Raw genomic sequence first — 72089 nt, 5'->3', positions numbered from 1 at the left:
GAACGCTGCAGGAGTCACGTGAGAAGAGAATCACTGTCACCAGTGGGATTTCAGAATAAGAGTCTGCAACCAAAAGAGCCCTTTTCAGGATTTTCTAGCAAATGAATTATGTCTGGAGCCACAAAACATGCAAGAACAAAAAAAAGGCTTACTTTCGTAAAGTGTCACAGGAAAAATGTAGATATATTTTATTACCATTAAAGCTTTTGTGGCCATTAATCTCTTTTTTTATTTAACTTTCGTTTCCTTTTCTCTTTAATGGCTTTTTTTTCTTATTTTTTTTGAATTTTTTCCCCTTTTTCTATAATAGTTCAATTTCAAGAATCATATTTCTAGTTTCATTTAACCCCTTTCATTTTATTGTCTTCTATTTTTTCATTTTCCTGAAAAAAATAAAGCCGTACTAGCAGTTTGAATCATTTCAGTTTGACCTTTCTTTCTTAAATGCAAATGCAAATAAAACTAAAATGAAAACAATAAACGTATTTTCTACCGGAGTCACGCCTCACACGTTCCGTCTGTTTTGCCGACAAAATGCTGACACAGCGGTTTCCCTTTTTGACACTGTAACGGTATACCATACAACACATAGCTTTTATTTGAACTTTGATTATCATTTTATTATGTCAAACCATTAAATACAGTCTTACTGAAAAACATCCTTTAAACCCTTTTAAAGTATTTTCACTCAACAATATATAAGAGTAAGGAGCTTGACTGTGGTTTATATGAAGTCCCTCATAGTCCACCATACATTAAAAGCTAATTTCCGAATGTAGTTTTGCCTGAATGTTAGATTTCTCTCCGCTGCATCACGACCAAGGGGCCGAGTGTCACGGCCACGTGGTTGGTAAATATTTTCAATGCAAACAGTGACAGTTGGTGTCCGGCCTGCTCAGTCGGGTGCTGAAAGAATATCAACAAACATGACCCGTGATTCCAAAAAAAAAAAAAAAACCAGTGAGCAGGAGGACTCATCCTATCACATCCAAAAAAGAAAAACAAAAAAAGCGATGGGCACATTACCTGTTTGTGAATTGTTCATTACATCTGAGTCGCGCCTCGCGCTCAGACGAGGGAAGCAGCGGCCGCAGACGTGGACTGAACACATTTCCTGGTCGGCAGAAGCAGATTTGAATATAATTTCAAATGAGCTTTAGTCCACTTCATGTTCTGCCGACTGAAAATAGCTTTGGAAATGAACGAGCGGCGCGCTAAATAAACGGAGCAATTTGTTTCAGCTGGTTTCCAGCGATGCTGCGTGACAGATTTCAAAGAAGGTGTGTTTATGTGACTGTGTTGATCGGGAGACAAAGTCGTGCAAGAGAAGAAGTTTTAACTTGCTAGTAGCAGGTTGAAGCACGTTCTTATCAACAAACACAGTTTTTATTCGTGTCAACGATCCAACGAGGTGCTGGAAAATTCACCTGAATCTCCTCTGACATCTCGTGACTATGGAGGACTTTTGAGATAAATGTGCCAAGACTCCACGAAACCGTCACGATCAAGCTTTTCTCGGTAGGATCCAGAGATTATTCGAGGTCCTGTTGTCGTTCTATCGTCTCTAACCAGTCCGTCCCTCCTCCTTTGACCTCTGACATCAACAAAGTCCCAGAGAACTGCTGCTCACTGGGTTTCTTTCTCTGTTTCACATCCTGGAAATGTTTGTGTGTGAAAGTCTCAGCATTTTGTCAAATACTGCAACAACCATGAATATTCACAGTCACTCAAATTACCACTGTTGAGAGTATCGACAGGCCTAAATACTGGTGTTGTAGTCAGGGCGGCTGTGGCTCGGTCGCCTCCCAATCGAAATGTTGCACGTTCGATTCCAAATCTCCAGCTGTCCACGTGTCGAAGTGTCAAGACGAAGACGGTGAACCCCAAACTGCTCCCAGTGGAAGAACTAAGCCCCTTGCATTGGCGTGTGAATGAGTGAATGTGTTTGGAAAGCGCTTAGGGACTGGTCAAGCAGTTGGGAAAAAAACCCACTGTATAAGTGTAATCCATTTACCAAGACTAGAGTGTCCCATGACCAGGACAAAGAGCATGACTTTAAGAGGCCGAGACCGAGTCAAGATCAAGACCAGAGCACCTCAAGACTCCCATGTGCATCCATATGAACCATACCGTGGGCGGTGTGCGCATCTGTCAATAGAATTCTATCATTAATATCACTAATTGCGGTGGTGAAGCGGGACGAAGACGTGCAGGGTGCGAAGACATTCTCCTGAATATTGGTGTAGACGTCCCAGACCTGTCGGAACCTCGTGGGCCTGTTGAAAGGACCCCGGTTCAAATCCCGGTTAGGGCAGTCGTCGGCAGAGCAGCCACGTACACACTTTCATTGTGTATTTCTGGGTACAGGTACACTAGCTATACTTTCATCGTCTTTCAGAGGAGTCTCGGTTGTCAAACGACATCGCCTTAACACCTCCGACACGACGCGCCGAGCTTCCACACGACTCACAGTGACTGACAGTTCCACCCGTATTTACAACACTTTACACATGTTTGTCCTCGATAAAGGAATCCAGGAGCTCGGCGGCTCCTCCCCCGCCCTGCCTCCCCTCCGTCCGTCCGTCCGTCTGTCTGAGCGGTTCTCTGTCGAGCCCGCCGCCATAAACGCTCACCGATTTTCCCATTTGCAAGCCGTCTCCAGCGGACTGGGAGGTGTTCTCAGCTTTATGGATATTGACTCCCCCCTCCGCTCTTTGATCCGGGCTGTCCACCTTCAGACTCCCGCCCGCGGGCCGCCCGTAACGCCGCTGACAGCTTCCGTCGAGGAACACCCACATAAAAGTCGCCGTACCAACCGAGTCCAGACAGACAATCTAAAACTCTTTTTTACCAACTCTTTTCATCGCTTCTCCAAACTCATAAATCAACAAACCAATTAAGTACTTGCACAGTTTCACACTAATTATCGTCTAAGATTGTTTTAATTGTGAGTAAATAGATATTTAAATATACATATCGTGGGTTGAAATCCATGCCGTATAAAAACAATCATTCTTTTTCACGCTTTTGTCACATTCTATAACCTTACTTATCAGGGCAGGATAAAAATATAGAATGATAACTTGTTTTGTACTTGTACTGTTTCATCCTAATTATTCACGTACTTAAATTTAAGTAAGTTTGATTTTTTTTCCCCCAGAATAAACAAAACAATTAACACATCATGGGCATGGGCGTGTGTATTATTGATACTTATTGTTTATTTCACACAAATTGTAATAACAAATAAAGAAGTAAACATATTGCATTCAATTAGGCAAATTACATTTGCTTAATTTTCTTTTGGGACCAAATTAATTTAATGCTATAAACTGTGGTCATACATTTGAAATAATCAAATTTGTTTTCAACTTGCTTTTCAAGCTTTTTGTTTATTATTTCCTCTCTGCTGTTGCAATGTATAAAGAATAAAAATGTAAAAAAATTAAGCTACTTCTTAGGTGTTTAACAATTTTTTCTTTCCAATCCTTTTATGACTGAAGAAAAAAGCATATTACATGACGAGTAACTCCAGGATGTATTGTGGGATATTTGTATTTTTTTAAATGAATCATCAGAAAAATAAAATAAAATTAAATTAAATAAAAAAGCCACAGGCACTGTATATTTCTGTGTGATGTGCATACTAATTATTCTTCTTTAAGTGTTTTGCACTGCCTCACCATAAATGTCATCTATAATGAAAATGTATATTAGACATATTAAACCCACAATGTGCTTATTTTTGTTTACCGAATTACTTTTTTTTTCTTTCCTAACATAGGATACATATTGTTTATAAAATGCTTCTAAAGGACAGATAAAACATTGAGCCCTTCACACACACACACACACACACACTGCAGTCCCTCACACACACCCTGTTGATGTGTGTAGGTGTGTGTAGATGTGCGGGGTGACACAGTGAGAGTGTGACAGCTGCACTCTCAGAGTGCAGCGCTTTGTCTTCGTTGTATTTACACCCGTCGCCCGGCCTCCACTCAGCAGCTCGCTCAGGGGGAATGTCCTCATCGTCTCCCAACCTGCTGAGTGTCCATGTGTCAACATGTGTGTGAAAAACGTCCCGGGACCATCGTCAGTCTCACACACACACACACACGCACGCACGCACGCACGCACGCACACACGCACGCACGCATACACACACACACACACACACACACACACACGCACACACGTACGCACGCACGCACACACGCACGCACGCACACACACACACACACACAGCCTGCTGGCTCTGTTTCTGCTACTAGTGTGTGTGTGTGTGTGTGTGTGTGTGTGTGTGTGTGTGTGTGTGTGTGTGTGTGTGTGTGTGTGTGTGTGTGTGTGTGTGTGTGTGTGTGTCTCTTAAGGTCAGCACCTCGCCCACAGCCCGCTGATGATGTCCATGCCTGATGATGTCATGGCATCGATCATCAGGGCGTCTGTTGTGGGATTTGGTGTCAGTGTCTGGAGAGGAGGAGGAGGAGGAGGAGGAGAGGAGGAAGAGGAAGAGGAAGAGGAGGCGATATAGCCGGTGGGCTTTACATGGCAGCAAAGAGGAGAAGAGATTGAAGGCGGATTTAAGTAAAACTGCGAGCAGGAAATAAAGCGAGAGCTCCGGTACAATCAAGAAAAATGAAGCCACACATCATCAGGCGGAAACGCCTTTTAAGAGGAGATTAAATGTTTCTGGCTCAGCCAGCCTGATGTCCTCAGGCACTTCACTCCGAGGCCTTAGGGGGCCCTAACTACTAAACCCGGCCTCTTTTTGTTCTAAAGTAACGCTGCATGGACTCAAGAGTGAAAGAGAGGACTGACGCCTGCGGATGCCATTGTCTCTTTATCGTCTCTCACTTCTGTGAATATTTAGATTGTACATAAAACGTGAGGATCTTGTTAAATGTGTTTGATGGTGAAAAGGGTGACGAACACCGTCTCTTCATCAGGGAGCAGTATATAGTGGGAATATCAATGTGTTAAACACTTTAAATTCTTTTTTTATACAGTTTTGTACAAAATGAGTTTGACGAAACAAAACGTAAACTGTATAAATATTTTGTGTCTGTTTCTATATATATGGACCCACAATCCAGTGCAAAAGAAGTGTATTTGTGTATTTACAATATAATTGTGCTTCATGATTAACATTTACTTTCACAAGCGTCTCATGTGATCCAGTCCTGCAGTAAAAACGGACTTTTATAAAGGCGATGATGTCCAGATTGGCTTGAGATTCTTCATCATGTTTGCAGTGGCGTTGCGCTGAACGGTATTATTTAAAGAGTTGTGTTTAATGTTGAAAGCCGTAATGCATCAATCATAATCTTGGCCATCACAATCTCAACACAGATCCCAGAATCGACTAAAATAACCAATAAGTTGAGCTGATGAAGCAAAACTATCCACATATTTGTGCTTTTTTTAAAGAAATCTTTATTTGCGCGTCTCAAGTTTGAATCGTTGTTGCCTTCATCCGCCCCGGCGAGCTCTATTGACGGTAACGCTAGCCAGCTAACGCGATATGAAATCTATATCTACGGCTCAGCTGGTCGTTTATCAATGAGAAGGTTGAAGTCGGATGAAGTAAAGGCAAAATTAGACGAAGCTGGTAATCTGCCTTTAGTCAGCTTTTTAAAAAATAACCACCGTGGAATAAACCAAAGTTGTTGGCCTGCTTTCGCCTATATTGATTGATCAAAGCTAAAGCTAGCCACCTAGCATGCAACTTCGTTTTTGGTATTACCCAAATATGATCCAACCAAATTTTAATGAATTAAACACCATTTTTTATATACAATCTAAAACGTATACAAATTTGGGGTGGATTTGAAAAATGGATGGATGGATGGATGGATGGATGGATGGATGGATGGATGGATGGATGGATGGATGGATGGAGGGATGGATGGATGGATGGATGAATGGCTGGAGGGATGGATGGATGGATGGATGGATGGATGCGGCCCTCAGTGACTCCCAGCAGAGTGAATCCAGTCCTGCTACGCCCAGCAGACACCAGGGACTGGTGTGGAGGAGGATCACGCTCTGGCCATCATTTAAACCCACTTCACCTTCCTATGAGCGGCTTTGATCGATACGCTGCGCCGCACTCGGCTCACATCAACGCCGTGAAAACACAGACCTGGCGAGACGCTGCCGGCGACGACGTTAATGAACGTGGCGTGAGAGCAGGGCGGAATTTTCATGAAGTGAACCATGAAATATGGTTTTTTTCGTGGGTCCGTGTCCTCCGGGCTTCCCTCTGTTGGACGGCGGAGTGCGGCGCCTCCGTCTGAGATAGCGCTGCAGTATCGAGGGTTCGCTCACTCTGCTGTACACAAGAAGAAGGGGGTGGGAAGACTTTTCTCTTCATCCTCCTCCTCTTCCTCTTCCATCTCTCACTATCCTCTTCCTGGAACCTGCCCATGCAATTGGATTTAGTGTCTGTCTGTGTGCCTGGCTTGTCTCAACCCATCTCTCTCTCTCTCTCTCTCTCTCTCTCTCTCTCTCCCCTCTTTACTGCCCTCCTCGGCTCGTCTCTGCATCCTAATAGGACGATAACGCAGCCGGTGTGGTCCACAACTACAACACTACATGACAGTGCAACAACAATAGAGCTCCTCCAACAGGCTGCACACCGACTCGGTATCGAGCCGCCGCCGCCGCCGTGTGGATTATTCTGTGTGTGTTTACATATATTTGATACCCGGGTCTGGTGTTACAGTTGTTGTTTGTATTTAGATGAAGGGGGGTGGAGGGGGGTGGTGTAGCAGGCAGTCCATTGTTTGCCCTAATCGATTGAGCTCCCCACTCTTCTCGATAGGATTCCTTTCTTTTCCAGCGATCCCTCCATCCCCTCCTTTACACCTGACCCTCTTGCACACTTATCGCTGCACCCGTTGCCTCCCTTCCTGCCCTACAACCCCTTGCTTCTGAAGCCGGGGGGGGGGGGGAGTAATGGCTGTACAAAACGTCCTAATAACATTACAGCTGCCATGAGGGTGGGGAGGAGGTCAGGGAGGGTGAAGTAGAAGAGAGGGGTAGATTTGGAGAGGGGGGTATATGTATGAATTGCAAAGGGTTGGTGGGGGTCTAGAGGGGGGTGGGGGGTAAGGGGGAGGGGCAGGTGCATCACTAATGGCTTTTTAAAAAGGTTACAGCATGTCGCTCCCTCTTCATAATGGGGCCCTGGCTGTGCTGGAAATGCAATTTCCGGGAAAGATAATGCAAGGAGTGAAGGGTGTGTGTGTGTGTGTGTGTGTGTGTGTGTGTGTGTGTGTAGAAAGCACTGTGTACCTCACGTTCAAGTAAAAAGAGAGAAGGAAGACAGAGCTGAGGGCAGAGTGAAGTGGAGGAGGAGGAGGAGGAGGAGGAGGAGGAGGAGGCGTGAAGGACCAACGGGGGCTGCGATGATGGAGGTTCAGACTTGCAGGTTTTCCTCGGATGCTCAGATAAGAGCAGAGGGAGACGGAGGAGAGGGGGTGCAGAAGGTGGAGGAGGGTGACGTGGCGGCGTACAGCCGGGGCTATCTGCCCGCCGCGCCGGCGCATCAATACTTAATGAAGACATTATCTGCGGACGGCGCGCCCCGTGTACCTAAACAAACATTATCCCTCAACCCTTCAGCATCCTGCATGCTTGGTTAACGCCGAGGAGAGCAATTAACCCCCGCTGCACCGGAGCACGTGCGCCTCAAGTTTTTGCCTGATTGAATCTTCCTGCTTTTCAATGGAGGCGTCTGTAATTGTGAGTCATGTTAAGAGTTGGGGTGGTGGGGTGGTGGTGGCGGTGGTGGTAGGGGTTTAGCCTATACATTATGTTCCTGTCTCCGCCTCCACGCCGTGGTTACACTTTCAATTTATTTCACACCCTCTGCACATAACACAAAAATCAATAGCTCACAGTTATGTGTAATTTCATTGTGTCAGCCCGGAGTTCTGCCTGAACAATTATAATTTAACGAGATTAACATTGAGCCGACATCTGGTATCTGTGTATGTGTGGAGCATGAGGGGATCCATGTGTGAGGGGGAGGAAGAGGAGGAAGAGGAGGAGGAAGAAGAAGAAGGAACTTAAGTCTCTCTATACTTGCCTCATACTTTACATTCCATACAAATTCAAGACACACTCCCTCCCTCCCTCCCTCCCTCCCTCCCTCCCTCCCTCCCTCGTCCTTTCACGTTTGTGTTTCTTCCATCATGACTCATTCGGCTCGTCTCTCCTCCTCCCAAACGACCATGATGACATGTGCAGCTTCCTCAGCTGACTGAGAGAGTAAAAATCCATGTCAACAACTGATCCCTGGATCAGAATGGAGAGTGGCCGCGGCACAGAGTTCTGTTTTTAGGTCAATGTGTGAAACTGAGTGCCTGAAATGACAAACACTACTTTTCTGTAAATAGTAAATAGTTGCTCTGCACATGCTCAGTAGATGGACAATAATAGAAATGTGTCATGACTCCCACTCCATATTCTCCTGGGACTTGGTAGTTTTATTTTGACAGTCACAGTAATAACAATCCAACTTCATCGTCTGTCCTCCAGAATGTCCCTGTTGTCTCATTGTTGACGTTTATAGCGTATTGTTCTCTGTGGGTATATGTGGTTTCATTACAAAAAAGAAACAAGCAACAGCACCAACTAGTGGCCCAACATGATAACTTTCATCCTGTCATATCCTCTATGACCATTACGGGGCTGGAAAACTAACTTTCTGTGTTCAGTAGGTACAGGTTTCTTTTAGAATTTTCAGGCACAAATTGTAATGTTTTATTGTCACCTGAATTCATTATATGAATTATGGCAAATTTTTGGGGGGTTAATTGATTAAAATTAGGGGCGCATTATACCCTGGGTACCAGTGCGAGTACTAACTAGCTACTTGTCGATACAGAGTACTGATACGAGTGCTTATTAAATGCCATAGAACCTCATTTACATGCAAACGCAACCAAACTCTTTAACATGTAACGTGTAGTACGACTTGGAGTAAAATCCTGCTGATTCACTACACTACTTTGGGCAGCCAGCCGTCATTCTTTGGAAAAAAAACGGCAAAAAAAATAGTGTGCGTGTTGCTCAGACGTCTAAAATATGTGTATAATGACCATCACTACTAGTCACCGTCTAATTTTGCCCAAATTCATATTTTTTTGCAAAAATATAACGAATTATTGGCTAAAGTTCACAACTCGCTACTAACTTCCGGTTTGTATTAAGCCCAGTAACGAGCATCGTGATTGGTCAATCTGACACCATGTGGTGTTTATTGACAATCATGGCCATCACCAATGAAAAGAAGCCATTGCCTTAAAAGAATAAAATACTTTTTAACAAAGCAAGAAGGTTATCGAATGCATAAGCAAATATTTCAAGAAAAGGAAATTAACATTAATGTTAAGATGCAAAATCTTATTGTCATTAAATCATATTTAATAGTTCAGATCGCATTAGAATGCACCATTTAAGATCTATCTCTGACTATTATTACTATTTTTTCCTCACGCTCTCGCACCAGACCCGCCCCCCTTCTCTACTCTCAGCCAATCACAGGCCAACCTGCTCGGTAGGTTCAGGCTACATGAACGAATTGGAACCAACAGAACATCATCATTGAATCATTAAAACATAATAATAATAATAATAATAATAATAATAATAATAATAATATTTTTTATTTGTGATGCAAATTTTTTAATGCCTCTACAAATCCCAAAGTGCGACAATAAAAACATATTCAAAAATGGAAAAAAGATAAAAAGGGGTTGCATAAGTGAAAGAATGAGATCAAAGAAAAGTTGAAGATCAATTTAAAGCCCCAGATTGAACAGATGTTACACTATTATTGTAATTTTCCTGGGTAAATAGGTGTATCGACAGGAACTCCCCCAAATAAATATAAGCTAGACTTTAGTGCAAAAACCAGTAAGTGGGGGAGAGTTAACGATTCATGGCAAAAGTAATCAGTAAAGTAGCTAAGTTACTTTTTAAAGGAGGAACTAGTAATTAGAAAATTCCAGAGGAAATTGTTTGGGCCTTCCTTTCGCTGCCGACTATAGCGGGCATCGCTAGTTCTCGTCTCCCTGTTCGCTGCACAGTCAAACCATTTGGTCACACTGATCACGTAATCACAAAATAAAATTACCTAAAATTACCAGGGGAAAAAAAGCAAAAACTAAAGAAAAAAAACATCCCTGTGACTGGAATTCAAAGAGGAGCACGGTGGGATTAAAATTCCCAGCAAACTAACGGAGGGGCGTTGCGTTGCCCACACTAATGAGGCCGGCTCGCTGCAAAAAGAGCCGCTGCAGGTGGATTTCACCGAGGAAGCGGCGTCGTCCTTTGAACCTCTCCGACTGGGATATTTGGTGGTCGTTTAGATTCGGTGGAGACGAGCTTTTTCAGGAGTTGCAGGTGCGTCTCTCCACAGTCTGGAGAATTGAGTCGGGTGCAATTAGTGTCAGCCGTACTGTACGCTTTCTTTGATCAGCTTTTCAGTGTAATTCGCGGGTTCGCTGCGTTTCAGTGTGTCGGTCTGTGGTTCGGGGGTGGGGGTGGGGGAGGGCGGGGCGGCGGGAGGGGGGGGAGAATTCCTGAAAAATAAGTCAGAAAGCGGCGCTCACTGTGCGAATCAGGCGCGCTGTGCAGACGCTGACGTGTAAGTAATTCTCACCATTATCTGTGACATTAAGAAAATGGATCTCATTATGTCTCATTAGAGTACACAGGTGCAGATCTTCTCATTAGACCCGGTTTGATTGTCCCTTTCATTTCACCACACAGCTTGAGAAATCTCCTGGAAATATGAATGCTGGGTTTGAATGTTGTGCTGCTTCACACACACACACACACACACACACACACACACACACACACACACACACACACACACACACACACACACACACACACACACACACACACACACACACACACACACAGGCCTGTGATGGGCATTGCCATCTTGTGGATTCACGCTGCAAATGCTTAATGGCAAAACTCAAAGGTTTCCATTGGAGGTTCTAACATTTTGGGGGAAAATCGCTTGTCTGTCACGCTATTATCTTAAGTTTCTTGTTCGTATTCAGGGACACGCCACTGTAATAGGAAGTGATCAAGACTGAGACTCTGCGGAGCGACAAACCAAGATGGACAAACCACCAGAACACAGAGAAGAAGCTCAATATGAACCACAACCACCAGGTGCAGACGATCACACACTCAGGAACAGGTGAATCACATCAGGGCAGCAATCAGACACAAAGAAGGGAAGTCATAGAGCCTGAAACTTGAAACAGAATTCAAAATAAGACAATATTGCCCCACACAATATAACCAGTATGGTCAGTGTTATGGATCGTTATGGAATATTTTGAGTCGCAAACTGAATCCTAAAAATAATGCAATAACCTGGCTGGATTTTAAACAATTAATTCCTTTCAAAACCTTTTTGAAAATGAAACAGGAAGTCTTCCATTATTTATTATCGTGTATTTTAACTTCACTGTTAATATAGTAACTCCCATCAGATGAATTCACGATTACTCTGTTATTAGTTTTCATCTCGAGTGGGCCAGACTGGTGAAATAGTGTCTTCAAACCCTTTAATAAAATTTTTTCAAGTATTTCTTTGTTGTTGCCCAGAACATACAAGATGGAAATGTCTATATTTTCACAAATCTTAACAATTACTTTCAAGGATTACTACAGTCCCAACATAAAGTCAATTTCACCTTCTGGTGCAAAACACAGTGAAATGTCCAGAAGGCTTCTCCTAGTGCTTTTGCACTATGGGGGTTTTTACAAACTCACCATGACAGCATGGCTTTTATGATAGTTTGATAGCAACAAGGTGTTGTGTCACTATTCTTACGAAGTTTGTTCAGAAAAATCAATGTTTTCTTTGAATTTTTTGTGTTTTTGCCAGATTAGTTCCTCTTGAGGCCGGTTTTGGCATTATGGTTGAAACTCCTGGTCTTCAGGTTAAAACAAGTAACTTTGAAGGAAGAGAGATAAAGATATTGGTCTCAAAATATTTGGAGGGAAAAAAACAAAAAAAACACAAGTAAATTACTGACAGACAGTTTTTCTAATTGAAATATTCTTTTATTGTTCTCATCACACTGATGTTTACAAAAGGAGGAGGTGGAGGATCGAAGGACGAGTCGGAGATCTTTTTCATTCACTCGTCAGTCGAGCTGCCGCGTGTATGTCGTTTCATTTGGAAACACGACGTGAAGACTTTCCTGCAGAGTGAAGCTGCGGCGCTGACGGGATGGAGGACAGGAGGTCTGTTTCTTTTTTCCTCAGTCAAACTTCTGGTATAAAATACATGATTAATAAAAAAACCATGTTAGCACATGAGGATGATTCCACGTGGTGAAAACACATACGATAAAAACAAGAAAATGTCCTCTTTCACATTTTTATTGAGTATTAAAAGATTGTGATTTTTTAATGCGAGCACAAAAAAAAAAAATTATATCATTTGTAAAGTTTCGTTGCCAAATCTACCGACCTCTCATGTCTTAACAGAGCCGATTCAAGCTGAAAGTTTGGGTAAAAAAAACAAAAAACAAACGTTAATGCAGTATTTAAGCAGCACCAGCATTAGCGTGTTGCTAATGCTAATAGTTTGAAGATTAGATCAGGGGATCGTCGTATCCGCAGCAACATATGATGGTAAATCTTTTTAGCGCAAAGCACAACACACATTTTCAGAACATTTCACGCCCCGTGTGCAAGTTTAACGTATAAACACAAGTTGCATTCCCTCGGAGTCGAAGCGTTTAAAAAAAATAAAAAAGTTTTGTTTTCGTGTCAACGTAGACCCAAAACCCAACAAAAGTTTTCCATTTTCACTTGAAAACTTTCTATTATAAATTTCCAGCAACACCGTTTCAAAATCCAAACTACGATATTTACATATCTTCTAATATAGAATCAAACCAATCCTTGTCGATACAAACGAGTGAAACCAAAGCGCAGACTGCAGTTGTCAGTGTGTTTGTTTAAGGGGACAAACGTTTGTTTTTTTGTTTTTTTAAGGAATTGGACTGGCTTTGTTGAGGTCGTGCTGTAGATTTGGCAAAACAACAAACATTGTACGCACCTCTATTATTTATGCTAAATCGATCAAATCAGAACTGAAATGGTCTGACTGAAGTTATGACAACAGGTTTGAATGTTTTCAGCCCAACTGAAAGTCGGTTCTCAAATTTCCAGGATCACGTGACCCTGCAGTTTTAGCTGTCAGGATGTATACTGACCTCTAGTGGTTGTAACAATCATGACACAAGCAAGCCCGAAGACAAGGAATTAAATAAGGGGAAGTTTGTGTTTGATCCATGACTAACTAAGTGTAAAAATAAACCAGGTTTATATCAATGTGTCCACGATGGTGACGAATCATGTTTGTATTTTGACACCATGAATTATATCAATCTAGGTTTCTCATCATAACGTCTCAAAAACTGTAAAATTATCACCGTGGGGTTCCAAAAAGTTCCGTCTCACCTCTGCCAACCCAGACTTTCCAAATCCATATTATATAATCGGCAACAAAGTCCATCAAACATTCCAGTAAACAGAGGACATCTACGTTTTCTGAACTCCCTTCAGCCTTTATCATTTGTATTTCATTTTTCTCTCCTTGTTCAGTCAAGAATCATCAAAGGGTCATGACATGCTCTCTGCAACTACAAATAAGAAAATGAAAAAAAAAAACAAAAGAGAATGATGTCTGTTTCCACGGAAACGGCAGAAACACTGAAAACGATGTAGTTTTTATGTTGGGCCACTAGTGGGTGCTGTTGTTTCCAAGTTCCAGGAAAATAACAACCGGGAGTCATGACACGACGGAAGCAAATGTTGTATTTTTGTTATTGTCCATATACTGAGCATTTACTTTAGCCGTGGTGCGCATGCACAGTGTCAACGTTTCCAAAAGTTTTCCTAAGTTTCCACGGAGGCTGATCGTTTTCAAAAAAGTTCCAACTTGGGAGCCGTTTTTAAAAAGTTGTGTATTCACTGACTCAAAGCGAAATTGTTTTTGTGTAAATAGAGCCCCCAAGACGCAACAAATTTAAAATTTTCACCTGAAAACGTGTAAACGAGGCTTAAATGTATTGTGTTTATGATAACGGCGACGAACTGACGGTCGCATCACGACTCGTCTCCATTCTTACGTCAACCACGATGACCACCAGAGGCTACGTAGACCTAGAAGCGTCAGAACCATCTGGGATCTTTCAGTTGGGCTGCGAACATGAGGAGCATGATGAACACATGAACGGACGGGGCAGATAGCACGCAGTTCGATACAAAGACGGAGTCACCTCTTCTGCTGGCTCCTCGCTGCGTTCCCTGTACACTCAGTGTTGGTGATCGCTTGTGTAAAAACCACACTCTCCATAGAAAAAAGACGTATGTACAGTATGATACAACCTAGAAAGTGGACGACCCGGGGCGGGGGGGGGGGGGGGTACAGAAGCACTCAGGCCGGGGGAGGAAACACGTGATTGTGCATATGTGTGCTTTTAAATGTAATTATATGTACATGTGCTCTGTAAACACAGGTCTTTATACTTGTCTACGTGTGTTTGTGTGTGTGGTGTCCAGCAGAGGGAAACATTTCACAGCACAATGGTGGAACATGAGACACAGAGAGGAGAGTTAAAAAAAAAAAAAAAAAAAAAAAAGGAATTATAAAAGTGTGCAAATCAAAATTTCAGCAAAACTGGCACGCCACATGGAGCGCTCATGGCAACCACATGGTATATACACACACACGCACACGCACACGCACACACACATACACACGCGCACACACACACGCACACACACACGCACACACACACGCCCATGAATAAATCTATTCAGAAAATCATCACAGTAATTACAGGACGTGGCCGGTTTGGAGCAGAAGCGGCTCTGTTTTCGAGGTGAAATGAAGAAGAAAAGAGACGACGGTGGTTTGGCATCACGGAGGAAGTGTTTTGTACGAAAGCGCCCCGTTTTCAAAAGAACACAAAACGCTGAATATTTGCTCCTGGATGCGATGCTCTTTATTTGGCTCGCTGCAGCCGGGAGCTTGGCTTTGTCTTATCCGATGTGTTTTGTGTTTCACATCAGGTTTTTTGGCAACCGTCTGAGAGGGAGCAAACGAAAACGAATATAAAAAAAAAAAAAAAAACAACATGAAGAAGATAGCCAAGTGAAGATGTCTGTACTTTCATCCTGTTTGCTGTTGTCGGCTGCTTCTGCTGAGAGATATGAAATGGATCCTTTGATCTGGGTAAACCTCATGTGGAGCTGACTGGGGCAACGCAGACGGCTGTGTGTGTGTGTGTGTGTGTGTGTGTGTGTGTGTGTGTGTGTGTGTGTGTGTGTGTGTGTGTGTGTGTGTGTGTGTGTGTGTGTGTGTGTGTGTGTGTGTGTGTTTATCACGACTGCAGGGAAATGTTAACACGCTTAAATGATCGGAGCAAAAATAAAGTGAAGGTTAGGAGTTATGGTTGAGTTTGGAATAAATCTGCAAGAGATGAATGTAAGTCGACGCAACGGCATGAAAACACAAACCCCTGTGGACCGATCGGATTGTGGGAACATTATCATATCGAATTACAGAGTCAATGACTACAGTTTGAGTAGTCTTATTCCCACATTATGCAAAACTCCCCTCACAATGGGTTTTCTAACAATAATATGTGTCGCCGCAGCCAGTATGAGGCCTCAGAAGTAATGAAAGTCTGTCATCTCTCTCGCTCGCTCCACCTTTCGTGTGCTCAAGACAGGCGATTCAGAGATTTTCCCTTCATGATGTCATTGCGGGGGAGATAACCACTCCCTCTGGTAGCGGAGACTCACTTTGACCCTCGCACAGGTAGAGAAAAATGTTAGTGCGAGGTACCGCCAGCGAAAGTTCCGCCTTCCTGAGAGGGGCCTGGAAAAGGCCGAGGGACTTTTAGACTGAAATCCAGAACCGAGGCCGGATTAGGGGCAATACACTTTGAATACAAAGTGGTTGGACCTCTGATGCCTTTTGTGAAATTGTTGAAGAACTGTATAACATGGGACCTTTAAGTCAGAAAGTATTCCTACACTGAGGCTGACGTCAGCCTGAATTTGCCCACAGGTCAGCAACATTGTGGAGGAACGGACTGACGTCTCCATGAGGGAAAAACATAAACTTTCATGTTTGTATTTGTGTTTCTCTACTGGCGGGGATATCAACCCGATTTCACATTAACCTGGACACAAAAAATAAACAAATAAATAAATAAATAAATAAATCAAGGTTACCATGAGAGGAATCATAAAGTTCAGGGTGAAGCATATAGCAGAAAATGATGCAAAGTTGCAAAATCTCATAGAAACACAATACGTGTGTGTGTGTGTGTGTGTGTGTGTGTGTGTGTGTGTGTGTGTGTGTGTGTGTGTGTGTGTGTGTGTGTGTGTGTGTGTGTGTATGGCTTTTATTGAAAAGGGAAGTTTGGTTCGATGGGTAAATCTCAGCAGCAGACGCTTCCTCTTGCAGGGTTCTTTGGTCCAACATGGCCGCCGCCTGGCGCCACACGTGTCCGAGCAGCGAATCCGCCGTCAGCTTCAGCTTTTGTGTCTCCTTGAGAACAGGCGTAAACTCATTTTAAAAGAAAAAAGTGAACATTCTCAGTGGTCGCAGTTTTGTTTGTTTCTTCAAACCACTGAAGATGAAACTGAGTTTGTACCAAAGAAAGAACGAAAGAAAGAAAGAAAAAAGTTTCTTCGCATGTTCAGGATTGACTCGGTGCCGAGTGTTCAGAGTTTCACTTCGCTGGACGTCCAGCAAAAAGAGAGAGAAAGTCTTAGAAGGGCTTTGCCTATCGGTTCCCCGGGGTTCAAGAGGGCAACAGGGTGATGTGCTTCGTTTGGCCTGCGGGAGGAAGAGGATGCGGGCGTCTAGACCTGGGTGGAGTAGGAGCGGTGCAGCGTGGCGTAGCGCCCGGCCGGGTGCGCGGCGCAGCGCGGCGAGTGCTGCTCCGGCTGGTCTAGACTTCGCTGGAAATGGAGCGAGACGGTATGAGGACATCGGGGGTGGCGGGGAACCGATAGGGCTGATGGTCATGTGATATCGGTGAACGGAGATCCACGCGGAGTCTGCAGGGGAAAGAGAGGAGTGAGAAAAGAGAGAGAGAGAGAGAGAGAGAGAGAGAGGACGGGCGAGAGAGAGAGAGAGAGAGAGACGAGAGAAGTGAAGAAAAAGAATAATCAAGAGCAATGCCCGGGAAGGAGGACATGGCGGGGACAGAGCAAAAAACAGAAATAAGGGGACATGGCGAGGGCGAGTGGGGGGAGGAGGTCAGAGTGGGTTAAAATGGTTGGATGTAGGTGTTGTAAGGCGGGGAGGAGGGGGAGGAGGAGAGTGCAGGATGCTGGAGGAGAGTGAGCGACAAAGAGCGAGAGGAGAAGGTGGGAGACAGAGGAAAAGAGGCAGTCAGGTGAGGGTTAGTGGCGCCGACAGACCACAGGCGACGCAAGACATCTTCCACAGGTACAACCGGCAGGAAAGCTGGGACACCGTGTGGACCACGGAAATAAAGCAAGACGCTTTATCCCTTCATTCAGGTGGAAACGTACTGCAGTGGTTCCCCAACGCACCTTTGGGGGGCGCCAGAGATCACAGGGTGGGCCGAAGTGGACATGTAGAAGAAAACTATGATAAGACATCTGAAAAACTTCCTGGGATTAGGAGTGTTTAGCTGTAATGTTGTGGCATGTATCGGAGACGTAACACGAGGGCTTGAGGGAAAGGGTTCAGTTTGTTTTGAGCGCTTGTTCGTTATTAAAACAAATTTTCAGCTTAAAAACTGTCTGTTTCCGAGACAAGCGAGAGGAATCAGTGGCCGTGACGAGTACTGACAGTACTTTCTGTGTGACATCTTCCATTCAGGAGTATTTTTTTAAATAAAATCTCCTCCGTTGTGCACATTGTATTACGTCCTCGCTCTATTTCCATTCTAGCACAGTGTCCCAACTTTTCTGGCGCCGTGGTTGCACTTGGACTTCATCCCTGAGAGAATCTCTTCAGAAAATGCGGCACTTTTGAAAAGAGGATGAAACTTTGAGGGCAACTCGTGAGCGACGGCGTTTCGTCTCCCAGCCGGGCCGCTTTGCATCGCATCCCGATGCTGAATTACACCTCGAGTGTGTCGGCCAAAACCGGCTGACTTCCCTAGGGAAGATAAGTGACTCTCTAAATCCCCCCATAACGAGAAAATGTGTAAAATACGGCGGGGTTTAGCGGGGAAGGTTTAGCGGGGAAGCTTGAGCTCGTCTCTCCACTGCAAGTTGTTCCGTCCGCCGGCTGAATTCAAACCGTTTTTAGAGCAAATCTCACCTGCGTCCTTATCAGCCTGCAACGAGGCTCAGATTTAGAGGATTCACTTCGGTGTTTTGTTTTGTTCCTGTCAGGACTGAGGGTGCAGGCGGGCGGAGCATGCATGTTCAGGTTTGTTCCTCTCGGGGGCGGAGGAGGAGGAGGAGGAGGAGGAGTAGGAGTAGGAGGAGGAGGAGGATCACAGATTCAGTTAAGAGACAAGGGGTGCGTATCTGCTCAGTCGTGCCTCACACCCACCCCCGCCCCTTACCTGAGGGCCACTTAACTTTTCGAGTGGACTCTCCACGCAGGGCAGCGTCACCATGGGCATGCCCAGCATGGACTCGGGGCGCTGGGGTCGAGGTGGAGGAAGACCAGGAAGCAGCTGCTGGAAGTTGTTAATGACGCAGGAGACCTGGGAGAGGAAGAGTCCAGGAGACACCAGGAGACAATCAGGGGAAAGATGGTCCCGCATAAACTCTGAGCATGAATTTGTACCGGATGAAAATTAGAGTTAAGTTACAAGTTACTTTAATGCAAACAAGTTTTTATGCCGATGATTTAATCCTCAGTTTGGACTCTGAGTTGCACATTTTTTTTTGTGTTTTATTTCACTTTTATTTTACCAGAAAAAACCTAATTGAGATTAAAAATCCCTTTTTCAAGTGTGTCCTGGCCAAGACAAGCAGCGGTACATGAAGGTTCCACGACACAACAGCCACATAAAACACACAGAACATATAAGAAAAAGGTCAATACATTAACATTACTTGTGGAGGCATTTCTTTTTTTCCCTCTTTTTCTTTCCTTTTTCCCCTCATTTATATGTTTTCTTCAGGCGTTTTAGGAGCCCGAACACAGAGTGGTTTTGAGAACGGGGTTCCGGAAAGGAGAACTTCGCTGACGTGTGGATGGGCAAGACACAACATTTTCTAAAAACGATGACATCATCGCCCCCTTTTGACCCTAAGACCTAACGACAACAATGGCGGACTGCACGCTCCAGGTTGCGCTGCAGAAGCTAATGATGCTATTTGATTTAATAAGGCGACATGTTGGATCTTCTTCTCTGGTTTTGGTGTTTATCTGTGGCAGAATTACAGCGCCACCTACAGGCCTGGAATGTGCACTACATCGTTTTGAGTCGTCGAAACTTTTTAAGAACGACGTGGCGGAAAAATATACCGTTTTGACTCGTGTGGCACATGTGAAAAATGGAACGAAAGTTCCGTCAAGTAGCCGGTGGAAGATGCTCTAAAATCTGCATACCAGCGCTTGGTGAAAGAAATGGGAGCATTTTTAAATCCATCCCTTCCCTTGAGAGTTCATTGACCGCTCTCCTCTGTCCTCACCAGAAACACGGCGATGGATCCTCCGGTGAAGAACCCCGCCAAGACGTCCGCCCAGTGGTTGCGGTACTCTGCCACCCTCACCACGCCGACCAGCATGGCGAGGCAGAGCAGCGTGAGGCTGATGGTGGGCTTGGTGAGTCGCGTGCCTTTGGTCTTGAACACCAGCGTGACGTACATCTGCAGGACGGCAAAGCAGAGGCACAACGCACAGTGGAGACAACAAGCCTACAAACCAAGACTGACGATTATGGAAAGATTATCTTGAGATGTAAACGTGCTTTTGTTGGATAATAGACAATGACCACGTGGCTCTTCAGCCCTCCTATAGCGGCCCAATAAGGCTTACACTAACTTAAATGTTAATAAAGAATTGATCTTATTTATTTTCTATTTACACAACAGAGGAATTTTTAAAAGGACACTTAACTTCTGGCTGAAGAGGGCTTAAATAAAAGGTAAAAATAAAAAAGAAAGTAAAAAAAATGTTAAAATGGCTTAGAAAAACCTAAAATGAAGAGCATTTTAAAAACAATAAAATCTTAGAAATAGAAAACAACATGGGTGCTTTAAAGAGGACCAAAATTATTAAAACAGCAAAATTGTAAAATTGGTCTCAAAAATGCTTAAAAAAAGGTTAAAACTGCTAAAAAATCAGGTACAAAAAGATGAAAATGTAATGAAATGTTCACCATCCTAAATCGTAACTGAACGCTCATAAATGCAACATGAGAACATCAAACTATACGCGAAGCGCTATGCGCTGCATTAGCCTCGTTTTAAAGGTTACACGTGTTTCACGGCTCCAGTTAAATTTGATTTGGTGGAAAGTGACAAGATCGGCTCTTTTGGTCATGGAGGTTGCAGGTTCAACCCCACTGCATTACCGCTGTGAGGCAACGGTGCCAACCACTGCACCGCCGGGTCACAATCCCCAAAGAAACCGAAAAGTCTTCCTTGGTTCGCTCCATTCCGATCGAAACCTAAAAATGTGGAAATGACTGTGTGCATGTTGTTGTTGCGTCTCCTCCGAACCTACCACCGTGTACACCGCGGAGTAGACGCTGAGCGCCGCGTCCTTGGACGGGAAGGATTTCCGCGCGGTCAGGACGATGAGCGGGTTGCCGGTGCAGGCGCGGCGCTCCGTGATGTACTGCATGGTGGACTGGCAGCCCAGCGCCGTGTAGTTCGGTCGGCAGGCGGACAGAAAGTGAGGCGTCTGGTTCCCCGTCACCACCTGGCCGGCGTTGGCGAAAATGGTGGTGGTGAAGAGGCCGAAGGCGTAGACACCTGGGAGGGCGTGGGGGGTGGTAGGGGGGGTGGGGGGACACAGAACATTTTCCGCTCAAAAACAAGCAGACTTACTTCAAATTTCGAAGAAGTTTGATCTCCTATCTGACAGCCTTCATCAGCTTTAAACATCACTCACTTCGAAATCTGTAAGTCGTGAAGGAGTGAATAAAGTTCACTGCGGTAGAAAACACAGTGGGGTGAAAACACAGTGGGGTGAAAAACCAGCGACAAGAGCAGAGTATCTTCTTCTCTGGATGACACGCTATTAAGAGGAGCATATTGACCTGGAAGAGGAGCTGCAGCCAAACCAGCCAAACCGGTGCCTAATACTGGATATAAAAGTTAATGTTAGGAGGAAACGTGCCAGATGTCCTGAGGAGCTGCATTAAACGTGTGTGCAGTACGTCCACTTCCTGCTACCAGTGTTCAAAATGTTCCATTCCATCTGCTTTCATCTTCGTCCTTTAATCCTTTAAATTTGTTTCTATTCTGTGTTGTTTCTCTTCAAGCCATTGAACACATTCCTGATTGTCTTATTTGTTTGGTGGTTGGAAATGAAGCACATTTGTGGAATTCAGGTCAAAATCACGTCTGACAAAATTACATTAGGTGACATTTTTTGTAAAAAAAACTAAAATTTGTGCCGTGAACTGGTGGGCTGCTCACAAGGTCCAATGAATGCTGCAGGGATTACAATATTTGTTAATCAAGTTCCTCTTATGCTCCGTTTTTACAAGAATGTTTTTCAAGTGAAAACGTGAAACATTTGGGCCCTTTCACGTAACAACTGTGCTCGGAAACTTTTTAAAAATGCTCCAACTCCGTGTCTGTGAAAATGGAGGAAAATGCAACTTGACTCATGACTCCCAGTCCATATTCTCCTGGGACTTGGTAGTTTTATTTTGACAGTCACTGCAATAAAAATCCAACGAATGTCCATGTCCTCCAATCGTTACTGTTTTTTTAGCGTATTGTTCTCTGCCGCATCTGTGTGTGGTTTCATTACAAAAACAAACAACAGCGCCCACTACTGCCCAACACATGCGGACTCCATCGTTTTGAAAACGTTGCTGTGTCTCATTTCATTTCATTTATTTGTTTATTTGGACGAAACCGTGCATATCAATGAACAATCGGGTCATTCGGTTGTCCCACATAAAACCATACAAGGTTGCAAACATAGAAAAACAACAGAAACATATATGAACGATATGGTAAGACAAAGATGAAAAAAATAATTGTTCCTAAAAATCGACCATAAAGTGAAAATATTAAAGTGCTTACTCAGCAGTCTGACATAGGTATAAAGTGCCAGTTTGAAAAAAAAGATATATTTTAAAGTGCATGATTTTCCTGGTGATCACAAGTTTGATTGTTATTTTGTTTTTTAAAACTGACAAAGGCGGAGTTTTCTCGGATAGCTGGAGATGCCTTTAACAGATAAGGCATTCTGCGCAAAAGAGGACTTTCTAAGTCTAATTTCACAATCACCCCTGGTGGCTGAAAGGTGAAACTTTTATGAAACGAAAACACAAACACGATGCGTTTTCACTGGAAATGTTGTGTAAACAGGGCCTGAATGTGAGTTTCGTTTTCTTGGTAAGAAGTAAAGATTCCACGGTCGGTGGTGAACAAGTGGCACATAACCCGCCCCCCACACACACACACACACACACCCAAGTTGAAGATGGTTGTTCCACTTTAACATAAATATATGTTCTCACCGTGATTTCAACAATCTCAAAACAAATATGGTGAAACGTGTCTAAACCTTGGAGCAACTCCAGCTGCCTTTAAGACAAGAATCGGGGGGGTACCTTCACAGAAACGCTGCTATTATTGATAAAAATACAGAAAAAGACGCTTAAATTATATGTTGGAGTGAAAAAAAACCCTCACTGAGATAAAACAAGCGATAATAACTTTTTTCTGCTGGAAATAGCCGCAGCACATTATTATCAGCTGAGGTGTGAAATTGAAACCGAAGCCTCCACCTCAGCTGATTCAGCGCCGCATGCAAATCTGTGAGCTGCTCAATATTCATGAGATCCTTTCCTGCCGGGACGCCGCATGTTCCACCTCAAAGATCGTCCCGCATTTTATCCTCCCATCAACAGCTACACGCCCAAGCGCCGGCTGACGAACTCTGGAGTGTAGCAGGTCACGTTCCTACATCTCACCCTCCTCCTTTCATTGGGTTTAGAGCTTCTTTTTTATCGCACATGAGCGACGGAAAAGTGCCGTTTCACGAGCCGGCGTATAAAAGCAGCGCACTCACCCAGGAAGCGTATTATGCGCCGCAGCAGGGGGTTGAAGTAGCAGCAGTCTGCCGTGACGATGGTCTTCTCCTGGGTTCCCTCCGCCTTGGTGAAGAAGGCGCACAGCTCCCCGAGAAGAATCTGCACACACAAGGAAAACAGAGATGAGCTGCTTTTTCAAAAGCGTTTCCCGATAGCGGAGTAAAACCCCTAAATACGAGTCATAACACGCCATGAACTACAGTCTCGGCTCATAGAAAACTGATGACTGATTTCTAATATGTGTGTGTGCAGTATATGTAAAAAAACCAAACATGTATATAGATATAATTATGACTCGAAACTATGATGCTTGTATAATTCATATGTTTAAAAACATGTAAAAATTACAATCCAATAACAACATTTCTGAGAGAGACGATTTCTTCACTTCTGGGGCGTCCTTCCAGGTGTGGGGACGATTATTACTGTTGGAGAACCTTTAGAAAGTGAATTTTGCATCATCCGTTTCCGTTTAAGCAGAAATCGAAATTGCGAAAATCTTATCAATTCCCATCTCGCTCACACTTTCGACAACTCCTGGTTTATACCAACGGCAAAAACAGGAGTAACGAGACGGTTCAGTGACGGCTCTTCAGTAACAGTAATCCGTTACAGCTCATAGGATGAAGGCAATCAACACGTCTGATCACCTCCCAGTTCTGCCATTAACCAGCTCCTCATTAAAGACCCTGATCCTGCAGCTCATCGTCATCCTGCACAAACCTCGCACCACAAAAACCGGCAGAACTAATTACAGACACTCATAAGCGACTCATTAGCGAGTGCGACCCGTTCGGCCGCGGTCATCGTGCGCCGGTCGAGCGACGTGATCAGAAATGGGTTTCGCTGGGCGCTCGCGGCTTGATTGCTACTTTTGCGGCGGGGCTTGCGGCGGAGACCCGGGGGTCAGGTGACTGTGCTCAATTCGTTATGCAGTGAGTCTGAACAGCGGCGCCTCTCCAGACTGATGATCCCTTAATGGGCTGCAACTGTGAGTCGTCTGTACGAGGGCCCGCAGCACTCGAAGCCGCCGCTAAAAGCTAGCTCTCGCTCCTCGAGCTGGTGCTTCATCTTAAATCATCCCCGTAATTTGCATGCTCTGCTGTGACAGGAGACTTTAATACCCACTGTGGTCTACCGACCCATCAACCTTGCTCTTCCTCCTCTCTCTATATTTGCCCGAGAGTGGCATTATCTGCTCTCCAGAGGATTTGATGAAAGCCCCGCTGAGGATCAGGGAGAGAGAGAGAGAGAGAGAGAGAGAGAGAGAGAGAGAGAGAGAGAGAGAGAGAGAGAGAGAGAGAGAGAGAGGGAAGGAGGAACGACAAGAAATGATTATCGCAGTTCAGTCGAGTCTGGAGCTCGGAAGCGTTTCCAAGCAGGTCCGGCCAAGTCAAACGAGCTAATAGCATGCGGGAGGCCGGCCAGTGCGGCCGTGCTGTGAAGTGCCTGCCCAGCCAAGTGATTTCTTCCATTAGAGGAGCACAACCCTGCTGCGTCTTCCATGGCAACACAAATACGAGCCGTGAAATCAAAGCCGAGGGGGTTTAATCAATCGCGCAGAATCTGAGATGTTCGGGGTACCGTCACACTGTTGGACGAGCATTTAGGATGCTATTAAAAGAATAAATAAATTTAAAAAAAAAAACTGCTTTCTGGCTGCTTCCAGCAGGACCGTGCTGAGTTTGAGCTAATGTACAAGACTAAATCTGAAGAACCAGTGTGATGTCGCTTGTGTGTGAGTGCACTGGAAAACGCTGTGAAGGAGTGAGAAGCAGATCTTCTTGGGAAGGCAGAGACGTACTTCTTGTCCACAAGCTCATTTTTGTTCAATATTCATGATGGGACACCTCAAAAAGTCATTCAGAAGCTCAAACTTTGTGAAAATTGTCATTCCTGGAGCCTCAATCCAAGCAGACTCCTCCAAACAAGCAGTGACTGTCCCATTTTCCCAGTTTTCGTCCTGTGACTATTGTTTAATTGAACGTTTAAAGAGCTGAGTAGTTGGTATTTCCCGTTGCTGGAGTATCTTCGTATCAACTTCCCTCTTTTTCACCCCGTGAATCGGTGTTAAATGTCGTTAAATGTTAAAAGGCGTTTACAAATTCTGCAAGTTCAACGTATTGACCCCCCCCCCCCCCTCCCACCGCACTATGTGATCAGCCACTGGCTCGTTGCTCCAAAAGCATTGCTGGCATTGGAACCGGAAGTCAGTTGCAAGTTGTGTACATGAGTCGATAATTCGCTATATTCCGGCGATAGAAGATGAATTTAGACAAAATTAGACAGTGACAAGTAGTGATGGTCACTATACACAGATTTTAGAGGCTTTGAGAAACACGTCCGCTATTTTTTCAGTCGTCTTTTCCGAAAATTGACCGTCCAAATGACGGCTGGACGGCTGGCCGCCTAAAACCATGGTCTGCATTTACTTCATGTATGTCACAAACCTCCTCATGCGTGGACGCCATCCATGTGAGTCATGCGGTGCACGACTTCAACTAACATTTCTAAATGATTCGTCTCCGCCGCGCTCGGGCTCCGTTGTCTCCGCTCCCTCAAGGATTCACCCCGAAATGTGACCAGGCTGTCGCTGCAGTTCAGACAAGACGGGGATTGTGATTCCTTGAAATTAAACGACTCATCAAGTCCGCACACTGACAATGGCAAAAAAATAAATAAAGAACAAAACAAAACAAACCCAGAGCCATCTTGGGACGCGTGACGCCGTCATCACAGCCAAAAAAAAGATGTGAGGATTTGTTTTACATGCATCATTCAGAGGGAGAACAAGAGGGAAGAGTAAAGGAATGAAACATTAATACGGACATGATTAACTGTACGTGTCTGCGCGAACACGTGGAAGCCGGAGGATTCTGCTCTCTGTGTTGTAAGTAATCAGATCTGGATTTGTGTCAGTGGGTATTAGTCAGATGTGAGCGTGCATTCAGGCCGGCCCACTTTATGAATGTGTGTCTCCTGGAGAGACAATAAGCCAGGATCGTTTCACTCAGCGAGACAAGATGAATGGATGAGGACTGTGGAGATGACGGAGGAGCAGTGGGAATAATGAGAAGAAAGGGGAACGCCGTTTTAGATAAATACATTGTTAGTTTGCCCGCGCATGAAAACACACTAGATTCCAAATTTCTACGCTTCATCTGATTTCTGACGTGATTTTAGTACCAATGTTGGAAGCAACACCTCATATAGTGACAAAGGTTTTGGGAAACAATGTGCTGGTGGCTGATTTTTCAGCCATTTAGATAAAATTGAACTAAAGCCCCGTTTCCATGGCAACATTTCAAGTGAAATCGCGTTGATTTGGCTTTTTCGTTTCAGAAAAGTTTCGCGTTTACGCAGCGTTTTTAAATACGACGTTTGTTTGCAAGGAAACTGCAGAAATGCGGAAAACAATGTTGCTTTAATATTGAGCCACTAGAGGGTGCTGTTGATTTTCAAATGAAGCCACACACGCAGACAACAAGACACATTAACAATGAGCATTAGCAGTGGCAGCGTTTCAGAAAAGTTGCGATTTTTCCCTGATTCTACAGAGGCGGACTCTCAAAACGCGATGAAAGTTTTGCTTTTTCACCTAAATACGTCGTCATGTAAATAGAACCGAAAAAAATTTTCCTGGCCCAATTAGCATTGAAAATTTGTTGTGAGGTTATATCTTGTTGCCTTATGTTTTAAACTTCTCGTGAAGATGTTTCTGAACACAAATCATCTGAAGTGACTCACACAGTCATTTCAGTTGTCTTCTTTGTTCCTTTTTCTGGCTGCACATGAGCTGTACTGTTCTACACTGCCCCCACAGGTCATCAGTGGTATTACTGTGTTTCCTGCAGTTTCCTTTAAATGTATCAAATCGTTCATCTTTAGCATTCCACCACATTTTTACGACCAAATTGTGGCTCAGACTTCACAAACTTCTTTATATTTTTCGGAGCTACAAGCAGGATGACATCTACACGGACTACTTCACCTTTTACACTCTGACTTTGACTCTGGTGACTTGTGTGTTGGAGGAGGAGAGACTGGACATTCTGTACACCAATCAGATGACAGGTACATTTTTCACCTTCTATCTGTAAGTCCATCACTGCTCCAAATGCTTTTTTCCTTTGATGGTTTCTGACCCTCCTCCTCTCTGATGTGTTTCTAAATTTGTTGAGGGTTTTTTTTTTTCTGTGGACTTCAGCTCTCTCCGGTGAGTTTCAGATTGCTTTCTGACTAGTAAATCCATTGTTTCCTTTCAGATTATTATTTTGTGTTGCTTTGGTTCATTGTCCTCCTCAAAGATCAAACCACTTCACCTCAAAACTAGATTACTGCCTCGGTTTAACACCTCTGGTAAGGAAATTGGTCATTCCCTCAGTGTTTCCAACGACTCCAGTACCAGAGGCACTAAAGCATCCCAACAGCTACATACAGTCATTTCACATGTCAATCGACAGGCGCCATACCCAGGCTCTTTGAACAGATTATATTACTGCAATCTGAAGCCGTCTACCAACCGTATAATTCTCCAGAAGTCAGGAAAGCGAAACAATCCAAACACGAAAAGTCAGCAGCGTCTCAGCCCACCACCACTTTGAAGCCCATTGAGGAATTTCTCCCACAGTTTTCACTCCATCATAGAAATCAGAAGCTGTTACCGACTTCTCGGCTGATAAAAATACCCCCACGGTAATCCCATGAGCGCCCGGCATAAATAGTCGGTTGCATAATCTATGCAGTGAAAGCATGAAACATGCCATCTGTTTTCTCATTTCTAGTCTAATTCTTGTAAGAAATAAACAAATGAATAAATAAATAAATAATAATCATGAAGATTCAAGAAAAATCCTGATCATACGTGACTGATGGAGAGAAGACATCCCTGAGATCATCACTGTGGGATTAAATATGCGAGTTTGACTCTTGAATTTGATCATTTTAGCCGACTTTTTGACTTGTTGCAGGTCAATTCAAAATAAGGGCTCCCAGTTAGGTAAATCATAAAACTAAACTCTATTCCCACAGACAAACCGGCAACATGGCAAACAACTGAAGTTCAACTTATGCTGCAGCCACCAGGTGAAGACAATCACACAGTCCAGCACAGGTGAAACACATCAGGGCAGGGAACAGCAATCAGACATTAGGAGGGGAAGTAAAGGAGCCTGAAATGAGACTGTGTGAGAACTTCAAAATAAAAAAGGACACAGACAGCAACAGGCTTCAAACAGCAGGTCTGATATCAGCTTTACATGGAAATACTTTGTACTGAAAGTACTGAATTGAGCTTCATTGAGCAGTTTGTTGCCACATTTCAATTCCAGCTGATAATCTCCAAGTGAAAAAAAAAAAAAAATCAACAACTCTATGTTAAGACTGTTAAGTCTTAAGATAATGTTAAGACACTATCAGAATTTAATCCTGATGTGAGTTTTTTTTTTTTTTTTCTCTCTCTCACTTTTCTTTGGGTAGTTTTGACTTTCAGTGCTCCTTTGGACACGACACCTCCAATCTAAATCTCAAGAAAAAACACAAAACAATCCATTTAATTATTTAGTGGGAAAACTTTGCCGTGGGAAATTCAGGCTCAGCCTAAAACGCAGCTCCGCCTGCATGACGCGCAGCTCTGCGGCCATAAGACGTAATGCTTCTGACAAGATTGGGAAATCTATTCATGTGTAAAGCACAAAGCGATGCCGAACTGTCACGAGCATCCCATTATCTGTCATCATGTAACAGTGACCTCAATCTCCGCAACGCAGCCTGAACGTGAGAGTTGGCCTAATGGATGATGCGACAGACGCTGCACCTATCTGAGAGCGTCAGCCTCTACCTTTACTCACATGTGCTCCTCGCCGGGGAGTTTTGACCGCTAGGAAATGTAAAAATACAGGGAGGGTAATGAGAAGGAGGCAGAGGAGTTTAATCAAGATGAACGGTCAGGTCACGGCTGTGAAATAACACGATTCAATTAAAATCAGTTTCAAGAAGCAGTAACATCCAGATATTAGAGCAACTCGCTATCTTACATAAACAAACAGTCAAATCCGTTGGTTAAGAAGTAACTGATAACCAGTTACCTTGAAAAAGTAATCCGATTATTGATTTCTAGTTATACCCTTTTAAAGTAATCGAGTTACTTTACTGATTACTTGTTTTTGAAAGCAACTAAGTTAGATTACAAGTTACTATTTTAGTTACTTTCAGCGGCTGCCGACAACACCCCCCATCGTCTCAACATGAAAATGAAAAACCCTGCTGATCACTGCCTCCTGCACCATGTTTATACATATTTAACCTTTGACCTCCATGTTTTGTTGTATTTATATTCGACTCACGGTTTTATTATCATAGTTTTACTATTACTGGTTTTTATTTACCCGGAGTTGTAGTTGTAGTCTGTTGTTGCACTATTGATCTATTTATTTCTATGCTACCATTTAATGGCCCCCGGGGACAAGTCAAGTCTTTCCTTGATTGATTGATCGATTGAAAAAAGGGGCGGGGCTTCCTGCCAGTATATCTTTTTACTCAGGAAAATTACAAAAATACTGTCACATCTCTGCAGTTGTGTTCTTGTTGCAATGACAAGGTTTATTATTATGTTTGTTGGTTCCAATTCTTTTTTGTTTCCTGAATGCAGCGAGTTGGTCTGTGATTGGCTGAGAGTGGAGAAGGGGGCGGGTCAGGTGAGCACAGTGTGTGTGTGTGTGTGTGTGTGTGTGTGTGTGTGTGTGTGTGTGTGTGTGTGTGTGTGTGTGTGTGTGTGTGTGTGTGTGTGTGTGTGTGTGTTGCACAAACCTCACTGCGTCAACACAAACCGAATAATATGCTAAATCACTATAAAAAAAAATTAAACATCTGCCCCACACTTTATGCCAACTTCCAGATAGAAACTTTATTATTAATGTTATTATTATTATTATTATTATTATTGATCTTTATTTTGAACATACAAATAGGGGGGGAAAGGGAGAAAAAAGAAACTAAACTATACATTTTACTTCACTGATGCAGTACTTTCAATTTCAGGTCAGTAAAAAGTATAAATGAAATACTGTAAAATACACATTTCATCAGTAAGCAGTACGGGGATGTTTTGGGAAGCACCTTCAGCTTCATGTTCCAGGTTCAATTTTGGACTCTGTTTCTATTTTCTTGGCAATTTGCAAGTTTTCTCTCTAAAATCAGGTTGACTTGCAAGTATTTAACTGCTTGAGCAACGTGGTCGATATCATTAGCCACAATCAAGCATCCATAAACAAGAAGAATCAATAAGAATCAGGTCATGCGAGGCGCTCGCACACCGCTGGCGAACAGAGAGTCCGACCACAGGCCTGGAAGACGACCCAGACAAGAACCTGACGGATGGAGGCAGTTACCCCATGTTGATTGTTTTAACAAAACAAATCGTATTTATACAAACATGTCACAGGAAATCTATCAACTCCAGACGAAGCAGCGACTTTGCACAACCTCCACCTCCGACACCGTTCAATTTTCCCTAAATTCTGATTTCCTCGCTTTGTTCCATCACGAAACCCACGGCTCATCGCGCTTTAATGTCTTTCATCTCTCCCTTCATAACTTTCTGCAGGGAACCACTGCGAGCGAGAATCAAACGCAGCTGACACACACACACACACACACACACACACACACACACACACACACACACACACACACACACACACACACACACACACACACACACACACACACACACACACACACACAGAGTCCGGTGTCATGTGTAAAGCCGTATGGCGGCGGGGTGGCGAGTCGGGACGTGCCCCCGTCGTGAATGCAGATTGGGGCACCGGCGTTCTGTCGGAGATCCCGGAGGCGCCAAGTGAAGCGTGGCAGTCCAGCAGCCAGGCAGGACCCCTGAGGTGCCTCTGCTCTCTGCCCGAGTGAAAAATGGATCAAAGCTAAGAAGCAGAAATGACAACCACTGTTCGGCCTAATCGCATTTCACAGGAAACGGGACGACTTCAGCCGAATCCACCACATAGGCAACGGGAAGGCGTAAACCCGATCTCGCTCGCTGCGTCGCCAATCAGCCTGACGCAACGACCGCCTCGGGCCGCAAGAAGGGAGAAAAGAAAAATTGGTACGTGGAGCGAGAAGCACAACTGCAAGCTCGACTAACAGAGAGACGTGAACGGCAGAACGCAGTTCGAGGTGGCGGAGAGAAGAGCAGGTGACAGAAGGCAAATGGAGATTGTTGATGATGTGAGGATCAAATTCGTATGGTGATGCAATCCTTCGCCGGCTTGGGCAGGGTGATTACCATGGTGTCATTGCGTCTCAGGCAGGCTGTAGTAAATCTTCCTCTCTGTATGGATGTCAGCGCCTCAGATAGATGGAACCGATAGAGCCTCTTTAATGTGCAGAGAGGAAAACAACACCAGCCTCTTCTCTCCACTTAACACAACCCCCATCAGTTTCTGTGAGGGGACGACTCTTTTTTTTGTGTTGGTTTTTTTCAACACACATCTCCTCTCTTTCCTCTCCAATATTACAATCTTTGCCCGACACTGTCATCATCTTGCCTCTTTCAGGACACGTTCCCTCCATTTTCCCGCCGATGCCAGACTGAGCAACAGAAGTGCAGGGAGCAGAAGCCAGAGAAGCCGACACCCAGACACATATGCTCCGGTGGCAGCCAGTGTCACAGTGATCGACACCCCACCCCACCACCACCACCACCACCACCTCCACCACCATCTGTTTCATTAACCTGGGTGCATCAAGGTTTGATTTTCCATCTGAAAGAGAAATAAAGAATAGGCGTCTAAGGGATGCAACGTCCGGCACGTGGTTCAAAGAAACCTTTAGTTTATAAATCTATATGCTTATGAAACTAATTGTAATCCATCATGTTCTTTAGAATCTACTTGAACTCGGCAGCTGGCACGCTGCTCTTATTTGGGTGGACCAACAAAAGAAGGACAGTTCAGCAATGGGACAATGGGACCAAAGTTTGTGGTCTGAAGCCTCCTGCCCTGATCCAGCTTCACCGAGTGGATCCCTTGTCTGGTTTATCCGTCCTATTCCTTTCCGTCCTTCTATCGAATAGCAGAAAGCCGCCACCTCTGAGCCTGGTTCTGCAAAGCTTTCCTGTAAACATTTGAGTTTTTCCTTTCCACAGTCGCTCATGTGGATTTGTTGGGTTTCTCTGTAAGAGTGCCCTGAAATGACTTTGTTGTATTTGACGCTACATAAACAAAATTGTATTGAAATTATTTAAGCGTGCAACAAGACATCGGTCCCGAGCCACTCTGTTTTGTGAATTCAGCGGAGAGGATTTATTGGTCCAGATCAATCCTGGCCATATCAAAAAAATAATAGTTCAGGACATGGACAATGTATTGATCCCGCCTGTTTGTGGTGATCCAGCACGACTCCGGATGGATTCGTAGCTCAATGGCCAATAGAAGCGCTACACAAAGTCACTTTTCAACCCCGTGTGCACCAGAGGGAGATCCTCCCCAGCAAACTGCACCCTGGACGTTATTGGACGTAACATCTGTGGCCTGGACGAACTGAACCTGCGTCACCTGGAATTCCACCAAATGAGTCAGAACAGAACATCGCTGAAAGGTGACATTTTTTCCTTTTCATTAAGTATTCATCTCCCCGTGTGCCGTTCACCTCAGTTTGACTGCGCTCGGGTGAAACGCTCCATCCCCTCCTCGTCTGAGGCAACGGGCGAGGAGCAGAGGAGTAGAATTCAGATGTTCTCAGGTGAGGTCTGTGTTTGTTCGTGCTGCAATGCGAACGAGGCGAGACGGCCCGACAACGCACGGCTGATGTGTTAATTGGCAGCTGCGATAAATATAGGTGCACGGGAAGGTCGGAAACGAAAGCACCTCAAAGAGGGTAAAAATAGGTGTTAATAAGAAAGCCGACAATCCCGGAGAAGCCTGGAAGTGTGGGAGGAATAAACCCGAGGCGAAGATGCATTATTAATGTCTCGCTATCAGACGGAGGTTGCGGTGGAAAACAGGCAATCTTCACATGAGACTAAAGACGGCAGGGCCTAAATTGCACGGGACAGATAGTGAAAGCAATGAATAGAACATGAAGGCAACAAGGTCAGCGTGGATGTAGCGGCGTGAAGAACGGGGAGAGCCGACGCGCGACAGAACGAGGGGGCAAAAGCCCCCCCCCCCCCAAAAAAAAACACGTCTGATCAAAGGAAGGATTTACACGTGTTTGCATGCGCACGCTGTCAGGCCGGATCCACGCCAGATAAGTTAATACACCCCAGGCTTAACTGGCTTACAAGCTCCATTAGGCAAACTTTCTGGCTGCCCTGAAAGTGAACCAGACTCTAAATGCATGTTTATGTGGAGCATCGTCAGCGTCGTGGCTTATCCTGCCACAGCAAGTGTCCCACTGGAACAAACGGATTAATAACAAAGGAAATGGATTAACAAATATAATTAATATTTTTTTTGCTCTTGCAAATAAAATTGTAACACAAAGTTCTTGGGCTTAAAATACATTTGAGTCATGGGCCTTCTTGTAATTAATCCAGGCGGAGCACAGGTTGGTCTGTCTGTTCTTCCAGTCTTTAGTTTTTGTCAATCAGCAGCTGGCGTTCGGCTCCTCTGATATTAGTACGATTACTTTCTGTGCCTTGCTCATGTATCGGGCCATATGTCGGTTGATCTTAGCTGCTATGATGTCACACTGGAGCGTCCATGTTGTACAGAGACTTTGGATTGTTCTTAACACTGTGGATGGATCCCAAGTCATGTATTTGTTCTGTTTGTCTCTCATGGTCACATTTTTATAAACCTGCTCATTCATTCAAATTAGGCCACCTGGTTGAAAAAAGCCTATCCGTGGCGCCTCCAATTAAACAGGCAGATTTATGTTTTACGCTACAGTACACACAGTTCAACCACCTTGTACTTGTCAATGAAGCAGTGTGTAATATTTCTAATGAGATTTTGATGGTGCTAACAGACAGTAGAAATGTGTAGAGATGAATGACTGGAACAGATGCTGTGTAATTAGGCAAACATGTACAGAGAGTGGTCACAATGGGGATTCCTACTACTCTAGAGAGAATGGGGGGGTTGCTTGAGTGAGAAAAACACACAAGTGATGAAAAGACAAAACAGTAATAATAATAATATAATAATAATAATAATGCATTTTATTTGTATAGCGTTTTACATTAGCAAATCAAAAAGTGCTAAAAACAATACGAGCTAAGGCAACAATGTAAAACACTTCAAATATCAGCAATAAAAATCAATACGAGCTGCGAACCAGGAGTTTTCTTTTAAGCCAGATATGTCTTATTAAATAAACTCCTTCAACAAGAACAACATAAACTCCTACCTGGTATTATGTTACTTTAAGTTGAGTCCTATATTGAAGATATTACAGTGAAATGGCCCAACTGGTTTCTCCTTTTGATAGGAGTGTCTACAGAATGAATGGCGGCACACCGGGGGGTTTAATTGGTGCACTCAACACTTTCAGCTGCTTTTCACAGAAAACAGTTTCCTCGCTATGCAGCTTTTGTACGTACGTGCAGTTTGGGTCTGGAAGGGTACCAAGTGACGGTACAAAATTCACCGAAAACATTCTTTTTGAGAGCAGAAACATTTCGCACAATTCATCAGAACGGTCGGCGCGTTGCTTCGAGCCATTCGAGATGTCAGTCGGGGGAGGGGCAGGTCAGCCAATGTGGGACTGGAAATGTTACGCTGAAAAACGTTCATGAAAAGCTTCGTGAAAACGCCTCATGCTGGGCAGTTTTGTTCCATGGGCCTTTTGTTTGACACCCCTGATATCAACAAATAATTTTTGCAAATTTGAATTTGCACGATTCCCTTTTCACACGTTGGTTTTCTTCAGTTTCACCACTGTACACGACACAGGCCAGAGCCATTTTAGCATTTGAGGGTAATTGTTGCCCACTGCTAGGAATCCGTCTGTTTTGGCCCTTTCCAAAGCCTGCCTGGTATGAAGTCCAGGCCAACCTGCGATCGCTGGATAAAACAGTTTAGACGATGGATGGATGGATGGATGGATGGATGGATGGAGAGTTACATTAGAAAGCATTAACTTGTAATGGTGATATATATAAAGGGAACCTCCACTCCGGATTGGTTAGAGTTAAAAATGCCTTGGAAGTAAAACACCTTTTAATCCTATGATTACTTCATTACAAGAGTAACTTAGGTTGTAGAGATATGACACTCCAGAAGGAAAACGTGTATACATGCCATAAATATAACAGATGTGAACGTGTCGGGTAACTTTCTGTAGGTTTTCCTCGTGCGCTGGATTGACTCTTGGTGCTGAAACCTTCAGAAAGTGATCGATGGTTTTAATTAAACGCTGCCAGTCCTGCTGGGAGCAGACTACAAAGCCAGATCGCCCCCTGTTGGGCTCGGAGGACCCTGACAGTGACCCAAAAACACTGGTGGCTGTTTAACTTAAATGACTCCGAGGGGTTTGCCTATTCATTCCGTCAGTCGAAGCCAGGATCTGATCTGTGATTAATCTTAATAATGTGAAGCTTTTTTTTCGCCATCAAAAAAATCTAAAAGCAGTTGAAGCAATCAATGTTCAACACTTTGAATTAAACCAAGTTTAAATGGTCTCTTACACGCTATAGTGATTATATAACCATAACTGAGGACTTTATTTGCAGCTCAGGTGAACAACGTGACATGAAACTCCTCTGTAACCAGCAGCAAACGGCAAAACACTTTTACCTCGAACTGGCACTTTTGAAGGGAGTTACTGCTGTGATTTAGTTTGCTGCTTGTTACACAAACACTCCGAGGGCCTCTGTCGGCACAGGTTAGGGCAGAGGAGCTGGTGTAAGTAATGTGCTCTGACCCATTTCGGCATCCAGAGTAATTTGCACTCCGTTTTAAGGCCGATTTAAAGGTCTGCTTCGTTCGGATTAGGGACTTTAGCTGAGCACTTAAACGGCTGTAAATCAACAACTGCCTGCCTTTAACAAGCAATAAACTATTTTAGAAGCTTTAGAAAAATCATTATTAGGATTTAGGAAGGGATATGAGTCTTTTATTTCAATGTGGTAAATAACAGAGAGCCCGCTCAGTCCTCACCAAGCAATTAAAATTTAACTCTAGAACCAGACTTTCCGCTAAAGAACGTCAGTGTTGACACTAAAACATCCACAAAAATGTGTTTATTTGATCAGGCAGCAATACTTATACCGAGTAGTAAAGATTTAAATGAAGTTCTGTCACTTTTTCACGAACAAATACTGACCCGCAGGACGCTTAATGGTGAAAATTACAACTGTTTAAAGGTAGTTTGGGCCTTTTTGTCAGAATAAACTTCCATTCTAGTGTCTGAAATGTTAAAGGAGATATATATCTTCAGCTGGAAAATAAAAACAAAGTGTTTAGGCTGATGTTTTGTTGCCCCCCTCCATCCACCCTGAGCTCCTCCATACATAACCATGCCAACACGGGCTTAAATGTTAACATGTGGATATATGGAGGTGGATTATTTAGTGGTGGGACTCAATGTTTGAAAAAAAATAAATCTTGTTAATTAGTGTTTTGATTAAAAATGTAAAAAAATTTAATCAAACTGACTGGAGGAGCAGAATGTATTGCATTTTGTATTTACTCTTTACTTACATCGTGTCACATGGTAATTAGTACGTGGACTACACTGTGTATGAGGGAACTTTTCTTTCTTGGTCTGAATTTCCACCTGGAAGTGGAAAAAATGTTTTGACCGCTGTGACATGTACTGGACATTGCACGTTTTGGATAATAATAAAGGAGCAAAGTGTTTCATCATAAATTAGGACTCAGACTGTCAATATTCCGACACACCATCAATCAGCGCGTCAATAACATAATCCTGGTGTGACTTAAAGCCTTGGCTTGGCCTCGACACTGACTTTGTTAGATAAATGAATCAATAAATGTTTAATCAAGTCAGGCTTGCTGATTTGTATATTTTTAACTTTCACCTGTTCTTTGAATAAAACCCTCAGACTAACATCAACTTGAGCCTGCGGCTTCATGTTTAGCACTGAAGTAAAACCAAAGAATTATTTAGTTCCACCCACCAGGCCAAGCAAATCGCTCTTATCTGCTTTAATGCATCACGTCCGTAAGCTGCTGCTGTTCTTGGATGTTTTCCACACAAACGGTTTGTTGTCTGATTTGATCAACATGACGGGAACTTAAAGGAACTTTCTCAGATCCTCTGAAAGTTTAAATAAAGCATCATGAAACATGTTTATCCTTTGAATTGTTTATTTTTGTGCAGAGTCTTATCTGAATAGAAAAAAAGGATATATGTAAATATGAATATGTGATATACAGAATATGTATATTTATAAATAAATATATGGAATGATGTTGGTTCATTATGGAAATATAGAAGTTTATTGATGATGACTATGTAATGAGTATTGAATAAAGTTGTAGGATTAAATATGCTGGTGCTTTTTCAGCCTACTTTTAGAAGGATCATATTGTTTGTTTGGGTTTTTTTTTTTTTGTTTTTTTTTACATACATATCTATTAAATAAACTGTTCATTCATGCCAGTGAGTTCCACAAAATGCATCAACCTCGCTCTCTGGTAAATATAAATTCTTAGTAAATCTGGTGTAGCTAATTAACACTCCCTAATTTAAAATGAAATAAAACTCCCGGCCGTATTGTGGCGCACAGCGGTGCCAAATCATAACAAGCCTCAGTATTTCCCCTCGGGTCGATGGCCGCCGCGCTCCGACATCATCTGTGTTTGTTCTGCGCTCCACTTGGAAGGTACTCTCTCATCCCTGCACTAAATGTGTGTGTTTTTTTTTTTGCCGTCAGTGTGTGTGTAGGTGCGATGATGTTTTGCTCTGTTGTGGACGCCGGCTGGTTTGTGCCCGTGGTGTCGGCGGTGTGTGTTTTTTTGTGTGTAAGCTGCCCTGGGTTTGCGTCTCCGCTCGGCGCCAGGTGTTCCACGTTTTAGTGCTCACTGCCTTCCATCTCGCTTCGGGCTCATCAGCCATGTGTGTGTGTGTGTGTGTGTGTGTGTGTGTGTGTGTGTGTGTGTGTGTGTGTGTGTGTGTGTGTGTGTGTGTGTGTGTGTGTGTGTGTGTGTGTGTGTGTGCAGAAACTCAGTCCGTGCCCCAACTTAAACTGCCTTTCTGTGTCCATTGTGTTTTGGCGTCATCGATCATACCGACTTTTCTCATCGACTCAGGCAGCGACTGTTGCCTCCCATTACCGTCTAGTCTTCACTCCAACTTCTGCAGTTTCTTTGTCAAGCCTTCTCTCTCTTTTCTCCAATAACCTGTCCATCTGTTCTCGTTCCATCTCTGCATATTTCATGTCTGCACACGTGTACACACACACACACACACACACACACACACACGAGATGACTCACTTCCAGCGCGTTCTCACACACTTTCACAACATGTGAACGCAGACACCTAGAACACATCTAACAAGCCAACTTTGACAACTTTCCATGAAAAGAGCTTTCCTTTCTCCCCCTTCAAAGACGAATGATAATAAAAGCAACAACCCCCGCTTCCTCTCATGCAGATACTCACGGTGAACGTGGGGACGGCTGTGACGAGCGAGTAGATGAGCACCGGGGGGATCTTGCTGCCTTCGTCCGGACCGGGGTAGGGCTTGGAGAAGGTCTTGTCGTAGCAGAAGAAGCCCTGGATGTGCACCGGGAAGGTGTCTGTGTACTCGAAGTAGTAAGCCAGCAGCACCGTCCCAGCCATGATCACCAGCTGGAAATAGAACATTATCCCTCGGTTAGGAAGCGAGAGGACGAGGGGCGAAGCGGAGGAGGTAGAGGCGGCGGCAGAGCAGGAGGAGGAAGAGGAGGAGGAGGAGAGGAAGAGGGGAGAGTCAAGTCCCTGTTCCCCTCGGTCACAGGGAGATGCATAGGAGAGAAGGGGGTTGGGGGGTGGGGGAGCAAAGAGGAGTTCACTTCGGATTGAAGGAGAAAGAGACGACAAGAATCAGAAAGGAGAGTCTGTAGAGAGACAAATGAAAGAGAATAAGAGGTTTCTGCAGCAACACCGGCAGCAAAACACAAAGAGTTCCAGAGAGAGTGGAAGAGATGGCGGGAGGGGTGTGAGAGAGAGAGAGAGAGAGAGAGAGAGAGAGAGAGAGAGAGAGAGAGAGAGAGAGAGAGAGAGAGAGAGAGAGAGAGAGAGAGAGAGAGAGAGAGTGAGGGGGGAGGGAGAAAAAGAGGGAGCAGCTTTTACGCTGCTGGCACTCATGAAATCTACTACAGTTGAGCTGTGGGTGTACATTTGTAGATACGGCATGCAAGAGCGTGTGTGTGTGTGTGTGTGTGTGTGTGTGTGTGTGTGTGTGTGTGTGTGTGTGTGTGTGTGTGTGTGTGTGTGTGTGTGTGTGTGTGTGTGTGTGTGTGTGTGTGTGTGTGTGTGTGTGTGTGTGTGTGTGTGTGTGTGTGTTAGAGGTGAATGGTGCCTCTGCAGGCACGTGGTTCAAACCATCAGCCGATGTCTCTGCAAAAAAGTGCCTAAAATCCTCCCACCACCTTCCACACACAAGTGTGTCATCAATTACGTCTTAAGTCATATTTTACTAAAGTTTCCACGTTTGCATCCGTCTATCAATTATTTCATTTTAGAAATATTATTTTTCAAGAAGTTGAATTTTCCTCCTTCTAACAGTTGGAGTAGCGTTTTCAGCTTTGTCGTGTGAACAGACACCCAGTTGCTGCGAACTATAATCTGCCTTAAATCGTCGGATCTGTCATTGTCGTATTTATCATCATCAGATTGGACTAAAGATCGAGGAGACAAGAGAAGCAACTCACTGCACCATCTTGTGGTTTAATGTAGTATTACTACTCAGAATGGACTGGGGCTAATGGACTTGCCAGCAAATTCAGATCAAGTCTATTCTATATATTCCATGTTATTATGATGCTTTCCTTCTAGAAATATCATATCAGACACCTTTGGGCTCAGATCATCAACTCATGTTACTGAAATGTTGCTTCTCAATAAAAAAATATCCACATTTACTGACAATGTATTTGAAGATGAACCGAGTCCAACTGAGTAATTTTGTATTTTTCTGCATTATCTCAGTTTGGATCACACCAGGAGGCAACAGAACGCAGCATGAAATCCAGCATATCGAACTGTTCATTCTCGTACCTTTAAAAAGACGAGAAATGGGGTCGGCTTTGTTTATTTCGGGCTCATTTCCACACACTCCTCAGTGGTGATTGCACAGATTAGCCAGTCGTTGGCATGCTGCTGTTTTTGTCACCTGCGATGTGTGTGACGGCATCTCATTCACACCCCAGAAACCCCCCTCACCCCCCCACCATCACCACCCTCCACCACCTCTCCCCACTCTTGACTTCATCCAAACACAGAAACCGCAGCCGTTAAGCAGAAAATAAAGCCAGCCGTTTGAGATGAAGCAGCCTCGCCTTCCTCAGGCGTGGAGGCAGAAAAGGAGGATCAATAATGTGACGGAAGGACGCATTAAGACAGTTCAAGTTGGGAGCCGTCACGAGGAAGGCGGCCCGTTGAAGCGTGGAAGAGCGAGGGGGGGGCGCCGCCCTCTCTTCTCCAGCTTCCGGGGATGCCGTCATCCCCCCTCCGAGCTTTTCCCACTGCGCGAATATACTTTATGCTTGTCAGATTATCGAGGCGCTGGAGCAACGCGGCTCATTACGTGGCGACAGCGGATCTAATTAGATTACTTCAGGTATCGGGGAACTCAAAGGGAAGCCACGGCTCCTGAACAAGTCGCACAGGAAATTAGCTGCTGGATGATTTTGGCGAGGCGCTCTTGTAAAGTGCTCGTGGTTTGATAGGAGGAGCGCTTATCTGCTCTTCGAGCCTGATCTATTATGAATGAAAAGACAATGGACAGTAATTAAATTTGCTCGTTTTGAACTGAGACATTTCTACTTGGGAAATTCAATTTGGGAAACACTGTCGACCACTGAACTCGAGGCAGAACTGTTACGTCTTTATATCACGTCGGCTTGACAGCAAGTTACACTTTGTGCATATTAAAGTTTTTCCTGGGTCACTGCGCTCCAAAAGATAAATACTCATCTTATCAGCCAATCCTTCCTTACAACACGTTCACTTATTTCTCTCCTTCTAGTCCCCAATCCCAACTGGAGCAGCAGGGAGTCTCCACCTCTGAGCCTGGTCCTGCAGAAAGTTTCAACCTCTGACTGTTCTGCAGGTTTTTCCTTTCCAGAGTCTCCTCTGCTTGTTCCTGTGGAAAAGTTGGATTAGTTTCGGTGAGCGTATGTGGATTTTCTCCAGCTACTCTAGTTTCGTAAATTCCCACAGCCTGAGGCCCCGTAGCACACGACGACACCGATTCATGTAACGACGCAGCGTTTTAGGAGCCTGGAAACGGCTTCCAGAGTGGAGAAATTTGAGAAAAACGCTGCCTCTGCTTTGACGTGTGCACAATAGTACAATAAATTGTTAATGTCTATAGCATGTTGTTCTCTGGATGCAATCAACAGCACCCACTAGTGGTCCTACATGCTAACTGCAGCGTATCCCACATTTCTGCTATTTCACTGTAAATGGACATAGTTTTCAAAATGTTGACGCGTAAACCCCGAAAGTTTCTGAAACGAAAGCTCAAGAACAGACAGGTCTCAGACTTTACAGTGCTGACTGAGACTTTGCACAGAGTTTCATTCTTTTAACTCGTTTATCTTCTGAGAAATTGTCAAGCAAAAGCCAAAGCTTTTCCAATTCATGACATTAAAAGGTACAATTCTCAAGTGAAGCCATTGCAGTCGCAAATGAGCTGAAGTTTTTGAAATCGCACAACTGACGGATGCTCTCTGAGGAAAAGACGCTTTATCTCCACGCCGGGTTATTACGGCAGGAATCTCCCCTCCCTACCGATTAAGTATTAATACAGTTCATCAATTATGGTATGAGGCTGCCGATTGCTCTCAGTGAACCAGATGTGTTGTCCTGTTTGAGGTCCTTTACATGCCGGTGGCTGTTGACGTTCCCTGGACTTGTTCCCTAAATGCTTTCTGTCTGTCTGCCATGTTTGCACGCTGTCTTGTTGTCAGTGCGGTTGTAAAACGCCGCTGCCTCTTGGCGGCACACTCACCAGAAGTGGGGAAGGCAAAAAAAATAAAAAAATCTGTCAGTTCTGCTGCTGACGCTAAAAATTCAGATGTGCGGACATGAAATATTCAGAAAAGAAGAAACGGTGCACACGCTGGAGGACAGGAGGAGGAGGAGGGATGGAGGGATGAGTGAAGAGTGAAGAGTGACAAAAACGAAGTGAGACCGTGACAGTCGTGATTTTGGAGGTAAAAACAAGACGCAGGGAGAAACACACAGCGACATTTCTATTGTCAGACGCTCAGATATCAGATCCGGATATTCATCTGAGAAAAGGGCACAAACACTTTCTTTCTTCTCTGTACCTGGAAGTGCCACAGAGATTCAGATCTGTTCTGTAAGGATGACCTGAATCACAAGATGATGTAAAACCTACAACAGAGGTTCACATGTACCGCGACATCAGCAATCCACCTTCAACACATTCTGAATAATGAAGTTGTTCATTATTTCATGGCCAGCTTGTAAAGAAAAATAACCACATTCCTGATAGTTGCAGACTTTCTATAGATGGTACTACAAAAATAAAATAAATAAATAAATGAATAAATGGTATTCTTTCAAAGATAAAAAAAATTTAATACAAACAATACTGCGGTGGACATACAGAAGAAAAAACTCAAGTTAGTCTCAGACACTCACATTCACAGCTACTGGCAAGTTGAAATTCACGGCACTGAACCCCACAACCGAGGTCAAGGACCTTCACGTGTGTGAGAGGCTGAATGTGAGTAAAAGGCATTGAGACTGCTGAGGTGGTGAACATTTAATTAAATAAGTCAAGTTTACAGTGGATCCGAGCCTAGTACTGCCACTGAGAAAGATCACGTGGCAGCTTACTTTATTTACTCATTTGCATTTACTTGATTTAAAGATTTTGGATCGCTGTTTAGCTGAGAAAACGTTGCAAAGGAATCCACAAACTGAATTAAGATACTGCTGCTGATAGGCAATACGCTCATGTTAACAGGTATTAAGAAGAAATGATTGTTCGTTCTTCCACAACATCCACAGGGTTTGACGTGGATCCTGATTTAACGACGAACATTTAAGAACTTAATACAAATTTGGACCAAGAAAGACAGAAAGATCCTCCAGTATTTTACTTTTCCATTAATCCAAATCCAAACTTTTAAAGTTCGAGGAACGACTAAACTGGCTCTTGCGTTACCCAGAATACAAATAAATGTGTTTAAAATCCTTGCATCAAACACAAAATGAGGTTTTCCTGATGTGAAGCTGAAGAGTCACTTCAAGAGACTTCAGCACATCAATGCAATGATGTAATCGGCACACAGACGACAGAACTTGCAGCCTGATAACGTTATCACGGAGACCTTCTGATTAAAGCCGACACGTCCCACCTGTTTCATTTTCCTGGACCTCTGCTGGTTTAACGCCGACGTGAGCCTTCGTGAGTGTTTACCGCTGGAGGCACACTGCCCTCTCTCTGCTGAGCGCTGCAAAACAATCCAACGCAAACGTGTAACGCAGCAGCGGCGGCTTCACGCCGTCGGATCGCAGCTCTTTGAATCCAAAACAGTGAGGAAGATGCCACATTCTGCGTCTTTGCAGAGGCCGGCCTCGATAAGTGAGGGCTCGAACTTTCCCGGACTGGAGGTCGACTCCCGTCCCTGGATGATGCTCGAGACGTGTTTCCTGAAAGAGCAGTTTGGTGTTTTTAACGCTTGGAGGATTTCGACGGTGAAGCACAGGGGTCCGCCGTCAGACACACGCTGTCCATTAAGAGGCCTGCCATCAACGCACGCTACACTGCAGGCAGGCATGTCAGGAGTCGTGGAGGAGCACGAGGAAGAGGAGGAGGAAGAGGAGGAAACAGTGCACGTGAAGGAGAGAGGTGTGGGGAGATTTGGTGGAGATGAAGTGAACGCAAAGAGAGGAGAAGAAGGGGGGGGGGGGGGGGGGGGGTTGGTTGAAATGGAGTCTCAAGACCTTTTTCATCTCCGAACAGCAAATCCACATCAGAGGCCATCGCACTGCACGCGATCTGAAAATAAAGAGAGGCGCACTGCAGCGCCACAAAACACGACGCACAGCCCCCCCCGACAGTAAAACTCCTCGGTGTGGAAGCCGAGACGCGACACGCTGTGACAAACTGCACACTACAAAAAAAAAAAAAAAAAACACGATAAATTATGGAAGAAGGGGGATACATCTGGTTTCCTCTGCTCCAGAAAAACACCTTTGATCTCGGAAGAGTGCGACCTTGTATTGTTCTGCTCAAAACTGGAACCCGTTTCTCTCACAACCATCAAAAAGCCAAAATCCACCTACAAGCCAACAGTTTGCCAACAAGCAGCTTCACCCACACGCTGTCGTACTCCCACTTCCATCGCTGAGTTTCTCCTCCTCGTCATTTCGTTAAACACAAAGAGGCCAGGACACGTTAGTTTTGGGAGAATAAAGCCGTGGGGTGGTGGGGGGGGTTTAGGTGTGAGCGACTCTCAGAAACTCAGAATTACGATCCCCCTGCAGCCGTCCCGACTCACTTTGACTGGTGACGTCTGTGGAAGTAGCAGAGAGTCGCTTCACCTCGAATTGAACGGCTAATGATTCGGCAGCGAGAATCGATCTGCAGACACAATCTTCTCCCCATCGCTCTTGTCTGAATGTGAGCTGAACTGAGCGGCGCCGGTTTGAGTGATAATGAAGCCTTTTATCTTTCATGCTGGCCCGACGTCTGATGAGCGTGGAGCCCATTTCTTTACATCACAGCGCGAAAAACGTTTCATGCGTTGGTACAAGAAGTATGTTTAACATGTTGAAGAGCACTCGTTTCATAAGGTTGGTTTGTCAAGCATATATTTCAACATCTTTCCCTGATATTTATATCCGTTGGGAAAGTATAAAGTGGAATAAAATGACACATATTTCACTATTTCTAACAAGGAAAAACACCTTTTTAATAAGAAAGATGTGTCACAATACTTCTGGAAGATTGTCTAACTGCTATCGAGTCATATAATCCTCTGTTATAATATTTTATTTGCAATATTATCTGAAATATGACTTACTGGATGCACTAGATTAGAATTGCAAGTGGTACAAAAGATGGTGAGTAAATGCTTCATATTTCTGGAGAAAAAAAACTGCATCTGTATGAGACAAGACAGGGAAAGATGAAACAAGACACACCACCAAAAGACAAGATGAACACATGACACAAGACAAAAGAAGAAACACCAAAAGACAAGATGAACACATGACACAAGACAAAAGAAGAAAGGAAATAACACATCAAGATAAGAGAAGACACAACACAATGGAGGACATGACACAACAAGACATGACGAGACATGTCAAGACACAAGACAAGACAAAACACAACAATTCAAGGTAAGACAAGGCACAACACAACAACACGACATGACAAGACATGATACAAAAGGATAAGACAAGAAAAGACAAGACACAAAACAAGAGAAGACAGGACACAACACAGCAAGACAAGACAAGATAAGACATGTCAAGACACAAGACATGACAAAACACAACAATTCAAGGTAAGACTGCGAGTACAAGCCTGTACCTGTACCTGTACCTGTACCTGTACCACATGTAAGGGACCCATGTTTTAAACTCATATTTTTATTCCCATTATTCTTACTTTTATTAATAGAATCCCCAAATAATTATTTTAGCAGCTACTAACATTAGCTGCTAATAAAAAGAGAGTGTTTACATGTTGTTCCAAGACTGGACTCTATTAATTTAATGACTATTCCTGGGATTCTGCACCATTAATGCACTTCTTTTTTTTTTCCTATTTTGTGTTGAGATGCTCTAACAGAATTTTGTTGTATTTCTAACAATGACAATAAAATGAATCTCTCTCTCTTTGAATCTTTGAACCTTGAATCTACTAAAATTGGCAGCAGTATTATTGGTAACACAAGTTGTAAGATGCTTATTATCAGTATTGTTTCGGTTGTCGTCACCAATGTCGTGTAATTACAGTTTTTTCATGACGTATTTCTCAGCCATGTCCAGGATATGTTGCTCATGCATTTGTTTCCTTGTTGTTTTCTGTAAATTCCAAATAAAAAACAACAAAATAGCCCACGAACAAAATGCAAATTACGTTTTAAAGAGACAGCAACGATGACTCCATTTCACAGTGAAATATAATCTTTGAGAAGATGTGAAACAAACACGAAATTCTTTCCCTGGATGTTTTTCCTCTAATGAAGACAAACAACAACATTAAATCACCGAGGTTCCAAGCTGGCTCGTGTCGGTGATGAACGAGCTCCGCGAACAAAAAGAATGGCTCCCGCGTGAAAAAGAGAGTCTGAAATGTTTGTTTGTAAATGACTGAAAAGTTCAGACGGAGAGAGAGAGAGAGAGAGAGAGAGAGAGAGAGAGAGAGGTGGGAGCTGAAAGAGGCCAGTGAATGAAAAGCTGAAACAGGAGAGGTCAGGTGGAGTGGAAGATGGCCGCCTCCAGACTATTTGCTGATTTCTCTGAGTGAGTTTGTTTACGAGCAGAAGTGGATGGAGGGAGAGCGGAGCGGGACATTTCCTACGGAAGAAGAGAGCCGAGGGTAAACGAGGAGGAGTGGAGGCGAGCGATAACGCTCAGCCATCATTTCAAAACACCAGTATTTTAACCTTTACATAGTGTTTGATTCAATTGCGCACAAATTTGACTAGAGATGTGCCGAAACCACTTTCTTAAAGGACTAATCTTTAGCTACTTGTAAATAACCAAGTACCGATACCAGTACTTAATAAATACTATAAAGCTTGAATCTTACTCTACACACAAGCAATAAGCGAAGGCCGCCCCTGTTCAGTTGTACGAATTATCTTTCTCCTCCTCTCTATATTTTGACAGAACGTAATTCACAGTATGACTTACGTTTGTAATCCTCATTATTACTAAAGAATCTCCAAACAGTGGACATCGTTTAATGTGGCTCTACATTGAATTTACATGATTATATTGTTTTCCTGAAACCGCCTACATGCTAACTTCTCTTTTTTAGTTTTTTTGCGATGAAAGTACTAAGAAAGCACTGCTGTGTTACGGCTCTGTAGCGCCGACTAGTGGCGGGAGGCTAAATGACAGTTAAATAGGTTTATATGTAAAGAAAATATTTCTTGTGCCAACAAGCAAGGAGTAGTAGGTCTATCACTGCTAAGTATTTGCACATAAATAGTAATGGTATGTCTAATATACTACAGAATGCTAACATCACAAGCATTCTGCAGGAAAGTCACTGTACTGACAGCAGCTGTACTGACCCACTGCTCACCCCGAGCTCCTCGCAGTTCACTCACACAACATGTGATCCGTGTAACACTCCTATGTAGTAAATAATATAACAAAAGTGATCAGACCACACAAAAATAGCAACATGAGAAAGGTTTTGGATTTGTAATTCAGTGGCAAACAAAAAAAAAAAAAACATTAAAAAGAAATCGCAAAAACCGGCGACGATTAGTCACACTAACAAGCGTTACCTGTGCAGCTGGAGCTGAAGCAGAAACAACAAACACACTCGTTCAGCCCACACTCGCCAACCTGGTGCGACACCCGAGGGAAATATCTGCCTCGGGGGTTTCACTACGTTTACCAGCTACCAGATCTACGACTGAAGCATTTAACAGAACATGTAATGAAGAGTTTATGAGAACTGCAGAAGATAATCAAAGTAATAAATAATAGATTAGTGCTTTAGAGCATCTTTAAAGATTGAGTTTTTCAGAGGGAAACAGCTCTAGTTGCAGAATTATTCAGTCCTCGTCATGTACTGCTGGAAAACTGTCGAACTCTCGCAATAAAATCAGAAACGAATTATTTGTCAATTTCAAGCTGCGGGTTTTCCAGCGTCAGGTTTGTCCTCCTGAGTGTGTATGTATATTTCAGTGTGTAACTCGACCCCCTGCCTGTTCAGTGTGTGTGTGTGTGTGTTTGTGTGTGTGTGTGTGTGTGTGTGTGTGTGTGTGTACCGTGGAGGGCCATTGCTGGCTGGACCCGGGAGACGTCTTGTGACAGGTGTGAAGCTATTGAGATGGTGGCTTCCATTAAAGACAGCAGCTTATTAATAGAGCCGGAGGAGGAGGAGGAGGAGGAGGAGGAGGAGGAAGGTGGCAGGAACCCGAGACAGTGACGTGAGACTGAAATCTTTCCTGTCTAATATCTGCATACTGCTCAGGTGTTAATGAGGCTTGTGAGACTCATATATGTTCATGGCACGCACAGGAGTCTTTTCTTTTTTCTTTTTTTTTTTTGCCTTCTGGTGTCAAAGTGAATTAAGTGAGAAAACTCTGCAGAGAAGAAGAAAAAAAAATATGTTGATGAATATGTCAAATATCAAGCTCAAAAACTGTGGAGGGAAAAAGAAAGAGTCAGAACAAGCTGCAGAGTGGCTTCAGCTGTGTGACAGCAGTGCCCTCTGGTGGACACACTGCAACAACAGGGAGCTCAATCTGATGGAAACCATGAAACAACGTTAAATTCATTCATAAACAAAATGTGCAGATAGTTTATCCACAGCATGAAGTGGAATGGCTGCAGAGTCCAGGAGATTCATGGGCAAAGACACAACATTCAGGATGGAGGATTGAGATGTTAGTTGTTATGCGACTGAATGAGAACTGGTGATGACAAAGATCAAAAAACTGCTCTGAAAACCTAAAAGGTCATTTTATCTGAGAAGTGATGCCACCTCATAAGAGCTGCGTTTAAATTGGAACACATTTATACAATATTTGAAGAATTCCTCTAGGTTCAAATAGGTTCAAATAAACAAGATTTGATTCCTGGCTGGCTTGAAATCCTTGATCTGTTGAATTATTTATTTATTTTAGACAGCAAAAAAAGCTAAAGGGCAAAACTGCCCGTCACATGTTTGTCGTAGGGCTGCAGGAAATCAATGGAAACGGTATTTAAAAGGGAGATTTTAATGTTCAGTGCTCCACTGATCTGGATAACAACAATCAAAAGAAAGATTCATCCTTCACTGGATCAGAGAGGAGATAAGCTTTTTTAATAGAAATCACTATTAAATCTGCTTGCAAGTCCACAGACGGTGGTTAAATTAGTTAAACGTGAAGGTTAGAGACGATATGTGGACAAATAACAAGCAGGGACAAAACCACGAAGTGTATTTGGAGCATGCTGATTCAGTTGAGGTGAGAAAGGCTGGAATACAATGAACTGGATCATAAACTGTATGAAATGAATACTCAATAGAAATGAATGGGACTTGATGGGGTCAGAAATCTTTCCTAAAAAAAAATTTAAAAATCTAAAAATCAGAAAACAGAGATGCGAGCCGACAGGGAGGGAATCACACTGAGAATATGGGAAATGACAGAGCAAAATGGAGAATGGTAAAAAAGGAAAAGAAAGGAAAAGGGGAGACACGCGGAACAAGATGGCTGAGTGGGTAGGAGTGATCGGAAAGGTTGTGACTTGTGATTAGGGCAGAAAGGATGAAAGGAGTGAGAAGAAAGAGAGACACAGAATGAGTCTGGCTGATTGGTTTCCATGGTAACTGCTGATGAGTTGTGTGTGTGTGTGTGTGTGTGTGTGTGTGTGTGTGTGTGTGTGTGTGTGTGTGTGTGTGTGTGTGTGTGTGTGTGTGTGTGTGTGTGTGTGTGTGTGCGCGTGTACTTATGTGTGTATGTTTATGTGTGAAGGGCCGAGGGTGGATAAACACACACACACACACACACACACACACACACACACACACACACACACACACACACACACACACACACACACACACACACACACACACACACACACATACAATCACGCAACCAAGACCAGACCATTCCTAAACCAAACCAAGACTTTAAGGGTCCGGGAACAAGTCAAGAACAAGGCATTGAAAATATGTTCTACAGCTTAACCGTCTTAACCTTATCCTACAGCGTCTTAACCTTTAAAAATGTATAAACAATTGTGTTTTGTCTCATTGTGCTTCATATGGTTTAATGCATTCAGCCATTCATACACGCCGTCGCTCACCAGCACAGAAAGACGCCATGCAAGTTGTTTGCAGCCGTTCCGGTGCAGCTCAAGGACCTTTCAGCATGTGAGCAGACAGAGACGGTCCAACCTTGGTCTCCTCCCCCCGAGCCGCCCACAAGTACTCACTCAGAGTCCTCCAATTATCACGAAAGCAACTCGCAGAGGTATTAAACCTGGAAAATCTCCAGGGAGAAAGTACGGTTATGGTTCAGATGCTCGATGGGACTCACTCAAGGACATTTACCAAATAAAACTGTGTTCCAGGTCCCAATAACACGAAAAGTAAAAAGTAGTTTGACAGCCTTGAGACAAAATGGTATACTATCAGTCATCGCTGTAAGGTTCCCAAAGATGTGTGGTGAAATGGACCAAAAGGCTGCAGGTGACCTCCAAACAGACTCAAATGTGCTTTTAGGCACGAATAAAATTGAGATGGAGGATCTCTACTGATATGGAGTTTCAAGTGCAATTTCAGTTTTGATTACAAACACACGAAAAACACGTACATTTACTGCCTCAATACCAATAATGACATATAAAAATATTCATTATATGACATCTTCTCTTACTTTATTAATTTAATTTAATTTAATTTAATTTACATACATAAATCCGTTTTCTCCCGCTTATCCGTTTCCGGCTCGCGGGGGTGGCAGTCTGAGCACCTTCACCCAGATCACATTGCACCGATGAAGAACCTTTCCTGCGGGTGGAGAGCCCATGGGAAGGTGATGCCCAAAATTTGAAGAAATAAAAAAAATTAATAAAATAAAAATACATCAAAAAAATCCCAAAAAAAAAATCAAAGCTGTTCATATTCACAGCTTCTTGATCAGACCCTCATATTATTCTGGACAACGTGACGTCGAAGCACCGTTGACCCGTCCAGAACGTACATTACATTTATTCATGTGAAATCGACAATAAGCCGCTGCCACCCTGAGCTGGATGAACTACAAACGATTAATCGTCTACAGATACTTTTAATTATGACGAGTGACCTCAAGCATTGCTAGTTAACCTGTTTACCAGTGAGTCAGTCAGTGAATAATCTTAATTCCATCTAAATGTGCTGAACTGCAGCTCTCAGCATCACTGTTCCCTCCGTCACTGGTTGGTGAGGATCTACTCTTCAGCTTTCCTCACACAGTTTCTCGTCTTTTCCTGAGCACCTTCAGGCTAAAAGCCCATTTTGCGAATATCGTCTTATTAACAGCCAACCGACAATCCTCTATATGGCCCACAAAGCAGGCTGCAGCAACGTCTCTGGGTTCCAGACGGTTGATCACCGCAGTCTTTCAGGAAATGGCAGCTAAAAGCTCCTGGAGATCATGTTTATGTCAGGAAAATAAAAGATATATAAACTGTTCTACTACGAGAAAAAGCCAAATGTCACGAAGACAATACTCTGAAATCAACCATGGAAATTGGAAGTTTTAGGGAACATAAAAACTACAATGATGACAGTTTTTCAGGTGGCGACTCGGTTTAGCATACTAGCTTGTATGCTAGCATGGCCGACCTCGACGTCTGCTCAGAACGAAGGCCGTTATTATTGACAGAACAGAAGAACACCTACAGTGATTGGTGAGGCTTAAGAACTTGTATCTCTGTTACCAGTATGAATTCAGTGCATTGCTTTATCTAATCAAAAAAGTTTGAATACAGTTCTTTACTGTGGATCTGCTCATTTTATCCCACCTCCATCCCAACCACCTCCCGAAACAGAAACTCTTTCTTCACACAAAGGACACAAATTACTAACATTTTGTAGACAACTGTTAAAGTAACTCAACCAGAAAAAAAACTTTAAAAAACTTTAAAACATAAATAAATACCATCACCACTCATTTCCAACCCGCATTTCCCCAAATCCATCTCACCAAAGTCGATATGTTTGCAAACAAACCGGAATTCGTATCCATCAAACTCTTGTGTATGTTTAAATAACTGACGTCATCTTAAGAAACCTGCCGCAAAGGATTCTGGGATATCAAAGATGGCGTCACGGCAGCTCAAGTGAAAATATCAACAATATTTGACCAATTCAATCCGGGGGGGGGAAAAAAAGCCAGACTTTCTCAAAGAAAGAGTTTTCAAGCCACGAGAAAAGTCTTAAATTTTGTGAAACTGGTGGTTAATCGTTTTTCCAGTGTGAATTAAGATCTCGCGAGATCGACTACAAACGGGATCTTGCCTCGGGAACTCGGGACGAATTTCCTTCAGAAAGATAGTGATAACATGTAACAGATATACATCAACAAGTAAAACTGGCTCATAAATATTTTCATTATTCCCGTGTAGATTCTAGTAGAGTCATTTTTAAACACAGTTTACGTACATTCCATGGGTGTTCATTCAATATATCCACTACTTCTCAGAAAATGTTCGAACCGTCTCAACCTGGCCTCGGTAGCGTTATCGCTAAACTGCCATTTGCTGCCCCTCTGACCTGCACGGATCTCCAGGTTCTTTTCAAACTGCTCTCTACTGTCACCTCAGATTACAGTGTCATCTGCAAACACATTGATCCCCAGAGCTTCACGCCTGAGCTCAGCCGCCATGTCCTTCAGACGAGAAGATTTTTTTTTGCAATTCCTGACTCATTTTTCTGCTGCTTTTTGTTATTGGTTGTTTTTAGCGTTAATATGCAGTAGTCGGCGGTTTTAATGTAATGTAGCTTGTTTTTTTGGGTTATTATAAAACAGAGGTAAAGGATATAGTTAAACAAGGAGTATGAACATCCAAAGGTTTTTACAGTTTTCACTTTCACAGCCATTGTTAAAGCTGGGATGGAAAATAGAAGGAAGGAGCTTCTGCAGGATCCATTAGAACGACGTCATGCAATGCGTGAGCAGAGAGGCTCAGCGTTCTACACTGCAGATCCAGATCCAGAACGATCCAGGTGGAGGTGGCGATAATACGCAAGTAATTTCTATCCCACGAAGACTGTGTATTTGGGTCCAGAGAAATGAGCTCTTTGGACAAACAGCCTCTCACTGTGTGTAAACACCTTCTTCACGACTTGCTTCTACTTCACACTGTCAGATTGACAGATTTTATTTCATTTTTTTCCACCACATACTTTAGTACTTAGAACCTTCTTTCTCAGCCAGCCAGTGAAATAATCTCCACTGTCATCGCTGCGCTTGTCTGAGTATAAAGCGGCCTCAGAGACGGCGTCAGTGATTAATGGCAACGAGCCGTCGCAGCAGAGGAGGCTTCTCATCCCGACGTGAGGGAAGCTTACTCATGCAATCTTTGCGATACGAGGAGGAGAACGCCGTCGTTCTCCGCATACGTTGATGCCAGAGCCCAGTTGTGTTGTTCGTCTGTTTGGCAGCAGCATCATTGATAAGACCCGGCTCGCGTCGTGATCTCCAGAGGATTTTATCTGTTCTGCTTACATTCAAAAGTTTTTTTTTTTTTATTCGTCATTATGGACCTACTTCAACGATACTGAGTAGAAAAATAGTTGCGGCTTGATTTGAAGGTTTGGTTTCGTTCCTCATTGATCTGTGTAGCTCAGCGTTCTGCAGCCTTTATGACCAAAAGAGACATTTGTGTGATTTTCCAACAAATCAAATTTGCCTGGAGCCGTAAAACACATTTAACCTTTAAAATGAGGCCGACACAGCTTCTAAATATTCAGAAATCGCTTGGATATATGAACATAAATTGTGTCTTATGTTGCATTTATGAAGTTTCATTTACACTTTAGGATGGTGAACATCTCATTACAATTTCAGTTGTACCTGAAGAGGGTTCAACTTTCTTTTTCAGCGTTTTTTTTTTTTTTTTTACAATTTTGACATTTTACCTGTTTTAAGCATTATGGCTCATTTGAAATCAGTTTTGTAATTTTGTTTTCCTCAATTTTAAGCTTTATTCTACGAGAAACCCTCGTCATTCATGGTTCTAAGAAGGTTTTTTTAGCAGTTTTATTTCCGACTTCATGTGGTTTTAGCTGTTTTTCCCCCTATTTTCGCCATATCAGTTGTGCCTCTTTTAAAAGCCCTTTTTGTTAAGTGTTAAAAGTCTTTTGAAAATGACTGTGTGTCTATAAATATAATTAAAACAAATTAAAATCCAAAAAGCCACATGTGGCTGAAGAGCTGCAGGTTGCAGACCCCTGGTAGAGCGAGATAGTTCCCTTTGGATGGATCGATCAGTGACACGTTAAATGTTAAAAGAAATTCTGTTCCACTGGCTTCGGATTAAAAATATACAATATAAAAATGTCAAATAGTGCAAACTACCTGTTGTGATTATTGGAATTATTGCAAGTTTCCTAAAGATTTTAAGCTTCTTTTGGTTTTGCGTAACCTTTACACCAGCCACATACAGAACAATTTCCCCTTGAGTGGGCCGGACTGGTTAAAATAGTGACATATTAACCTTTACGTTTAAACGTTTTCTTTGTTGTGACGCAGAGTATACACGATGACAATATCTATATTTCTGCAAAAACCAAACACTTACTTCTGAAAATGATTAGAGTCTCAACATAAAGTCAATTCTAATGAAAGCTTGTGGTGTAAAATGCAGTGAAATGTCAATAAAACTTGTCTAGCTGTTGCATTATTGGTGTATATTAGATTAGAAAGTAATTCTGGCCATTAGGTATAAAAATAAATTCTCTATCACGCAACATTTTTACAGGTGTGGAATAGCCGACTGCACTCGCACAGATTCATGCCGCTGCTTCTTCAAGCAGAATAAAACCTCGTTCAGTCATCGTCCTCCATTGCAGCTCGCAGCTGCTGCCCTCTTTTCTTCAGCCCTGATCGCTCGCTGGGCTTCTTCATCTTCTGCAAACACACATAATGTGTGTCTCCCAATAACACACACACACACACACACACACACACACACACACACACACACACACACACACACACACACACACACACACACACACACACACACACACACACACACACACACACACACACACACACACACACACAGATGTAGCGTTAGTGGAACTGACGGAGACCTGAGGGCTGATGTGTGGGAGGTATACGGCGGAGTGGCCTGATGGAGAGCTTTTACAGAGTATGATTACCAAAGGGAGCAGTGTTTCGCAGACAGACCCGCCCGAGGGAGAGAGCTACTGTAACTACGGTAGACTGGACTCCGCTTTATGGAGACAGGTCAACACCGAGGCACAGGACGGTGTTCGGGTGAAGAAAAGCCGAAATGCACCAGCGTCCTCTTCAGTTTATCTTCAACCTACTAACTAAGATGATAACTAAGACAATAAGGTACAATGTGCTTTAAGAAGATGTGTAATACAACAGGAATAAGATGTTACAGATCATGTTTTGTCGGATTTTTCCCCCAAATAATTAACAAATAGTAAAATAAAACATCTTCAAAATAAGATATTGAAGATTTTTATAAAACACAGAGACGATGTGATGGGTGACAGGAACTGTCTAAATACAAGAAATAAAGATAATTGTTTTGAGAGGATTAAGACATAAACAAGTGAAATGATCTCTTCATTACCTTTGGTAAGACTTGTTTATATAAATATAATGAAAAATAGATTAAAATATGTGGTGAAACTCTCATTCCAAGCAGTATATCAAGTCAAATAAACTCAAAAGTAGTTTGTCATTTCTTCATTGACTGCTTGTTTCTTAATCAGTTTAAGTGAAAAGATCTTAAAACCAGAACAACAAAACTTTAGAAAAACAGATTTCACAGTATCCTGACATCCTTTTTGACTTTTAAATGTTTCTGTTTGTTCCTTTATTTGAAAATATATTTTGCCCCTGGGATGTGTTTGTTTTTCCATGAATGAAATGTGTAATTTCTCTCCGTATTAAGATCCGACTGAGAAATGCTACAGAAAGAGGCGGCATTTCGCCGTTTCGATGCCATTTTGATGCAATTCAGGGAAAATGAAAGGACGACACAATGTTGTTTATAAATTTGCAGCACGTAGCCGCGTCTTTGCCTTCCATCTTTCTCTTTATTCCCTTCATTCAACGGGGGCGCCCTGCGGGGAGACTCGCAGTTCACAGTTTGAAAACATCTGTCCTCCACTGAAGTTGGGCTATAATTACAGATTAACCAGCTTTCCAAAAAAAAAACCAAAAAACACCCATTAATTCGGGTAATTAGTGCAAAATGCAGACGGAAACAATGCCGATTCAGAGAGATCGAAGCTTTTCTACTCTGCCGCTGTGGAGGTGAATTGAAGAACTGAAGCACGTAATTCCTACATGATGCAACATCTGCACCTGCGGTGCAACGGTGCAAACAGGCGCTCTGATCTGTTACAGGACGGCGCCCTGGATGCAAAGGGAAGTCCAGCTGAAAACCAATCAGCTTCCGGACTGCTTGCTCTGTCCAACCAGATTACAACCCGCCCGATTAACTCACCAGTTCACGCTTTTCTCCACCTCACCTACAATCTGCCGGGATTTCCAACGGCCCGTGAGTCATCTGCCCGACCACAGTCACACATGTGGAGCACGTTTTCCACCCTGCGGCGTGATGGGTGGGTGGGGGGGGGGGGGGCATTCCCAAGACAGTAACCGTGTACAGCACGACTTCCCGCAAAGCAACCCGACGCTCCTCCACCGCCTCCATCAATCATGCGGCTTGCACGCCTACTGGAGAGCGAACAATGCACCGCTGAACAACTGCAGCCGCTTCACGAGGCCTCAGCAGGCCCGGGTGCTGCAGAGTGGGAACGTCGGCAAGACGGGGAACGTCGGCAAGACGGGGAACTCCAGCGCTCAGTCTGAAATATTTACTACTGAGATGATGGAGATGTGGGGGGAAGAGGAAGAGGAGGAGGAGGAGGAGGAGGAGGAGGAGGAGGAGAAACCAGCAGAGACTGAGCTGCTCAGGAAATATGGGAACAGAGGCTGTAGTTATTGCATCTGAACTCATACTAAGATGTCAAAAAACAAAACAAGAAACAAATATTTGTCGCTTATCTTTCTGTTTGCATCTGAAATGACTCAGAAACCTAAAATTGCCCCGTTGTCTCCAACGTTACATTAAGAGAGCATCAGTGAGGCTGATATCAAGAACTCTTAAATCTGCTTTGACTGTTCACATTTCAAGCTTTCAGTAAATTTTGTAACTAGGATGTATAAACATCATGATTAAATAGATGTTTAATGAATATTTCTAGAGAGCAGGTGTATGTTTACAAAGTTTTAAAATACAAATTTTGGGGAAAATCACAGGGTAAACTGGACCTTTTCACATTAAACAAGGAAATATTAACACTGATTGTCAATTATGAGCTGAGAAAAACTTTTTATTCATTTGATCCAAGTGGATCCCGTAAATACACATTAAAGAGTTTGAGTACAAAATGATACAACTAAAGTATTTTAGCACCTTCCTAAAACAATTTCAAAACAAATTTTTGGACCGAAGCGAGTTTTTCCATCCGATTATTCATCATTGTGTATTAATTTGAAAAGCCAAATAAAAATGTTGACTTAGGCTCACAATTTTGGATTATTTTGGAAAAGTTATTACATTTCAAGATAATCAAATCACATTTAGGTGATTTTTACAGCTGTCTAAAGTCAAATGGGTCCGTTTTAACCATACGCTATGGAGAACGCCACTCCCAAAAGAAAGGCTAAAAAAAACAACAACAAAAAAAACATTCCATTGACAAATGAGCCACAGTTTGTCTGAGATGCTCTTGAGATATACGTTTGAAACCAAAGTCAAACTCTTTGTAAATATAATTTGACAGATTTGGTCAAATTTGATCAAAGCATGGTGGAGGAAACATCATGCTCCCGGGCTGCTTCACTGCCTCTGTTACCAGGGGCATTGACGTCATCAAATCAACGATGGAATGTGAAGATTGTCAGATATTTTAGAGACCAATGAGATCGAGAGTCGAGTCTGTTAAGTCTTTAGATTTAACTACGAGACAAAACAAACACAGAGTAGAAACAGGAGCGACATCGAGCAAAAAGACTCTCTGCATATTTTAATGGATAACTGTGGAAAATATTGTAAAAATCCAAATAGGCAATTTTTTTTCTTCAGGGGGAAGTTTTTTTGTTTTCTTTAATTAGTGTCTTGTTGCCTATTGAGCCAAACAGCTGTTAACAAACACACACGGACCCCACTGACACAACGTTTAAAGTGAAAACGCATCATTTTTGCCTCTTCTTCTCAGAAGAGTTTGAGGTTCTAAACAACATCGAAGGCTTGAGATATCCGGCGCGGGTCACACTTTAGAAAACGCTGATCTCGATGTGCGCAAGAGCTTTTAGAAGTTCTCCAACTGCAATCAGACATTTAAAGCAAAGTCTTCTTACCTCCACAAACAGGAAGCAGGGGACGATGGAGCTGCTGCTCTTCACGCCCGGCTTCTCTTCCGTCGCCATCATCCTTCACTCCGTTCCTCGGGACGACCTGCCAACGGCTTCCTGTCTCCTCGTCCTGCAAGAAAACTCAGAGTTAGAAAACTCTCTCTCTCTCTCTCTCTCTCTCTCTCTCTCTCTCTCTCTCTCTCTCTCTCTCTCTCTCTCTCTCTCTCTCTCTCTCTCTCTCTCTCTCTCTCTCTCTCTCTCTCTCTCTCTCTCTCTCTCTCTCTCTCTCTCTCTCTCTCTCTCTCTCTCTCTCTCTCTCTCCAGCTGTTTTTTAATCCCATCCAGCATGTTGTTTCTTTGTTTATTCATGTGTTGTGTCCATAAATATGTAAAACATGCGTTGCTGCTCTCATGTCTCGGCACTCGGGGCAGTTTGCCTTCTTAACTTTTCTTCTCAAGTCGAGTTTCCTTGTTTCGACTCTGATGTGTCACGAATCACAATAATCCCACAAACAACAGCAAAAAAATAGATAAATTCTCTCTTTGTGTGGCATTTTAGTTAATGATGGGACACATTTTAATAAACAATTCTTATAAAAAAAATAAAAAAAAACAACAATATAAAATAATTTCAGTGGATGAATTGAATGATAAACTTAGAGGAAACGTGTTTACTGATCCTCAGTGGTCTTTTTGATGTTGTTCTGCTCTATATTTAACTGTATCTGTTTCCTTGTTATTCTGTCGACTGAAGCTGCAAATCAAAATGAGCTGTTAACAGGTGAGAGGTGCAAAAACGCACAACATTCAGTGTTCACTCGTCCCAAACTAAAACTAGGCTCCATAAATGTGTAGACGACCATGTTGTATTCTTATTACGGTGACTGTCAAAATAAAACTACCAAGACCTCGGAGAATATGGACTCATGACACTCTGGAGGAAAACACTGCTGTTGTGCATCTACTGAGCATGTGCAGAAGAACTGTTTATCACAGCCAAGGTGAGCATGTGCAGGAGCAGCATTTCAGAAAAAGCTGCGTTTCCTCTATAGCGGGTCCATGGAGCCTTCAGACAACTATTTGTGAATAAATATTGTTTAATTTGATTTACATTCCACACTGATTTTTTCAAAAATATTTTAAAAAAAATTATCTCCAGGCTTAAAACAATTAAAAAAGGTTAAGTGACAAAAAGTCAAGATTGCTGAATTCGCTAAAAATGATTAAAAGATTTAAAGCTATTAGGAAAAAAACAACCCAAAAGAAAAACCAATATAACACACTAATACCGGATAAAATGGGAAAGAAAAGCTTGTTTTCAAGAAAAGAAAAAAGGGAAAATAAGAAAAAACAAAAGAGAAAAAACGAACGGACAAATTAAGAAAAAAGAGGAAAAACTGCTTGTATAGCAAACACACTTCGGCAAAAGCGTCTAAAATAGCTGATGTGCAAAAATCCATGGCTGCAGAAGGTGAAAACGTAATAAAGTATATGAAGCTGCATAAAGACAACCACAGTTTTTGTATGAAAAGCAACTGAGATGTTGGACTTGTTTTCTGTATCTTTTACTTCTTTTCATTTCAGATGATTAACAGGTTTTGTGGCTGAAAACAAATTTTATTTGGTGGGAAATCACAAAAATGCCTCTTTAGGTCAAAACGTTGCAGAATCCTGCTGCTGAATCGAAGAATATCCGACCTTAAATCCTTTTATGGGAAATCCATATCTACTCCTTCCCGTAAACTTCTTCCTACATACATAACAGCTGACACAGTGGCCTCTTTAATCCTAATTAATATAAGTAAACATGTTATTTATGAGCCTTTAGAAGCACCAGAGGGTGGATTCTGTTATCTTTCGCACATGAGCCATTTCCATCCTGTGCTAAGCTACGCTAAGTAGCACGCCGTGAGTCAATTTCGCCAAACGTCAAGCTGTTCCTTTAAGCTTCGGAATATCTCATTTTAGAGAGCGGAGTCTCGTCTCAGAGCATCGTAAAGAGCAGAGTATCGACATGCGGAGGACGAGGATTCCGACACGGCGTTGCGGCGAGCTGCCAGCAGTACGTGCCGTGTGATCGCCGCGGTCGCACTCTGCGAACGGTGTCAAAGCTGAGTGGGCGAAGTCGGCGAGAAGAGGAGTCGTCTTTGGGGGTTTTCATCCGACACACTGCTCAACTGCAAAGCTTCGCAGGCTTGACGTGTGAGATTTTACACAGATTGAATATAGACAGGACGGGCTGGTGTTACTTTTACCGGCTGTCAACATCCAGCGGACAAAATACAAAAAGAAGGAGAAACATCGTCTTTTGGATTCCAGCGCCTGTCACATCTGTCATTTGCTCCATTCAGAAGAATTTAGTGTGAGACGCAGTCGTGTAAAGGTTAGTATGAAGACTCCTGCTGGCCAGTGGTGCAGATCAAGAGCGTTGTAGTCAAGATCATTGAACCCGAAACCAAAGAATCCAAAAACCACAACAGAATCAAGACTGAGTCAAGAACAAGACCAGAGGATCTCAAGTCCAAGACTTCAAGGACCCGAGACCTTAAAGTCCTTAAAAACACTAGTTCATATGTTCTTACTACAAATACTTTAGGCGCTTTTCCACTAGTATCTACTCAGCCCTACTCGGCTCTACTCACCTCGGCCTCGGCCGTTTTCCATCACAATGTAGTACGACTGCGGTGTGGGCGGAGTCATCTGACCTTTCCCTCATGGTGCACCCCAGTAATCACCCTGGATATGATGAGGACCAATCATCCTTTAGGAAGCAGCTCAAATAATAAATTAAATAGTATTTTTTTTTTTATATTGATTAATAATACCACAAAATGTGGATCGTTACGATGGCGCAGCACTGTCTGGTGTTAAGGTTTCACTAGTGCCCCTGTTAACTGGTGACTTCTGCCACCAGCCGTTTGCAGCAGCTGGTGGCAAACAAACGGTACGACACTTTAAACTTTAATGGAAATGAGGTTAAACTGCGTCCACCAGGACAGCTACGGATTTCGTTGGGGTTTTTAACGTCTGCTGTGAAAAAGCGGACGCTCAAGGAAGTCGGTCACCAGTTAACAGGGAAACCAGTTAATCCGAAACACCGCACCTTGGAGCCCTCCTGATACCTGTAGCCGGTCGCTCCATCGAGCTCTTGAATCATCTGGTCACCACCAGATTAATAAAATGCCTGCACAACATTGCTGCTCTACAGGGATTGTTTCTGTGCATCTATCTCTGTTTGTGAGCGTTTCGTTGTGATCGGGTGTAAAAAATGACGTGAATGAGCTGCCATCTGACTCATCTATGTAGTGACGTGCCGGCCAATCAGCGGGCTGCCGTCTGTCGACATCACATGTTCTACTCGCCTTAGCTCGCTTTCGGCAGGAATCTTACAGACGGGGACCGACAGAGCAGCATCATCTTTAAATGTGATGCAGTGTTTGATTCGAAGTGATTAACAAGTGATGGTAGTATCAAGGTGTTTAATGGTCTCAAAGATCACCGAAATCTGCACCTTGTGATCTCCTTTGATCATGACTTATCACTGACTTCTGCCTTTTTACTCTTTATATATGATTTGTATGATCATCTATATCCTCGCTGGATTTAACACCAAATGCTCCATTTACACAGTTTGTGTCCTCTGTCATGTGTTGAGTACAACTGAGGCTTGAGTGTCTCTAAATCTTGGCGACTTGATGGACGAGTGGCGAGTTATATTCTTGGACACGACAGAGAGTTTTGGTGAAGGATGCCGCTCTCCATTCTAAGAGGTGACAGCTGCTACTTCATTATGCAAGAATGATGTTTTACTGTGCAGCAGGTGAACCGCGGCCCCTGCACCCGGCTGTCCTACTTCGCAGTCAGCAATCCAATTCCCTAATATTGATAAATCATTAGTTTCACAGGTAACGGCAGCATGATGGTCATTTTCGTCAAGCTGCTACTTGATTGGCTTTTATGTAGAAGCTGGAGATGGGAGTCGATGGAGAGCATAGGAGCGTTAATCAGTAAACTACTGTTTTGGTGCAGCATTACTTACATTTTCTGCTCCATTTCTATTAATTGGGAGTACTTGTAGCTCGGAACAGAAGTTACTTTGTAGACTGTAGTAAAATCCCTGATACTGTCAGAAGATGATCTCAAGCTGTTTTTCAACATTTTTTTAAAGACATCACAGCGATTCGTCTCACACGGCCTGAATCAATGTGGAGCCGAGTTGTATTCTGGAGTCTTTATTAGTCGCCGAACTCAAACTTTTCAAGGCAATCACGTGGACGTTGTAACACCGTCTTCTCATATTTTCTGATCATAATTCCTTGATTGTAGATATTGAAAATGTTTGAACGTGAGTCCAAATTGATCTTTAAAGCTTAAAAAAAACTCAGCAGCGTCATCACTTATACCAGCTTTAACTGCAGAATCAAATACAAACACACTAGCATGCACCGTAAATACTATTTCATGGACACTTTGATTCTTAAACTCACATATATTTTTCTCTCTTGCTACTATTTAGTTTTTTTCTTTCTTGTTTGCACTAACTTACGGTTTTGCACCAATCCCATCGGAACAATGTCGTATTGTGAAAACTATACCAGACAATAAATCGGTTTCTGATTCGGAAATGTATACTTTTTGTTGTTCATTTTTATTGTGAACACTGCCTCCCCCCATGGTTAAAGCTGGTAGTGCTTTGTTGGTCTTTACCTTCAGCGGGAAATGGGCAGAAATACAGATGAAATTAGTTCTGATCCAATATTAAGGCGAAAACGAACCTTTAATAGAAATAGAATTGTCTCTCATGAGTGTTGAACTTTGTGGATTCTGTTATGTCGACTCAGGCCGATCAAAATAAACATTTTTCCCAGGTACTCTGGATAACTACCTCAGTCAAAAGACAAACAAGTGCGCCCCTCTGTATTAGCCCCGGTGATCAGTCCAGGATGAACCGATCATTTTTATCAGGGCTGAATTGATGAAATGTCTGGAGAAAGTCAGAAAAGAAGAAAAAAAAACAGTAGTTCTGTGTTTCCCAGAAGTTGTCAGGTTGACCTCTATTCTCCTACTGAGTGCTGTGTAATGTGCAGGGGAGCTCACTTCTTCCTAATTCCTTCTCCAGTGGTGGAAAGAATAGGCCTGAGGGATGAATAAGGCATGAAGCCGAGCTCTTAACAGCCCTCAGAACAACGCCGTGTGCCAACCAGGACTGCTTTTAGAAAGGCCTGGTTGGACTCTTATATGTGTGTGTGTGTGTGTGTGTGTGTGTGTGTGTGTGTGTGTGTGTGTGTGTGTGTGTGTGTGTGTGTGTGTGTGTGTGTGTGTGTGTGTGTGTGTGTGTGTGTGTGTGTGTGTGTGTGTGTGTGTGTGTGTGTGTGTGTGTGTGTGTGTGTGTGTGTGTGCACAGCTGTGTGCACTTGATACTTAACCAACAGAAAAATAAAAAAGAGGTAGCTGTCAGGGTGAGCAAGCAGAAGCCTCAGGTAATGGAAACCAACAGCGAGACAAGGAGAAATGGAGGGAGACAGAAGGAAGAGTCGGTTTCTTCTCTGGAGGCAGATGGAAAATGTTACTTTACATTTCCTCAGTGGGAGGAAGTAAAAAAAAAAAAAAAGAAAAAAAAAGAAAACGAGTTAGTCTCACCCACAAGATTTCTCCCCACCGGCTGTGAAGGTACGGGCACCAGTTGTGAGTTGGTGGCAACAGATTTAGTGTTGATGTGTAAAAAGTGTTTTGGGAGAAAACGACTCAGGTGGCCGGAGACGAGGCGGAGAAGCTCTGAATGATTAATATCAGATAAGTGGGATACTCAGCCACGGATGATTTCACCATCAGATGGGGAATAATAAAGCTTAGATTTATATTCCCCTCCAGGGTGCGAGAAAACTTTCGAGCTGTCCCAATCGGTGTAACTAATTTCTTTTCTCAGATGTGTTCTCTTAGTGCTGATTTGGGTGGCAGGTTTGCAGATCAATTGGTTTAGTCGCGTGATTTTAATCAGTGTTACTGGTTTTAAACAGATTGATATTCTTAGTGAGTGTTTTCAGCCGCGCCCGTCCCCTTTTTTTCGCTGACACCAATGAGGACTCCACATCATGGCCGCTCTGGCTGGGAGGCAGAATGTGACCCGGCAGACAAAAGCAATTACTTTACTTTCAACACAAACAGCCTTGTATCTCCAAAGGTCCCTGTATGCAGACGATACAGTGTTTTCAGTGTTAAGACCGTCTCCACCGCAAAATACTGGTGGATATCAGGTAGCAGTTTGATGGATTTGTCATTGATCAGAATTCAAGTGAGTTTTCTTTAGCCTCACGACATAATTTGCTTACTACAAAAATGAGTGTAATTCCCACATGTGTAGAGTTTGTAGATAATACTGACATTAGTGCATACAGATGAAGTATCATCAATTATCTGCACATTCTTATAGGACACATTTGTTGGTCATTTATCATTTTTATATAAATGTTCTGACCTCGCCAGTTTAAAAATGTCTAACCAGTAATCTTCCCAGATCCAGATCCAGCCGTATTAGTGACAAAGAGCATAGCAGCAAGTTTCCTTATTCATCCACTGAACTCGTAGTTTGAGTTAAGGACGGAAGGTCATAGTACAAGACGTAAAAATGAAAAGTCAGTGTTCATTTGAGGTTTTGGAATATTTCAAAATCATGCAGGAAATACAAAATCTAAACACCTTTCTCCACCGGTTAACTGGAACGTTACTTACTTTCAAGTCAAAACTGAAAACTTTTGTTTTGGGTGTTTGTTTACATGACTATAGTTCTCGGAGTCACTAAAAACGCAACTTTTTAGAAATGCTCCAACTCCATGGGAAAGGGGAAAAATGTTGAAATGCTGCTACTGTGCATGCGCAGCACGGTCATGGTAAAGAGTTCTTCTGCACATGCTCAGTAGATGGACAATAAGAACAATTGTTAGCTCCAGAGTGTCATGGAAACATTGTCACGCAAACAGAACCCAAACAAGCACAAAACCAATCGTCAGAAGGGCTGAGTTAAAGCCTGTGGTAAGTATTCTGTCCAGTTGGTGGTGAAGCTCTTGCGAGCAGATTCGCTCACACGGGGCACCACAATTGGGCAAACTTCTGGACTGCATTTACTGTAAGTCCTACCCGCGTTCTAGCCGTCCGTCTTCGACACCACTTTATCCGACTCGTTGCAACATGCTTGTTAGAGGATGGAGTACATCCTGAACACATCAACTATCAAAGGGAAAACACAGAAAGACAAACTACGAAACATGAAACATGCATTCTTGTGTCTTTTGATATCACCGCTTAAGTTCAAACACATGTTTTTGTGTGGTGGGAAGAATCTACACATACTCCCATACAGCAAGAGAAACAACAGGGAAGCAAGAGTGGAAACCACAACAGGTTTGCAGCAGAAAGTCATTGTGATTTGCATAGTTTGTCCACCAAATGCCCATCCCAACCCCAACCAGGGTTAAAACCTGAGTCATCGGTATTCAAATATGCATGCTCTTTTGAATGACAGTGCAAAAATCTTAAACACACACTAAAAAAAAAACTTTAGAAACCCAGAGAGTGGAAGCTATCACAACTTCTAAGAGTTTGTGACGAGGGTAGAGTGGGATGAAGATTCTGTGGGTGACATGTGGGGAACTCCCTTTTTTGGGGGAGTAAAAACAGTGCAATTAAACTGTGGACAAAATCTCTCATGTCGCTGAAAAACAAACACTAGTCTTAAGCGAAATATCTCTTCCCATTGTTACAGTCAAGAGAAGCCTTAGATAATTGTATGACCACCATCTTGCTGCATCTTGTGCTGCTACATGCTGCTGTTCCAAAGAGCCAATAGAAATGCAGCAGAAAAGAACGGCACCAAATTCCCCAAATAGATTAAATGCTGGATCAGAGCCACATCCTGCATCAATGTCCATACATGTAAGCCACAAGAACAATGGCTGGACTTGGTTCCCTTCATTTATATAATGGAAATACATCACGTGGTTTCCACCTCCGGTTCTATGGAAAGCGACGGCATGTATATGACAATTCCCCCCTCGATCTTATTTTTTCTAAATAATGTGATGAGGAATTTGAAGATAACCACGAACACGCCGGACATTAACTGTCATTACTGTGAGCAACACTGGCTCATTTGGTGGAGTGGACTCTTTCTGAAGAGTTTTTGAGGAAGACCACGAACCCCAATCTTGCTCCTAATAAAGTTTGAGCCAGGCGATTGAGTGTGTGCATGAAAGAGTGAATGTGACCAACAGTGGCACTTCTGAAGTGGTGGAAATGTTCAAGGATCCACTTAATAGTGGAACTTGGCAAATATGAAAACAACTATGTATTGGGATGATCATTTCAATGCTTTTTGGCAATAAATTGCATAGAATTGGAAATCCTGTTTATTGTTCTTTTGTCACATTAAAAAGGAACACACATTTGTGGGATATGCAACAAGAGCTGAGTGTAATTGCCAAATCTTCTCTCAAAGCAGAAATGCTTTTCTTTGCTGTTGACTCTAGTTTGGTGCATTTTAGTCATTTTGCCAATTTAACAATATATTGTAAATAGTTCCACATCCTGAGCTCAGATATTTTCATTATTTGTTGGTAAAGACAAAAAAAAAAAAAAAAAACAGCTCTAAAAGATGTGATTATAACTGGTACACAATCACCGTCTTCCCTCCTTGGTTTGTCACTTGTAACTCAAAAGAAGAAACGCTGCTTCAACAGCATTGATGTTTGTCTGAGTAACTCCGTGAGAGGAAGATCTGCTCCAGCTGGTATTGAGCTGATTAGGGGAGCTCACATTGAAAAGGAGCCTAATCTGATTGTCCATCAATCAGAGAAAATCAAAGCGACGTGTCAGCAGACTGGAGGAGGCGGAGAGCCTCCACTACCCAGCAACACACGCTGCCGACCCTCGACGCTGAATGAAAACATGAGAGGATTCAAATCAAAATGGTGGAAATGAGAAGCGAGGCGAGCCGCAGAGGGAGAAAAGTTGAATTCGTACTATCACACGTTTCGTTTGAAATCCCCTGCTGCTCCGAGGACTTCAGTCAAAGGCTGAGAGACCCGGGCAGCCATATGTCCTCTCTGCTGCCTCTGCAGTCCACCACCCTGCCCCAGGACACACACACACACACACACACACACACACACACACACACACACACACACACACACACACACACACACACACACACACACACACACAAAGAGGCTAATTGGGCACAATCTGGATCATGCTTGAATCTGCCTTCAGCCAAACAGAACTCTCTCTTTTTCTCTCTCTCTCTCTCTCTCTCTCTCTCTCTCTCTCTCTCTCTCTCTCTCTCTCTCTCTCTCTCTCTCTCTCTCTCTCTCTCTCATAAATCCACATTTGTTCAGCAGCAACATGAGAGAAAGTGCAGCAGCGATGCAGCATTTGAAGCCCAACAGTGTGTTTCTGTTCATTGCAACTCAGCCACACGCCTCACTTTGTCAGCAATATCTTATCTTTTGTTAGTTGTTTTATTTACCTGTCTCCTGTCGAGGTGAGCAAACTGTCAAATCCTCTCCGGTCACTCTTTGCTCTGCATTTATTCTGCTTGTTTTGTGCCTGTGTGGCCATTTTTGGAAATTTCTTTTTGCCCCCTGCATTTGTCACACTGGTGTCTTTGAAGTCAGAGGCAAGCGTTGTCAGCATACAGTCACACTTCCTACACACACACACACACACACACACACACACACACACACACACACACACACACACACACACACACACACACACACACACACACACACACACACACACACACACACACACACACACACACACACACACTTATCCTGACACCTGACCTGCAAACATCCCCTCTCCTCTTTCTGCGAGACAACCCTAGAAGAAAGTAAGAGAAAGTATAGTAGGATTTACCCACTGCTGGGTAATTAGAGCTTCTGTGTGGGGAATACCAGAGAGAGAGAGAGAGAGAGAGAGAGAGAGAGAGAGAGAGAGAGAGAGAGAGAGAGAGAGAGAGAGCGAGAGAGAGACTTCCCTCCACAATCAGAAATCTATGAAGGGAAAACCAAAGCTTCCACAACACAGCTACTTCTGCTTCCACGCTCAAATCATCCCAGCAAGACAGAGAGAGAGAGAGAGGAGTGGAAAGGAGAGGAAAACCTGCCATCCATCCATCCCTCCATTCATTCATCACCCCCTCTCCTTCCCTCCCACCTTACCTCTGATACCTCGTCGCCCGGCTGACGGTCGCAGCGGCTACAGATCCCTATGCGGTGGCCATGTCAGAGCAAATGATGGTTAAATTAAGTGATGGTTAAATCCTTCTTCTCTTCTTTCCTCTCCTCCTCCCTCTGCTGCCTCCCGATCCACGGCGAAGTGTGAGAGGGCAGGCAAAGACACAGAGTGTGTGTCTCCAGATCTACCACACACACACACACAAACACACTCCTCCTTTTAATTAGCTCGTTCCAACAACCGACGCTGACTAATGAATCAAGTGGCTGGAATCGTCTCCTGTGCAGCACAGATCCAAAGAGGAGACACGAGGAGGAGGAGGAGGAGAAGGAGAGACTGCGAGTACATGTGTGTGAGGGAGGAAGAGTGTGTGTGAGAGATGGAGGGAGAGAGGTGGAGGGAGAAAGAAGGAGGGAGGCATTATGTGTGTCAGCTCATTTGTATTCAAAGCTTGTTTTGGCTCGCCGTCCCTCCCTTCCCTCCCTCCCTCCTTCCCTCCCCTGCGTCCAGTCCTCCCCTCCTCTTTGTGAATGGACGTAAAGGACGCAGACCTGACCTCAGCGTGCGAGGACGAAGGGATGGAGGAATTCTGCAGACTCAGAGGATGGGAGGGAAGAGAAGGAGGAAGAGGCTGCACACACGTGCGTTGGGCTGCGAGCCTCCGGCGCAGCACGCGGCTCTGGATGTGGGTTAATGATTCACGACTATCGATCCCGCCGACGGGAGCTCACGTCACACCACAGGTCAGAGGTGCTCACCGGACTGGAGGCGTGTCTGAATTAAAGTTTGTGGAAAAAATATCTCCAGCATTAAAACAATACATCATGCAAACCACTGACGGCTTATCCAGCTATTAAAAACTATCCCACTTCTACTTCTGACGCATTGCTTCTCTCTAAAAAAAAAGAAGAAAAAGGTCGAGCCAATGCCGTTGTGACAGCTGCAGAGAGCAGACTAACGTCTGTAGCAGCACGGACAGAAAAACCAGGGAGCTGTGGTGAGTCTGTAGCACTCTGGATCCCAAACAAACATCACAGCTTCTACATCAAAGCAGATAAAAAGAGAAAAAAATAAACTGCAACTGTCTGATTCTTTATGTTCTCAAATCAAAGTAAAAGATCAAACTGACATCTGATGCTTTTCAAACTATCGATTACTGCAGGAGTTGTGTATGTTTGTAAGTTAACATCACGGTTCAATTGATGAAAAAGCTTGTGGCAAATTTTATGAGGAGATTTTAGCAGAAAATAATAAATGTTAATGTGATCTAGAAAGACTGAGCTTCTTCAGGATGTCACCGGGTTTTTGTGCATTCAGCTGAAAAGACTTTTTTCTGTCAATGTTCTTGAAAATGATGCAATGTGCTGCATTTCTGGCCACTGAAAACACAACTTTTTGAGCACGTGGAACTTGTCGAGAATCCGTCTCCGTAGAAACAAAGGAAAAGGCAACTTTTCTGAAATGCCCCACGGCCGTAGTAAACTGTTCTGCTCATGCACGAGTAGATGGACAATAAGAACAATATTTCCTCCAGAGTGTCATGACTCCCAGTCCATTTTCTCCCGGGATCTGATATTTTGCACACAGAGTGGAAGTTGATCAACTAACAAAATGCACTGATCATGTGTGATACATAAATATATAGACATTAGAACACACAATGTCTATTCAATAATGGGATGGATTTTTGCGATTAGATTAAAGTGGTCATATTATGCAAAATTCACCTTCCAACAGTAATAATCGTCCCCATACCTGGAATGACGCCCCAGAAGTGAAGAAAGTCTGTCCTCTCTCTCCCTGGCTTGTTGCTGTTTTTAAAAAGGGTGTCGCGCCAACCAGCCAATCAGAAATCAAACCCTCCACAGTGTCATTGGGGGTTTTGACCCTCCCACAATTAGGCAGCTCTGCTCTGGCACATGGCACCACGAAAGGAAGTACTTCCTCCTCTTCCTAAGATGGGCATGTGTGGGCGGAGCCAGTCCAGCTCACACAGACACAGCAGATTCTGAATGTAGCTCCTATGATCCAATATTCAAATGGAGGAAAATCAAGGAAAAGCTGGATTTGGGGCAATAAACTTTGAATACAACGTTTTTAGACCAACGAGATGTGAAAGTGTTATAAAAGGAGATCTTTAATTACTTCATTGGTGTTTTTAAGGTTCTGCTGCTCCCAAACAAGACAATGCACCTGCAAATGAGGACCCAGACTTGAGCGAGTTATTTTCTCACTGTGGGAGCCATTAAGGCACTATGTAGGAGCCCAAAGTACTACATCTTCCTTCATCTAATCCCATAATGTAGTTGTGACACTCATGGACTCCTGCAGCTCAGAGAAACCCAGGTTTGTTAAATGAGTGATTGGTTTTGGGGGTGTTTCTGTTCAGCAGACTGCTGGTGGCTCCTGTCACACCCAGTCTTCTTTAATATCACCTCAGAGGCATTAGTAGCCACTAGCCTTACTTCATGCACACAGCTCTTGACCTAATTCAGAAATGTTAATACGCCAAGAAAATGGGGAAAGATCTCCTTTCCGAGTTTCCTTTGATTGTGCGGACGTGGAGAGAAATACATAGTTAACTATGTTGGGATGGAATCAAAGCTAATAGCTCCCCAAATAATCTGTCAGTGGGTTTTATTGTGATCCTCTGTCATTCCTTTCCAAATTACCACGTCTCCAGGTTTGTCCTCCCCTCCTCCAGTGCTGAGTCCGCTGTCCTGGCCCGAGCAGGTCTCAGCGGGATTGTCATAGTGTTAGATGAGATATGGCCTGAGCTTGGTGGAAATGAGGAATCTGCCTGTTATGGGGTCGTTATGGTTTACAGCACATTGGATGCCAATCCCATGGGCCTACTCTCCTCCCAGCTATATACCCTGCTCCATGTCTCTGTCCACCCCCTCCTCTTCCTCCTCCATCCTTATCTGACTGCTCCCGTCGTCCTCCAGCCCACAATGGAAACGCCTCCAAAACGCCACCACTGACTGATTGGAAGGAGAAATCCAAGCAGGGGGATGAAGGATGAAGGATATCATCGAGCAAAAGGAAAGGCAGAAAAAAA

The 72089-nt window shown here is 43.4% G+C and overlaps 1 protein-coding gene across 1 annotated transcript; it reads right to left on the bottom strand.

Annotated features, from left to right (window-relative positions):
• Window positions 1–17030: 17030 nt before the first annotated feature.
• On the bottom strand, window positions 17031–58861 carry plppr2a (phospholipid phosphatase related 2a; the record flags this gene model as incomplete). Its single annotated transcript, XM_080488656.1, has 7 exons — window positions 17031–17139; window positions 18646–18773; window positions 19711–19887; window positions 20747–20997; window positions 23279–23399; window positions 38892–39080; window positions 58793–58861. 7 exons carry the CDS (start codon window positions 58859–58861, stop codon window positions 17031–17033), a joined length of 1044 nt encoding a protein of 347 aa, XP_080344782.1.
• Between the last annotated feature and the right edge of the window lie 13228 nt (window positions 58862–72089).

Source organism: Lipophrys pholis (genome assembly GCF_963383615.2).
Source record: "Lipophrys pholis genome assembly, chromosome: 19".
NCBI classification, from domain to species: domain Eukaryota; kingdom Metazoa; phylum Chordata; class Actinopteri; order Blenniiformes; family Blenniidae; genus Lipophrys; species Lipophrys pholis.
The sequence above is the reverse complement of the archived record's forward strand: the minus strand, read 5'-3'. Positions and strand labels throughout refer to the sequence as shown.